The following is a 70,592-nucleotide window of genomic DNA, read 5'->3' on the forward strand; positions in this document are numbered from 1 at the left end:
ATTTGAGGTTTTGACCAAATTAGGGTTTAACCAATCGGTAAATCGAATTGTTACGAGAACCAAAATAGAGAACTGGTACCTAAATTGTTACCAAATTGGATTGTATATGGCTAGAGGGCCTAGATGCAAATATGTGCAGTTGTAGAGATGGTTAATAAGAAAGAGGGAACCGAAAAGAATTGAGTAAGGGATGTACCAACCATTAATACACTAAAGTAAACGTATAGACCACCGAACTAAAGTTAAACCAAGTATATGTGTAATATAGACGTAGACTCGGTCGAGCAAGATCTTGCGGGACACTTCGAGACATCTGATCCTTAATTAAGCGGTACGCTCGTCGTAACCAGGAGCGGGATTCTTGGACTTGTTTGATACTTTATTTTCAGGAATTAAACTGTGTATTCGTTTGTCATGTTGAATATCATTGATTGCATCATTGAATTGTGTAAAGCATTTGCATAGCCTAATCAAATTAAACTCGAATTGATGTGACTGGAGTGATTTGCATGCTGGTATGGTTGTAGGTTGTGTCGATCTATTATGATCTGATTGGATTGAAAGTCACCACGATTTGATATTTATGTGAATGGATTTACGAAGTTAAGCACTTGGATCCAATGAATTTGCAAAGTCGGGCTGTATGTTGGCTTTGATTCCCAGGATCCTAAATGGCCTTAGGTGAACGGCCCTCAATGTTTCCCAGTACCGGTTGGGACGAGGGAGGGTGATTATGTTATGATGTGTGAATTAGAATCGTGGGTGACTAGTGTGTAACGTCTGTGGCTCGGTGGCATTCTCCTACGTGTTAATGCATTTGGAAGGTCAATTGAATATTACGAATATTGGAAACGATTCTAAAGAGGATTTTCTTTATGTGACTTGAACCAGACCTTAATAAACGGTTAAGCCAAGCAATTGCAGATGGGTGTCAGATAAAGGGTCCAGCTCGGTGGGCCATCTGTAGGCGTCAGTGACCCTACAGATGTGGGTTTGATAAAGGGTCCGGCTCGAAAGAACATCTGTAGTTGCTACAAGCCCTCATGAGTCGAGTTAAGCCAAATATATGTTGTGTTTGAAATTCATCTTGGAAATTCTGTTAACTGTGGTTCAAATTGGATTAATTGTTGTCGAGCATTGGCATTCTGTTATTTATGAATATATATCTGTTTGAACTATTTTGGTTTGGGTTTCATTGTTGAATATGGAGTTTGATTACAAGTCCAATAATCTAACTGTGGCAAATTTCGCACTGAGAGTTTTATTTTCACCCCCACCCCTCGGGTTATTTTACAGATACTGGTGCGACTGATTCCGGAGAGGCACGCGAGTAGTAGGCCGTAGTAGCTTACCATTACATGACCCTAGATATGTTTTGTTTGTATAGATTTAGGATAGGCCTCATGGTTGGTATTCGGATGAGATACTTCTGTTGTATTATATTCTGACCAGACTGTGTACTCTGATTATATATAGAAACTCGTTTTATATTGCTTATGGTTTTTTATCTAGTATCCGATTAGCTGAATTTGAACCAGATTCACTATCTCGCACATTGTTACGACCCTGCACATTGTTTATGCTGATGCACACACTATCTGAACAGTGCTCCGTATGTGTGTGCGTGTGCAAGTGTGAGCGAGTGAGAGAGGAAGCCCATGAGAGAGAGTTGTATGTTCTGTTTTTAAAATTTATATTTGCGCTTAATTGTTACATGTACTGATCTTGTTTTGTGCTAATAAAGCCTTGGCAGCCTCTGCCAAGTTTTCATAAAGAGAGAGGGAGAGAGACTTTGCTAATAAATAAATCTTGTAATTTTCATTTGTTCCTGCAACAAATTCAGGAAACATCAGGCAGAAAAAGACTACATCTGAGGTAAATCGACGAGAGTTAACACTAGAACGAAAGGTCTGAGATGACCGACTTCTCTTCTTCACAAATAAATGTACACTTGACCACATTTCAAGAGGAAATGTACTAAAAATACAAGACATGTCAATCTTTTCAGTAGTTTTCTTTGTCTCCATTTTTCACGAATTCGCTTGTAATCAATCCTCATGCTCCTCATCTTCAGAATCTACACCAAAAATCACAAGAGGGACTATAATTCCAAAGCAAAATCAACACTCATGCACAATAGAGTGGATCAAGTACAAGACTGGCATTAAAAATAGTTTAATTAGAAGTAATTCATAAACTAAGATACCAACCTGATCGAACATCTTCTCCTACATGACCTTTCGACTGTATTTGCTTGACCAGCATGCGGTAGATCAAAACCCACCAGTATATGTTCAGAACAAGCAAAGCAAATAGAAGGGTATTGAATACATAGTAGTATACCGGTCCCCAAAATTTGTGCTTCTCTTTATCCAGAGCCAGAAGGACCTCATAACTGAGACATATATGTGTCATACCAAAATACATGAATACAAAATGCTTCTCTCCTAATTGCGATGCATAAAGTAATATACTCATTTATCCTTTGAATTACATGAATGTGGCCTTTTAAGGTTACCATTTAGGTCCCTAGGCATTCCTAACTTGTAACAGTAGTAGCACCCATAATCCTTCTGTTAAAGATGGATGCCAATTCTAGCAATAATATGACATTAGTTGTCCATTTGAACCAGGATTCTACCACCAAATGTAAACCCAACATAGACAGTTCTGACTAAAATTTAATTACCACAAAATATACAAATAGTTTATAAATAAAATGGGACAGGTCAGCTTTACGGGCAAGAGCGATAAATCAATTGATAGCTTCTAACTGATTCCTATTTATGAAGTTTTAACTCTTATATACAAATCATAAAACCCAAATACGCGTGAAATTTGCTTGGTATCAGGCAAGAGAGCTCTTCTTGTATGTTTAAAGTACATTGCCAGGGTTTAGGATTTACTATTTTGAACTGAACAAAACTTGAGAAATTAAATTACCTTGTGCTCCATAAAACCCAAAAGGGGAAGTAAATCAGTCGAAGCAGAACCCATGAGAGAACAAAGAGAACGAATGCAACGGAGGCAAGCAACTCACAATGGGTATACTTTGACATTTTTCCAATCTCCAAAAATACATCACTGGCATCATGAATTGCTAATACGACTGAGCCGACTCTTGCAAATCTGATCAAGATAATATCGAAGTATTGTGTTGAAATCTAATAGTGTTTTCTAATTTCATTTTGAGAAAGTTGATGGATAGATTGAAATTTGGAATGGCAATCGAGAATTATCACTTTTGCAAATTACACAGCTTTGTGATATTTGCACAAAACATCAAATACTTGTCATATTTGGGAACTGGGAGCCAACTTTTTTGAAATTCTTCAAACAGTACTAATTTTTTCAATCTGGTGTTCTGGAAAGGTAAATTGCATTACATGTTGAGAATTCTGTCCTAACCTCAGACAAGACATTTTACATAGTTAAAATTAGTTCTGTCAACAAAAAAATGCAATCGGCAACTTAGGCATGGTGCTTTAAATCAAAATTTTAACCAATGGTTCTTTATGATTTGCAAATAACTTAAAAACATTTTATATTAATTGTTAATACCATAAATCCAGGGTCCTTTAAGGGAGAATGATGCTGGATGTAATTTGAAAGAAAAACGAATTATATAGATGAATATTCAACAAAATGTAATTTTGGTAGCCTGGTTTGCTGAATATTCAACTACGCCTCTAATGCAGATAGATTAAGCCCCAATAAATTTGGCAATCTGGTTTTATGAATATTCAACTGCGCCTCTAATGAAGCTAGATTAAAACCTCAAGTGAGCTATACTCTAAATAACCCTCAATTATACCTAATTTTACTATAGGTTGCATAAAAGAAAATGACCAAACCTGAATATGTACGATAAAGCTATGAGAACAGCAGATGACACGTGATGAATCATTGAAACCCCAAAATCAGACCTCTTGGTTTCCCAGAACATGAGGGCAAATATGGAATACACATAAAATCCACCAACATACATGTAAACTGTCCTCAATCTTAATCTGATGAAATGAGAAAAAAAGAAGAAAAAATTAGTTCAAGCATTGTTGTCTTCAATTCATGCCAGCCTTGCGTCATGCGTGTCATCTGTTCTTACTTTAGGTTTTTGATCAGTATCGGATCTAAAATGTATAGAATTGTGCCTCTGTTTGGATTTGGTTCATTAATTCAGCTCAGAAACTCATTGATCACCAGCATTTTAGTCTCTGATTTGGGTACTTCCACCTTGCCGTACCATTTATAGACCAGCCGAAACCTCATGTCAGTACAAACAGACCTAATTTACCATTTTCTTTTATTCTCGTCTGCTTAAAATTCTCAGTCAAGCTCACTATCTGACGATACTAAAAAATATGTATGCGCTAAAATTAGCAATGGAGTTTTTTGTTTCTTACTTTATTTTTTGATCGGGCCAGACCTGATCACCAGGCCCCACCCAAAAGCTTCTGGTATTTGTAAACCAAGGCTCATCGTACGTTACCAATAAAGCTAGAACCTCTCCAGAAAGAAAATAGATGCATTTCCAAGCTGACTCCTTGAATTTTTTTATCTTTCTTCGACTCTCACTTGGTGTAATACCGAGTTTTTCTTGACCCTTTCCAATGACAAATCTCCTCGCCACTCTCTACATAATTTTCAAAGAAGTAATAATTAAATTCAGAAGATACTTTAAACATTACTACAGATTTCTTTAGGCATTCAACATCTTGAAAGGAATTTTACAGAGTAGATTCAATTTTTGTTTAGCACCTTGGTATATAAAAATTTAGTTATTTTACATAATCTCCATCTTCTTTGGATTCATAAATGTGAATTAAATCTGAAGGAAATAACTAACGAACTCTGGTCAATTACGAAGGCATGATAAATTATCGCATAATTCAGTAATTAATAAGCAATCATGGTCCCAGCTTTACTGAGCTGAAAGTGACTCTGAAAAAAAATAAAACGAACAAACCTCAAATAGGAATCGATCAAGGAAGAACCGAGCGGTGGGGAAGAAGAGAGCGAACAAAGGGATAGCAAGGAAGTCTCTGTACGCGGGAAAGGCTTCTCTCTCCCAATCTATCGAGCGCAACAAATCCATTGGAGAAACCTTCAATTTAAAATTTGTATTCAGAAACGCTCTCCCCTCCTCTTCTATGTAATTTTGTTAGTTTTTTTTTTTAATTTATCAAATTCGAATTGAACTTCCCAGTTTATGTTTGTTCTACTCGAACCAGAAATGGCAAAAAGAAAAAAAATGAGGAAAAGACTTACAGTACTGTATACTATTATTGAATGGGTTTGCCCCTGGATTTTGGTTTAATTGTCAACATTGCCATTGAGATCATGTGGTCTCGCTGGTCGGGCTTACTCTCGGTCAAGATTAGGATTTTTAATTTCTGTTCTTTCGAATCAAACGAAGAATACAAAGCGTCTATTTTTTCTAAATAACTGCTAACTATTTTTTAGAAATAAATGTCTTTAAAATTTCTAAATTTTATATCTCTTAAATTAATTTTAAAGCATCTATTAAACCACATTAGCAACAAATTAAGAAGAAAAAATAATTTAAACCAATTATTTAGCCAACATAAAATTTATAAATAGTTTCTTAATATAAGAGAGTCTCTCACATTTCTAAAACTGCATTACAAACTCTCACATTAAATTAGAAACTCTAATAATACCATGGATATAGATGCTTTCAAAGACTAAAGTTCTAAATATTTATAAATTTTGGAAACATTTTTAGTTCCAATAGTCAATAATACCCTGACAAAAGCCAAATAATTGGAGTCTTTGCCTTTTAATTATGTGGTAATGCATTTAATCTTCAATTTGGTTCAATATATTTGTCCACCAATGTAATTTCAGGCGAAGTCTGGGTGCAACAGGTAGCTTGTCCAAGTCATCACGTCCCACTTGGCGGTTGACAAAATTTTAATTTATGGAATTTATCCATTTGAAAATTCAAAGTGGACTTTCAATTTTTTTTAAAGGAAATGCTAAGATCTAACAACGTCAAAGTAAGCCTGAGGCAATTTCATATAAATTATCGCATACATGGTTCTGGAAACCAAGCAAGTTATGAGGCAATTTCATATGAAATTTTTTATTGAACGGGTTACGTGTGCGGTGGCCCGTTACATTAATTTAGAAATAGAATAATTATAACTATTCCCACACCTCTATTCTCCAATTTATCTCCACATTTTTATTAAAACAAAATTGTACTATAGTCCTCACTAATTATATAATTTTCCTTTTTCACTTGCCACATTTGTCATGCGTTAATCTTCATAAGTATAAATATACCTGCAAAATAAGGTATTAATACTTGCATGCGTAACTTGATATGATCACCTCTTTTACAGCCCTCAATGATCCCCGCATCAACCTTCCCCAATTATTCTTGCGTTAACATTTCTCTAACAAAACACTATGACATTTCAACTTTATTTTGGTTGTCATCAAAAACTTGTAAAAAATGTACTAATGTGAATAATTCAGAAACATTAATTTTTTAACTTATTGATTCACATAAAAATAAAATTGAAATGTGATATTTTTTTATGAACACAGAGAGAAAATAACATATATCGCATTCAATAATTTTATTTTAAGTTTTAAATTTCAAACTATTAAAGTTTTTAAAAATAAAGACAATTATAGACAAAAAAATAAAGATACTTGAACCCTCCCCATATATTATACATCTCCCAGAGTCCCAGTAGCTGTACAAAATAACATTGGAGGAGTCAACAGTTATCATTATAGATCAGTACTGCAGCTTCTTTTTGTAAATTAATTTAGCTGTCAATTGGGAGGGCCGGGGGATGGGGATGGGAGTTGGGACCACACAACATGAACAGTAAGTTGTTGTGATCTCATGTTCAGACGCATATTTCTTAACAAATTAATTTGGAATTGATTACTAGTACAGCTCAAACTAGAACTGTAGAACACAATGTCTACAACAACCACTTCAGTTTCTTTTAAGAAGGTACATAACAACCTATCAAAGTAACATAGTCTAAATTGGAGACCTAATAATACATGGATTTGATATCAATTTAGCGGTTATAAAGCAACCAATATGACCCTGCTATTTCTGGAAACAGTATCTCAGTCGAAATGTAAATCCTCACTGTCCAATCACCTAACCCTGCTATTTATGTATTGACATCTTTCTCCACTGCAGGCATCCATCCCACAGTACACAATGATTATTTATAAATAAATTCCTTCCTGATAGAATACTTATATTCTGTCAAGATAATTTATAATTAGTTGTTTCATGACAGAATAGTTCTATTCTTTAATCACCGGCATTCTCCTGATGATATGTATCACGAAGAAAAGATCAAACTGAACCATACAACAGAACCACATCATTTAATGCAACACAGACATCCCCAAAAAACTTAAAAAAGACAATCCATATAAAAGTCTAAACACGACGTATTAATTAGAAACATCACAGGATCTGAATGAAGTTTCATAACCCACCACCCAATCTGCCAGACACATACACCAAACATGACAACAACAGGTCACACGAACATCCCCAAACAAAAACAACTCAAACATACCACAATAATAATTCAGAAGCAAAACACAGTATTAATTAAAATACTGAAGTACCATTCATATTTCCCAAATAACAGGAATATAACTATTCCTCCTCAGACTCAGACTCAGCATTCTGGAGCCACTCAACAAACGGCTTCAAACTCTTCCAGATAGGGGCTGCTTTGTTCTTACCAGCCACACCCTCCTCGTACCACTTGACAATAATCTCCTCTTCAAGCAAATCAGCATCATACAGATCCTTGGCAGCCAAAGCCAATTCCTTCAGTGCCTCTGCACTGCACCTGGCACATAAGCCCTCTATTGCTCTCAGCAATCGCATCTGTGACTCCTCGTCATTCACCACAGCCATGATATAGGGCTTCTTCTTCATCACTTCTTTCGCAAAACCTTTTCCAACCCCATCAAAAAGAGCTTCAACAACTGCATCCATGACCTCTTGAGAAGTACCGGCCAGACTGCCAGCACAGGCCTTGAGTTCACTTGGTTTCATTCCCTCCTTCAGCTTGTTCTTAATTTCAGATACAGTTTTCGAGACAACATCTTTCTTCTCGGGCTTTGGTGGTGGTGGTTTCTTCTCTTCTGTAGTGGAGAGCACGACCATCTCAGCAGTGACAGCACTGAGCTGCTCCCTCATCCTCTGCTCAGCAGCAGCTGCTGAGGTGTCAGTCTGCCATTCAACATCGTCTTCCTCTTCCTCAGCTGTGACCTCAGCATCACCAGCCTGGCTTCCAGCTGGAGAAGAGTGCTCCTCGTCAGAACCATTTGCCTTCTTTTTAGAAGATTTGGTAGTAGCAGTGGTACCTTTCTTCTTACTATCTTTCTTCAGCTTCTTCTGTTCTTCGTCAATGGCCTCACCCTCTTTGAGCCTCTCTTTCTCGGCACGCCTCATTGCCTTTTTATCCTTCCCTTTCTTGACCTCAGGTGGGTTTTTTATAATAAAACCTGTCAGCTTGTCCCGCATGTCCACATCAGATATGAACCCACAGGCAGCACACTTGAGACTTATCATCTGAGTCTTGGATATGAGGATGTCAGTCTCAGGATTGCCACAACCGTAGCACTGCACATACTTCTTAATGAAGTTCTCAAGAAGATCAGCCAGTTTGGCAGTATCATGGGCCCCATTAACCAGTGCAGTCCCAGTCTTTGCATCAAACTTTGACTGGGCCCCGAGCTCACACCCGAAGTACTTAGTTGTGTAAGAGGCAGGCCGGGCCAAGGCCTTGGCAACATCAACCATATTGACGATGTTTGTCTTGATGCCATTACCACGACCTTCAATTTTTGTGATCATTTTCGGCATCTTGTACCGGTAGAAGGCATCATCGCTGTTTGCAGCGCCAATGTTTAGGAGAGCCATGTTGAAAAGCAGGGAGTAACTAGTTTTCAGATGTAGCTTTGATGCGGTTTGGAAAAGAACAGGTGCTCAACTGGAGAAGATGTGGACTGGAGATAGTGTATGCGGGTGGGGAGTTCAAAGGAGGAGAGAGGTTTTTTTCTGGGGGCGAGAAAATACTCGCCAAGCAACCCGATTGATCCCAAGAGGAATGAATTGGCCTGCCCAGACATAAAAAAAGCCCTGCTCGTGACACCCTCCACTGTTGCTGGCTCTGGAATTCGAAATTAGATTGATCTGTTGCTCACTGGATTGTTGAAAATTGAAAAAGTGTCAGAAACCAAGGATTGTTGTATATAAAAGGAAAGAATTGTTGCAAATTAATGGTTCAAACACGGTAAATTGAAAGCTATTTTGCTGCTAAGAAAAGTTATAGAACAGCTTTGTAAAATGCTACCTATGAGTCATGACAGGATACAATATTACAATGGAACAATTGTTAAGCGGGGAAATGCAATAAATAATTAGTATAAGAACTTGAATCTTTTAGAAAGGATTAAGCTATTTTCAGTAACTTATCACACCATTACTTAATTTGCTAATAACTCCACACTTAAAAAAAATTCACAGTGGTAATGGTAGTACTATTATATTAACTATAAGACCTAAGATTCGGTTACTAATTCAACGATTATCTAATACCAAACAAACATATAGAACAAGTGTCCAATTAGATATATAAAGGTCGTAGGATACTGTTAGCACTTCAACAACTATCTCAAACCATGCGAATAAACATATAGAACAGTTATTAAATTAGATATGTAAAGGTTGCAAATAAACTAGAAAGAAGTAAATACCAACTTGCACTTTACAACCACATTAAAGAATACTATTAGCACGGAAAATAATGTGCTACTGGATATCAATTGCTGAAACAATTTACTTCCAAAATCAAATTAGGCTTTACTACAATACTGAGAGAACCTATCACAATTCAAACCTATTCACGTTTTACTGTAACTTATTCCCCAAGCTAATCCCTTGTTATTGTACTTGAACCTACTAAACCAATCCAAAAAGGTACTTGTGTTTCTTTCTTCAGAGAGTAACACATTTCAGCAAACACATATTCTAACACGCTAGAACAAAACAAAAAAACAACAGGAACTTGGAATTGCAAAACTCATTCTTCTAACAGATCTAGAAATATATTCTTACTTTACCGTGCAATAACAATGACAATTGCCACCAGAAGCTGCAGCTCTTTTCTTGAGAGCTGGTATATAATGGACCTAAATCCTAATTAAATAACAAATCTAGGAAAAAGAAAGAATATCTATGGGCGGGATTAGCAAGAACTCTACCCGTTTCTACACAAGTCAATGCCTCGAAAGTAATTAGCAATTAGATCGACCAGCATAAGATAAATTCTACCTTATTAAAAATTCTGATTGGATTAAAGAGTCGACAATTAAATAACTCCGTAAACTAATGAATAAATGAAAAGATCGGATAGATCTGCTCACCTTCACAAATCGCCGCAAACGAAACCCTAATACCTCTTCTTTCTCTTCTTTCTCTCGATCGTGGGATGAAGTCGGCAGATGGAAAAGGGGAATGGGTAGCTATATATAATTCCAGAGAGAGGCGGCGAGAAGGTTCCTTGGGGCAAAACCTAGCGTAAGTAGATTGGGTTGTTTTAGAAAGCCCGATGTGGCGAGACCCAAACGCGTTGATATTTCAAAAGATTAATTTCCACCGTCGATCTAGGGAAGGAAGGGATCGGACGGTAGAATTTAACAGGCGAGGAAGCATGATGCATGGTTAGGCCTAGGCCTTGTTGATTTTTTCAGGTAACTGTAAACTTACGCGATTCTTATTGATTTTTTTTTATAAACCATAATTAGAAAAAAAAAATTATGAAACTAACGAGATTACTTTTTTTTTTACAAAAATTATAAAAATCGAAATGTCATTTTAGTTCTGAATTTTTTTTTTTTTTTAACCAAAATGGCCAGGTATTTTTACAGTTTTTCAACGTATTTTTTTCTTGAAATATGTGAAAACGGCTTGTTAAAGGATGTTTGAAAATATAATCTAATCTCGTCTTCTTACATAAATAATACAAATTTAGATTTCTTTTAAAGAAAATAGATTTTGGAATTGACCTGATTTAAATTTGTCTTTCATCGATATTTTTGTCAATTCATCTTATATAAAATATATATTTAATTATAATTATCTCATTTACATCAAACAAGTTGGATTAAAAAAGTAAGGTTTATTTTTTGAGTCGATAATAATAGTTCAGAATAAATCTTAGAAGTTATATTTCTTCGATTTTGATTCAAATTGTTATTTAAGACCCATTGGACTATATTTTTAATTATTGCTTATGTTAAGATTCTTGTAAATGAGAGAATAAAATTTAGTTGTCTCTTGATCATATCATCATGAGTTCCTAAAATTTGGTTGGTGACAAGTGAGCCCTTAAATTTTTATTTGTGACAATGATCCAGATAGTTAATTTATAATTCAATGCTTAATTTTTACTTTTTAGAATGAAATAATAGCAATGCTCTCGGATGTTTACGTATGATTAGAATACTTATCATTAACCTGTTGATGTGACTATAACACTCTTATATGGAGCTGCACAAGAAATTGTACAAAAAAGGTGAAATTCAGAAGGCAATGGATTTTCTACATGAAATGATTTCTAAAGGGCATCAACCTGATGCTGTTACTATAACACTTTTATATAGGGCTGTGCAAGAAGTTGTGCGAGAAGGGTGAAATTGAGAAGGCAGTAAATTTTCCACACGACATGATTTCTTGACGGCATCAACCTGATTTGTGACCATAGCAGTCTTATTAGACTCTGATTATACAAGAATGGTGAAATTGTGAAATTTTCTACACAACTATATAACTTATATATGGGCTGTGCAGGAAAGGTGAAACTGAGAAGGCAATAGATTTTCTACATGACATGATTTCTAAAAGGCATCAGCAGGTGAATAGAGAAAGCAATGCATTTTCTACATGACACAATTTCTAAAGTGCATCAGTGTGATTTTGTGACCATAGCACTTTTTTATTGCAAATTCTTTGATATCTACTACAAATTGAACCTGACATAACTTGATGGCAATCAGAAATTTGTTTCACATCAAATTTTGATTTCGTCATTTCTTTGAGTACCTTGAGTGCATCAGAATTTGTTGTTTTTAACAACTTACCAAAGACTATTGTTGTTATACCTATTTCTTGACAAAACAGACATTAAAGAAGCAACAATATGAAATTAAAGTATTAATTCATGAGAACTAGCCTTTGATCTAGTGGCAAAGACACATGATCTCTATATGAGAGGTTATGGATTCGAAACCCAGATGGGAAAAATCATTTGTTATAATAACAAATGTATTAAATAGTTGGGTGACTTGACCTCCAACTTTTACTAAAAAAAAAATATTAATTCATACTAACAAATCAATATATAAGAAATATAACTTGGGAGGAGAACTTACGTGCGATGATGGAGTTGTTGAGAGAAAAGGAAGCACTGCGCCAATAGAGAGGGAAAACGAAAGTGATTCATGCTCTGCGAGGGAAAATGAAATGAAAATTCGACAGAGGCGGGAAGGGTATTACTGGTAGATACACTGGTGGGGCCCCTTTTCTCTCCGCTACTCCCCGATTCGGGAGGGACGAAATTGGTGGGTCTAGAGTAATAGAGTTCCTCTGGCTTGTTACTTCCCCTTCGGTGTTTTTTTGTGGAGCGAGTAAGATACTGATATTTCCCCTGCTCTCCCGTTCCTTCTCCTCCATTCCCTTCTTCTGAAGTTGACCCTAAATTAACTAAATTTTTCAGTTTAGATACGAATGATCAAATCTATTTTGCCACGAATATTAAAAGAACACCTTGCATTCCATCTCAATTCAAATTGATCCCAATTTGAAACAATCCGAATGTAAATTCAAAATTTTGAGTAGCTGGCGAAAGATTGAGTAAAATTTTTATCAGAGCAGTTTTGACTCCATGCAGCTTTAAAATCTTTACTCAAAAATTAATCTGTTCAATTCAAAGCATTAAAAAGATTCCCTTGCAGAGAATACAGATTCGTATTCTTTGCATTAACTGAAAAAAAAAACAATCTTTTGAGTTAATAAATATCAACCATTTAATTTTAAATGGAGCTAATTCACCACCTGACTATAATATAAGAGGTTTTTCAATATTAGTACAGATTTATTCGTATTTTAAAACAGATTGAACGGTTCAGATTAATTAACTGAAGAAATTCCCTTTTGAGTTAATGCAGAGAATACGGATTCGTTAAAATCCTTATCCCTGCGCTGCATGAAGCAAAAATTAATCTGTTAAAATCTTTACCCGAAAGATCCGACTCAGATATCACTCCTACGAACCTTTTTCTTTTTTCTTTTCCATTCAAACCAACTGGCTCTTCAAAAGTGATCCACGCAGACGAGCCCAGAACGAACGAAGCCCGACTGTCCAAGAAAATTTTCTAACGTGGCAACAACGCGACCTTGCCACCCCCAATCCTCTCCTCAGCTAGTTTCTCTGCGCCTCTTTCTGACGATTTACAACAGTGCGAGTCACTGCATTCTGTGTCTTCGTACTTGTTCTATTCTGTACAGTTCGGCACACGAAGTTATACAGATTTTTGACCGCATCGTGTAACTCCTGCACTCTCCGTTGCTCCGAGTGAGTAAATAGTAAATACCCCACTCCACCCAAGTATACCAGCTGGAGAGAAACCTCTCTGGTTCTTTCCCTGCTAATGGCGAAGATACTTCTCTCCAAGCCATCTCCGCGCGTCTTCCATTCGCTACACCAACACGCACGCACAAACATCTCATCCTCCCTCCTCTCCTCGATTTCGAACCCATCCCACCTTTCCCGCTGCTTTCTCCATGCCCCTCCTCCTCCGACCAGACCCCTTCGCTTGCTTTTCACGGTGAGGGCCATCGAATCCTCCTCAAAGGAGATAGAAGAGGCGAAGGTTGAGGCTGGCGATGGCGCGCTTCGATCGGTCTATGCTAGCAAGGCTTCCGAGGAGTTTCCCAGCGGGGAGTTTGAGATGGAGGAGATCGGGTTATGGCGCCAATCTTTGGTCCAGCTGAGGATGCTTATCGCCCCTCCGTGGCAGCGTGTCAGAAAGGGAAGCGTTCTTTCAATGAAGCTCAGTGGGCAGGTTATTATATTTTAAACTCAATTGATTTAGTTGGAACTAGGGGATTTTGACTTGACGATAATAAATTAAGCCTAAATTAGCAGCACTGTGTAATATGCACCATAATGTGCCAAGAAAAAAATGTAGTTGATTGAAGGTAATCACATGATCAGTGAGGTAATTCATTTGTTGTTCTGTGATTTTTCTATCAATTTACCAAGTCACTCAAACTCTGTTTAATACATGTCACCTGTGGTTTTGCCTGCCTTACTAATAAAGATGTAAAGAATTGTCAATTTTATGTTATGTTATAATGAACTCTCTCTAATAATTTCAGATATCTGATCAATTAAAATCACGATTTGCATCGGGGCTCTCTCTACCTCAAATTTGTGAAAATTTTTACAAGGCAGCATATGATCCTCGTATATCTGGTATATATATCCATATAAATCCACTCTCATGTGGCTGGGCCAAAGTTGATGAAATACGGAGGCACATAATTGATTTCAAGAAATCAGGTACCATCTATAAAGATGATACAATACAACTCCTTTTGTTACATGTTATTGTAATCTATTGGTTCAGCCTGTATTAGAATATGGGAGGACAGCAGATGTGTACTGTTAGATCTTATAAATCTGACAGATTGAATTATTGGCCTGATCCAGACTTAACCAAACCCAAATCAACCCTCACCCAACTGATCCGCAATATGTTATACTCAAACACAAACAGACCTGAGTGCGAGCAATCTGTAGCCCAACTGACCAGTTATCTTGTTAACCTGTAACCCAATCAGAGTTGATCTTATTACATGGATTTTTTGGATTCTTAAGTTAACTGGTTTAGGTATGCATCAAAAGCTCAATTGGGCGTAAATCATTACTCTCATGCACTACCAAAGCCAGGCTCAGTAATGACTACTGTACTGCATCACAGGTCTTCTACTGGCTTGTGGTGCTGAAGTTTCAGCACTGTGATTTAGCAAAATCTTATATACATTTACATTTTGCATCTCTCATGTTATTAATAGCTTCTATTTTGTTCTATTGAAGGGAAGTTTGTTGTGGGTTACATGCCTATTTGTGGAGAGAAGGAATATTACCTGGCATGTGCATGTGGTGAGTTGTATGTCCCTCCAAGTGCTTATGTGTCACTACTTGGTTTGACAGTGCAGCAATCTTTTTTGAGAGGTAACGTTGTTCTTTTACTTTTTGTCAAGAATATACATGCCAAATGTTTCACAATCTACCCTCAATGACCACCTAGTTACACTCTGTAGAAAAGTGGCATAATATGCAGTAGCGTGCAGGGGCGGACCCAATAAGGCCGAGGTGGGGCAACTGCCCCCCCCCTGGATTTTGAAATTTTGTGAGAATTACGGGCCCGGACTTACTTTGCCCCTTCTGAAATTTGTTGCTCCCCTCTTAAAAGCCCAAAACTTTCAGCACTGTTAAAAAAAAAAATCAAAGCCCAAAACAGTTCGCACTCTGATTCTGTTATTTCGCTCTCTGACTCTGTTAATTCACGAAGCCCAAAACCATTGGTTAAATCTGTTAGTTGGCGAAGTTCTCTCTCTGTTAGTGATTGCCAAAACTATTGCCCAAACTGTTCAATTAGATTTAATAATAAAATAAAAACGTTCAATTAGAATTGATACTGGGTTATAATTTTAAAAAGGAAACCTCAGATGTCAATTGTTAACCAGTTATCTCTTTGAAAACCCCATCAACCTTTATGTTCATTTTTTTTTTATTCACCTTTTAAGAAATAAAAAATATATTGAAACTCAAGTTATCTGATAAAGAAAAATTCATCTTAATGCACAATATAATGATTGACTATTTTTGTTATTTTTTATTATGCAAGAGACTATTTTTTTTTTTCATCCAGTACCCTATTTGTTAATGGATTTAAACCCGATAAGCTAGTTGAACTTGAATATTTTAATGTGTAAGCTATTTGAATCCGATTCCTGCCCTACCCTGGCGGAAATCCTGGATCTACCTTTGGTAGAGTGTATCATATGCTGGAATGATATATTGTTCTACTTGGTAACCCAGGATGTTAGGTTCATCTGAGATGTGGATTATCTTTTTGCCTGTCTTTTCAATGTCAAAATTGAGAGAAATAGAATGAATTGTTAAAAAGAATATAGCACCACCTATTTTCACCAGGTTTATTTTGTTAGTACTGTATGAAGCTTCCTTGGAAGAAAATCAGGTTGGGCAAACTGTTGAGTTAAAAATATGCGATTAATCTGAGCCACCACACTTTCCTTACAGGTCTGTTAGAGAAAATAGGCGTGGAACCTGAAATTCAAAGAATCGGAAAATACAAAAGTGCTGGTGACCAATTAGCGAGAAAGACTATATCAGAAGAAGTCAAAGAAATGCTAACTGCTTTATTAGACAATATATATGAAAATTGGCTGGATGTTATTTCTTCTGCTCGAGGTACATGATTGCTGACAAATTTGCAAAAGACCCTTAACATGCCAGATTAAAAGGACCTCGCCTTTCTTTATGAAATCCAAATTGCAATTCATTAAAAGGGAGGGGTGCTTTTTTGCAATTTATATCATGGCCATTTGTTGTTTTGTTTGAATTTGTTTTGCATACTCTTTTTTCGGTTGTCTTATTGAATTCTGTGTTAAATTTACCTGTACTAGGAAAGAGTAGAGAGGATGTTGTGGAGTTTCTAAACTCAGGAGTTTATCAAGTCGAGAGACTTAAAGAAGAAGGTTGGATTACAAATATATTGTACGATGATGAGGTGCAAATTCTCTAAACACCCCCCCCTCTTTGATGTCATAAAAGTTGTTAATCATAAATGAGAATGGGAATGTATTCTCTGTAGCAGCACAACCAAAAGTTAATGCTCAACTTGTTTAAACAATGATCTAAAGTAAAGAGATACTAGATTATGTTACAATATTGTTCAGCATCAAGGGACTGTAAAGAATGTGATGGATGCAGATTATCCTTGCATGTAATTTTAATAGGGGAATATCTGTTTTATTTGATGCAGATCTCATCAATGCTGAAGGAAAGAATAGGACAGAAGGACAAGAAAAGTCTGCGTACTGTTGATTATAGGTAATGAAAATATTCCTGTGGTTTATAGCTTACAATTAATGTAGTTTGAAAAATCTACCCAGTTTACAATATGACACCTGACCTTCTTTGTCTGTGTGTGTGTGTGCGTGCATGCGTGGGTATCTTTTCCAATAGCAAGTACTCTAGAGTAAAGAAAGGGACACTTGGACTAGGAGGAGGTGGGGAACAAATTGCAGTGATAAGAGCATCAGGATCTATCAGTCGAACACCTGGGCCCCTGAGCTCACCTGGCTCTGGTATAGTAGCTGAACAATTGATAGAGAAGTTACGCACCGTAAGAGGTAAGTTCAGTGCAAGGAAGTACCATGTTTTTTGTCAGAATTATTTCTGCGAATTGATCTACTGATAATGCTGGTACAGATCGGTTTGATCACACATTTGTATAATATTTATTTATGTTTCCTCATGTTCTTGCCTTGTTTTGTGTCTGTTTCACAATTGGGTCTTTGTTGTACACCTAAGGTCTTACTGAGGCTTAATTGCAGAAAATCTTGCTTAATAGAAAGTTTGACTTAAGATGGAAGTATTAATTTCAAGCAGCTTGTTTTTCCAGAGTCAGACAAGTACAAGGCAGTAATATTACGAATTGATAGCCCAGGTGGAGATGCTCTTGCTTCTGATTTGTATGTTATTGCTTGAACCGTTTGTTTTCCTTTCTCTCCATGGATTTTGCTTTTATTATTCATTGAACTTGTGGTCTTCTTTATGAGATTTCTTATCATCTTACCTAATTATTTTCTTAGCTTTGTATTTGTAGAATGTGGAGAGAGATTCGACTTCTTGCTGAATCAAAGCCGGTGATAGCATCCATGTCTGATCTGGCAGCAAGTGGCGGTTACTACATGGCCATGGCTGCACCAGTGATTGTGGCAGAGAAGCTTACTCTAACTGGCTCTATTGGAGTAGTTACAGGTTATAATTTATGTCTTCTTCTTTAGTTTTCATGGATGTTTTCCTATGTGCACCATGTGCAAACCCGATACTCTAAATCAGTGTTGTAAAAAATGTCCATTTAGGCCAATTAGTCATTGGCGGTTATCTAACCGTCATGGATTTTCCCAAATAATCGGCCGATTATGCTTGATTATGCCCGATTATTCCCGAATAATCGCTTGGCAGTACCCTGTCCGTCCGACGAGCGCATACCGCTATTTATAACACTGCGCTAAATAGCCTCATAAAATGAGATATGACATGATATCAAGTTGTGATGTACTAGGATGGCCTCCAAGAGGTCCCAGTTTCAAAATCCATGTGGATGTGAGAATTCTGAGCTTCTCCATTTAAAAAAAAAAAAAAAAGATATCAAGAGAAAAGATCTCATCCCGAACTTTATAAATATTCCCATATATTCCTAAATCTTTTTCTTAAAGAGGTTGGGTCCAAAAGGAGGAATGGTCTCAATATTTAAATTAAAGTGGAGAGGGTATTTAAGGAGTAAATAAACTAGTTCTTGTTCAAGGAGACATTGCTATTCTTTTATGTAGGGGCGTGCAAGGAACTTTTCCTTATTGATCATTATAGAGGTTGAATTTTCCATTTGAGCTTTCTATTGATCATGATGCTTTTACTTCCAGGAAGATTTTCATTACAGAAGCTATATGAGAGAATTGGTTTTAACAAAGAAGTTCTCTCAAGGGGTAAATTTTCGGAGTTCAGAGCTGCTGATCAACGCCCCCTCAGGTAAAATTGAAAGAAATATTTCTTTTCTTTTATGATGTAATAACTTGCAGTATATGTGCCATAGTTGTGTTTTAGGATTAATTAACCCGTATGCCCTGCTTGGCTCTAGTCTTAAAAAACTTTGATATTTGGGTGTATTGGGTTCCTATTAATCTCACTAGTACCAAAGCTATATATTATTTATTTTATCTTCTTTTTCTTTTGCATTTTGTTTCCTTGATTGCTTCATTTTCTTTTCTGTTTGTTTGTTATGATTTTAGTTTGCTTACAAGTGAAAAACTTTTGTTGACAGACCAGATGAAGCAGAGCTATTTGCAAAATCTACGCAGCACACATACAGACAATTTCGTGATAAAGCAGCCTTTTCACGGTCAATGGATGTAAGCATTGGATAACAAAACCATGACACATAAGATATACAAACTATATTGTGATAAAGAAGCTTTCACATTCTACGGATGTAAACATTGAGAGTATAATGTAACAAAACTGTTTGCTCTGACCTGAAATTATTAGAAACTTGGTTTGTTAACATGGAACTAGAGTCCTGGATTTAATCTTGTCAGAGGATAATAATAACAATATAGTTCTACCTTAGTTAATTTATATGTGATTGCCCAGTGCTTTACACTCTCCAAAAAGTGAGTGCAAGTACTGACTATTAAGAGCTTAAAAATGAAGTTGCCTTTCTCTCGGTTGGTTAGCTCCAGATACAACCCTTTTTAGAACTCTATTTTTTGGTTGCAAGGATTTAATAGAGTTCTAACTGATAACTAGCTAGACGAAATGGAGAATGTGGCCCAAGGGCGGGTATGGAGTGGCAGGGATGCAGCTTCAAGAGGATTGGTTGATTCAATTGGTGGATTCTCTCGTGCTGTTGCCATTGCCAAGCTCAAGGCTAATATTCCACAGGATAGAAAGGTTCTATTACACTTTTGAGATTTAGATAACATAACCAAACATACCACAATAAATGGATGTGAACTACTGCATATTGGTTTCAGAAAGGCCTTTTCTTTTATTTTGTGTAATATTTGTTCTCTTTTTCCTGTTCTTTTTTGATAGTATAATTGAAAGAATTTCTAGGTAATTGATGAAAAGATGAATTACATTAGGTTTTATTTTATAAGTTAAGCTTATTCAGGGTTGTTGCTCAGTTGGATCGATTGCAAAATAAGGTATATGAGGTCAATTATTTATTTATCAACACTCAATTCCCAAGCGAAGCTTATAGCAGCTAAATTATAACATAAAAAATCTTAACTTGGGCTTAATAACAAAAATATGCTGCAACTTGCTGATTTTATTTTACTTTTCCAGGTTAGGTTAGTGGAGATGTCAAAACCAAGCCCATCTCTACAAGGCCTCCTGACCGGTATTGGCAGTTCGTTAATTGGCATTGACAGAGCAGCCAAACAAGTGTTGAATGACGTGTCGGCAATCTCTGGTGTTCAAGCAAGAATGGACAGCATCACTTTTGAAGGATTGGGAGAAGCAACAGATGTAGAGCAGATATTGGCACTCGTAAAGGATTATCTTAGCGCCCTCTAATTTTCGGTGATTTCCATAGTTAATAATGCAGTAATTTGTAATTAGACATGAAAGAAATTACTTACTGGGAATTGGCAATTCTAGTAAAATAAAGACGATGCAAGACTGCAAGTTATAGTTGGTTATTATTTGACGGCTGGTAGTTTAGCGTGTTCTTGCGGCAGTTATTCAAATTGATGCAAAAAAACATGCAAATTTAATATTTCGTTCAAGCGGAGTATGGTTTTCCTGTTTCTCTCTCAAAGATGGACTGAGTGAATTGCCAGACCTAATCGAAGAGCATTGTCACCATCAGTTTGATTTTGCACAAATTTGTCCCACAAAACCCATTGCAGTCCTACTTTGGTTAGATGGATGTAGTGAGCAGTGACCATCTGATTGCATCAAGATTTGTGTGCTCTTATTAAATTTCTTACGTATTTGTATCAATTTCCGTGCGCACAGATTTTAATGCTAATCGTACGGCGTTAGAGCTAATTGAACCTAAAAGTAGGTCCAACGCCCATCGGACCTACTCCTATCTCGTCTATCTCGTTTATCTTATGTGTGGCACACGCTTCACAGCAAGGCAAACGATACTTTCATAGGCTGGTTTGAGTTTCATTGCAACATGCAGGTGTGCTGGAATTGTACTCGATCAGATCTATGGTTCCTTATGAAATGCAATCTGGTTGTTAAGCTATTTAAAGGAAATTAACAAAGTAACCGGCTCTTTTAAAACTTTAAAAGTTGAAAGCAATTGCATGCGTATTTAAAATTTTTCTCATCATTTATGCGTAGGAAGCCAGTTTTATGTGTCTCGTGAGTCGTGACTAATATTTTACAATTAGATATTTTTCCAGAAAAAAAGTATATTAAGTTTGGATCTTTTCTAGGCAAAAGCTCGCCAAATTATAACAAAGTGAGCACTAGCTTCCCCAAGTTTTACTAATAAGAAGAATTGAAAATTTGAAATGATATTAAAATAAAACAATGTGAAAAATAAACTTGCACATTTCATAAAGATTTCGTCTTTTTCGAATTTAAAAGATCACAAAACCTTTGTTTTGTGAATTTGTCATTCCTACAATTGCTGCAAAGTACATGAGGAACACAGAGATATTCAACAATCGATGACATGCTAATCTTTTATATCCTTATTAATATGAATAGAGACGCATCAATATTTTATTATAAAAAAAAATTTGAAGCTGATGTTTTCTTTGTACACTTATGTATCGAAACTTGAAAACTAAAATGTTACACTGAAAAAAAAAAAATTCAGTCTGCGCATACCTAGTCCGCGTGACACTTCTGAAGTCTACGCATAATAGGTATGTTTTTATGTTAAGATTCGATAATTGGCCAGTAAGGTTCTAATTCTGATTTTTGTTTTTGTTTTTTTTTTTTTTTTTTTTTAAAGATGCTGACAAAAAAAGTTGGAGGAATTTCATGACTACCCCTTCAAAAAAAGAAAAATCAAAATTACATATCCCCCCCTGTAAACATCATAATATCATATAACCTTCTAAACTTCAAAAACTCTCAAATTTATTCCTTTTATAGTTTTTTCTAGTACTCATTTTAAATATATATATTTCACCTTTTATTAAAAACATAAAAAAAATATGTAACCTATTTATGAAAAATGTATGTCTTCTTAATTAGTCAGTTTTCCAGCGCAAATTCATTTCACTATTTCTGACGTATACACAATGTCATTTAGGTATACGCTTGTGTATGCGTTAGAAGTAGAGAAATGAATCGTTTGCATTACAAAAACCGACCAATTATAAAATTGACATTTTCTTAATGTGCTATATATATATTTTATTAAATAAAGGATTTTCTTAGGGCCCTCTAGATTTTTGGTGATTATCATAAGTTAATAATGCATTTGCAATTATGCATGAAAAGAAAATACTTGCTGGGGATTGGCAATGCCCATAAAAGAAAGACGGTGCAAGTTACGGTTGGTTAGGTATTTGGCAGCTGTTAGTTTAGCATGTTCTTTGGTGGTTATTCAAATCGATGCAATGAAATATATCGGGAACAAAAAATCAACCCTAATTGAAATGCATTTTTAACTGTTAGTTTGATTTTGCAAGAATGTCTGATAGCATTCTCATCCTCACAAATATATGGAGGGTTTTGACATAAATTCCAATTGAACCCGTTGTAGTCTTGTTTATCAGATATGTGATGCACGCATTACAGCGAGGCAAACAATACAATTCCTGATAGTATATCAAAATTCATAGGTTTGTTTTAGTTTCATTGGAACGTGCAGGGTGCTGGACTTGTACTTAATCAACACAGATCAGATTCTGCGATTCCTTGTGAACAGCAATTTGGCTGTAAAGCTATTTTAAAAAAAAAACAAAAGGTTAAAAAAGTAATCGGCTTTGTTGATAGCAGTTACATGCGTGTTTACAAGTTTTTCTCACCCTCTATTCTAGGAAATCAGTCTTATATAGCCCTCTGACACCCCTATAATTTTAAGGATCATGATAACAATTTTCGCATATTTATTTCCGCAATTAACTCTGCAGAAACTTTTAAAACAACCATGAGCGACTGATAGACCTAAATTATATACACATTCAATCTAATTTTTATCACAAAATAACACAAAATATCTTGTATTTTGAATATAAAGTGAATATAATACATCTAGAATCAAGTTACTGTGTTTGCTTGGTTTTAACTTGCAGGAAATGAAGAAAAATGCTCAGTGCGGACACACGGTTTGCGATATGACCACAATAAGTACTTAGATGGATTTCTGGACACGCGCCAATTTTAAAAAGGTATAATAAGTTATACATCAAAAATCCGTGCGGATACACGGATATCGATGCAGACGCACGGATATCGATACAGCCGCACTCTGTCGCACAGGAAAAGTCCGATCCTAGTGCGGATGCAGTTCCACCTGCAGTGCGGGTGAGACCATACGCAGTGCGGATGCCAGTGCGGACGCACTGTAGCAGTTAGCCAAAAATGGAGTCTGAACTTAAAACAGTCATAACTTTTGATTCGTAACTCCGATTAAGGCTTGTGACCACTTTTTGGAAAGCTAGCGAGAAGATCTACAACATGAGAAACTAAAAATTAAAATTTTTTCCAGTGCGGCCCGGAGCACCCGCACTAGACCCGCAGAAAGCCAAAATTGCACGTTTTTGACAGTTTTTCTATTTTTTGCGCACCAAGGACGCATTTTGACAGCCAAATGTGGACAAGACATCCTGGGAAACAATCCAAATATAGCACTCACTAACTCCACTTCCTAGACTCTTAATTGGGCATGATCCTTGGCTATAAAAGAGGAGGTTTATTACATCCACAAACGAATCCATCCAATCATTCTCATCTCTCTCTTCACACACACAATACTTAGCGATAAATTCTGAAGTAAGGAAAACTTTCAAGCAAGGAGAAGAAGGGTTTCCTGAGCAAGATTCGGCAAGATTGAGAATTTTGATCCAATAAAGGGTGTAATCATTTCTTCTTACTTTACTAACTTTTTGTAATGGATCTCTCTAAGAGAGAGTAGTTCTCTCTCTAAGAGTTTAGGTCAATGCATGAACTTGTTTAATTTTATTTTATTCGGTTATTTATTTTTATTATGATTGTTTTATGGGATTTAATTGTTAATTTCTGTGATTTAATAATTTGTGTTAATTACATAGTTAGTAATTGAATTGTAGTATTCCGTTTTGGATTCGAAAGAACCAAAATTGACTGTGATCAATAGGATAGTATCAAACTATGAATGCAAATACCCTAGGTTTAGGTTAAGATTGTAACCAATTTAATCTAAGCCGGAACTATAGAAATTAAGGTTAGGGACTTGGTGAAGAACCTAACCGTGAAGTCAAACCCTAATTAGGACATCTCAAATCGAGTCGGGTATTGGTATGATGGACTTAATTGTGAAGTACCAATATTTGAGGAGATGAGAGACTAACAAGAGCTCAATGGGTCTAGGTAGCTAGGGTGAGGGACCTAATCGAGAAGTCCGAATTACCTAGGCATGCTATTAATTTACGAAAGTAACCTTAATAACATATTAGGTTAGAAACCTCGTCAAATCATACATGAATTCAAACAAATACCGAATTTATAGAGTTAGCAAGGGATTGTAGACCAAAGACCCCTAGATCTCTAAATCTTGAAAGCAAATCAATTTTTTCTTTTACTTTTATTTACAATTATTGTTTCAAACTCCTTTCTTTTGGGTATTGAACCTAACCTTAGGAATCGTTAGAATAAACCCCCCAATTTACTTTTATTGCACTTTATTTTATTTTCTAAAATTTATTACTAAAGTTTAAGTATAGTAATTAAACATACTCCCTGTGGATCGATAAAAGGTACATCTAATTGTACTGAAGCTTTTTACCATACCCTTTGGACGTATCAGGGACCTCTCAATCATTAATAAAATGCTGGTGTTTAACTTAAAGCATCAAAGTATTTATGTTGAATTTGCAAGTATTAATCTCTATGCAATGGTCTCTATTTATGAAATAATAAATTGATCCATCGGTTATCCCCACACAAAATTTCATATTTTCTTTGTATCATTCCCGTACAACTAGGGACCATTAAAAACTAGACCCTCTGTATCACTAATTTTCTTTAATGAAACCCTTCCCTTCCCTTTTCGTCCTCTGACAAGCCACACCACAACTCCGTCTTCCTCTGGTTCTTCTAGTGCTGCTGTTCGAGAGAACTAGACTTTAAGGTAAATTTCACCGGATAAATTTTCGAGAGAACTAAACTTTGTCATTTGTCACGAATTTGTCACTCAAGTTTGATTTGTCACTCTGTAGCAATTGAATTTTTCATTTGTCCCAATCAAATAACTCTATAACTCTTTTCATCCAAAAAAACTAATAAAATATAAAGTGATTTGGACGGGATGAGCATACTCCATTAGTATTTTGGACGAAATGAGCATATTTCTTTAATATTTTGGATAAAAAAATTATAGAGTTACTTAATTGGACAAATGAAAAGTTCAGTAACTAGAAAGAATCGGAGAAATTTACCAAAAATAAAAAATAAGAGCAAAGAACTGGAACGATATTAAAATAAAGATAATGTGAAAAATAAACAGCTCATTTAATTTGGGAATTTGAACTAAGCAAGTACGATAGTCCACAACATAGAGACTTCCTCTTTTGCGAATCTGAATGAACAAAAAAACCCTTCTTGTGAATTTGTCACGCATACAATTGCTGCAAATTACATAAGAAACAGATATATCCAATGTGGGTATACTTTCATGGGCCTGTTTTAGTACTGGAACAAAGCTAAACAAAAAGCAACGAGGCCTGTTTCAATGAGAGAAAAACAGCAGAAAAAAATACTTTCTGACCGGCAGCCAAGCCTGGAATTATAAAGGTATTTCAACGCCGCACTTACAAGTTACAACCAAAAGAGTGTTTCAGGCCATTTGATTTTCATCTTACAGTTGAGATGGATTCTCAGTGAACAGCTCGGATTGAAGATCTCCTAATTTCCAACCAACAATGAAAGAACTGGACCGTCCATTTTATATTGGACGGTTTAGATTGGAATAGCAGGACCCTGTGCGATCCAGAGGCGAGAACAACAGCAGATACGGACCTGAAATTGGATATATATTTCTCCTTGATTAATCAAACTCCCGCCTTACGGGTGCTCAAAATTGAATTTCCGCACTCAGGGAGGAAGAGAAATCGTGTTTAGCAAAAACATAGGAGAGAAAATCGGAATTCATTGCGATCTGGTATGAAGTTTCGTGGCTGATTTATTTATTTTAAATTTGAGAAAAATTACGGTACGAATTTGTTTTAGCGCTCTTTTGACTGTGATATGTCTTTATTCTGTTGAGATTTTAGTGCATTGTCTGAAAGTTAAGCACATTTTGTCTTGTTTTGCTCTATTAAATGAGGATCGGAGCATTTTTTTGTTTCCGTGCTGTTTGATGACCACAAAGAGATTTCGATGATTTCAGATCGAGATGTTACCAAAATGTACGTAATGACTGTTATTTTTAAAGTCACATTTGGATAATTCCGCATCACAACCTCTGATCTAGAGTTCATTTACGTCAGGAAACACCATTGCTCCTGATTTTTTTTCTTTTACTGAGATTTTTATCCATCTCTAGACACCCCCCAAGCTAATAATTACTTAAAATCTTGTGAATCCTGTCAGATCTCAAAATGGAGGCATCACAACCAAATCTACACACTGAAATTGTTACTCTTAGCCAAGCTAGCATGTCCATCCTGCCAATCAGCCAAAAGGAAGAGGCCACACGAGATGCAATAACTCATTGGATTGCAAGAAGACTATAGCAGCTATCCAAAAGGAGTATAATCTGCACAAGAAGTAAGAAAACGTAATACATTTTTTTTTTCAATTTACAATTCGAGAATTGTTCCAAATGAGAAATGCCTCTTCATAGTCCGCCACAGTCTTTGTGCAGATTTACATTGAATACAATTGTGATAAACATATCCGGTTCACTAACATTGTATTAATATATATATACATGTACACACGATTGCAGTGCTGTACCAGTTTTACCTCTACAACATATCGCACCTCTTATCAGTGGTATCATCTGGTGGTAACATTGTATTACTATATACATGTACACATGATTGACAGTATATGCAAATGGTATGTATCTCCTGGTTCAGCTTGAGCTAAATGCAACATATATAATATAAGCCCACAAAAAGGTGGTTCGTATTCTCCAGATGTACATGTCTGACTTCCAATCACATATCTCCATGTATGGGAAACACCTGATTGTTACCTTGGACAGGCGCAGGCCCAGAAAGAGAGCTTGGAGATGCGTGCACGTCACCAGCCTGCAGCCTGTTGGCAGAGGGTATATTAATTAATTGGTTCAGCTTATAAAGAAAACAGAGCTACATAAATATAAGCTGTGTGCACTGCTTTGGGACCTGAAACACAAAGCCGAGGAATAACTGACCATTCAAGAGGAGCTTCATGATCTTGTCTTGTGTTTGCGATTTTGAGCACTAAAGGTTGAGGAGGAAAAATAGGTGTATCTCATCAGGGTTCTCTATCAATTCTGGTTAGGTAAAAAAAAGAGAGGCTGCATTAGCATGACAGACAGCTAGCCTATACTACTTAGAGGTGGCTAGTCAAGAAAAAAATATAATAGGTATTCTTTTTCACAAAAATTTTCATGCATAGACTGATTATCTTCATTGCTTTGTTTCTGTATTGTCTTGATGAATTGTCTCTTTTGTGGTACAAAAGAGATGCACGTCTAGATACTGAACTGGTTCAAAACTAAACTGTTAATTTTCTATTCGGGCACAATGATCCAAAATTTAAAATTATTTACCCCCCCCAGGTTTAGTGCTTTGTATTTTCAGAATCTGATGCGCTTGAAAATTTCCATTTTAATCTCAACTGTATGATTCATAAAATTCCATGCTAGATAAATAACAGAGAAGAGCTCATGCATTAGCTCCTGAAACAGTTCGTGGCTGTCAATGTTGAAGGTGCTTTTGCTTTTTTTATTCCAAATATAAGACGTCACTGATTGAACACTTATAGATCAATTGGAGGCCCCATAATACAGAACATTAATATATAAAGCAAAAGCTTAACACTAAAAGGTTCTCTAGAGGCTTTGTACTTGATCAAACCTAAATTCTCTTTACTTGATAATTTAATATATAAAGTAGAGATCTTATCCACTTCGACTTCTACATACCATATTTTGCAAATGAGACCCTACATTTCTTTCATATTTGAAAGTTGAAACCTACACCCTTTTTTTTTTAGAATGTACTGTAGTTGTTGTTATTGGATCATAAAAGGTGAATTGCATTAATTCCTGACTGACAGATTTACACACCCCTAGTTAGCCTAAAGGAATTGAACTGAAGCCATATATCGGATTGTACTTCTATCTGATTATCTGAACATGTACAGCATAAATGCATAATGGTATTTACTAGTAAGTTAGTGGTCTCAAATCAAGCTTTTTTCCTTCTTTCCAAAATGTGGCTATCAAGGGATTTTAAATGCATAAGATTTTTTCTTTATTGTGTGAGGTTGATCTACAAATTATTCCAAAAATTGCTGGATGTTAATAACAATAAGCATGATAAATGTGAACAATTAATTACTTTAAAATAAGATTTGATTGCTTTTGTATAATTCCTCAAAACGTAAATGGATCACTTTCTTATGTAAAGTAATTTATCCATTGTCTTTTCATGTTTTGTAGCACTATCATGTGCTTGTTTATGTTGAATGCTACCTCCATTTTGATACTTTTAGAATGAATAGTTGTATGATTTTTTTAGCTAATTAAGGAGATAAGCTCATTCTACTTTTTGAGAAATCCTCTGTTTCAAGAAAACAAAATTATTGGAAAAAGGTTTGAAGAGCGGAACTCATCTAATTTGAATAATATCCATCCCGACATGCATGAAGAAAAATAAAACAAAAAAAAAGAGCAAAATTAAAATTTGAAAAGGAGAATAATGAAAATGCTCTATAATTAATGCCTCGTTATTAGTTCATTTCTCAGTTACACAATTCTCTTTTAGATTTGCTTCACCTCCCTCAACCATCTCTTCATGCAACTCCATCTCCTTCAACTGCTTCTCGAGTTTGGCTTTCTCGTCTCTAAGTCTCTCATTTTCACGCATGGTTCGATCACAGTTACATAATACTCCATTCAACTCATCAAGCAATTGCCTGTTGGCTCCGCGGAGACTGACAACCTGGGACCACATCTCATGCAATTGCTTTTGTTTCCTCATGCGTGATCTCCTAGCCGACTCTCTATTAGATATCATTCTTCTCTTTCTCCTTTCCTCTGCTTGTCGAGATTGGTATTCATCCATGTCATCCGAGCTGCGTTTGCCATGATTAGTTGCAACTTCAATTTCAGGTAAGACGACAAGATCAGGCATGTATGGTATTGAGTGGAGGTGCATCTCAAAATGGAATGAGGAAGTGGCATCTCTTGACATGTAGTAATGGGGATTGAAAGAAGAAGGATTTATTATAGGCAAGTATGGTATACTGGCAACTCCTCCTGGATACATTGTTTAGAGAGAGAGAGAGAGAGCTAGAGGGATAAGAGACAGTGTGAGAGAGAAATGAAGAGAGGATTTGAGGGTCAAGCGGGATAGCTTGAGAGGTTGGTGGGGGTGATTTATAGTGTTAGAGGATTATATCCGAGAAATCTTATGCATCCCCAATTTTGTATCACAACACAAGCTTGCATGGCTCTCGTAGGCTTTGTTTTATCAGAGCAAAGCAACAAAGAATTTGCTTACGTAACTTGAAGTTAATTAAGTGGAGAGAAAGGCAAAACAAAGACCTGAGCTCATTGGCGGATCTACTGTAGCACTGGATATTGGAAATTATAAGTCAGATATTGAAAAATATAAGTTAAAATATTTTTTTTTTATTGAGTACTTAATTAGTTAATGGATTTAAATCCGATAAGCTATTTAAATCGGATTCAATATTCTCCCCTCCCCCGTACGAAAATACTGGATCCGTCCCTGCCTGAGCTAGGTACTGCTGTTATGAGAACCCAACCTGGATGATTTGGATGTGTGTGTGTTTGGGTTGGGGGTGGAGGGGTGTGAATCCGTATCAGGCCACCCAGATACAGTGCACGAACCTTGAGGGATTTCAAGCGTCAGAATGGATCCGAAAGATGCATGCATTCCCTTAATTTTTGTTGAAAGAGCTTAAAGTAGCTCTGTAGCTTAATTTACAGATGGCATTAATTAACATCAAATGTTTGATTGTAGTGTAAAAATAACAAGTGCATATATAGTAACCTTGCAGATGCAGTGATGGCCTGCCCTTTAAATTGATTTCGTACGTAGACGGGGTCAACTTTAAGGCCTAGCTAATTAATTGTAGAGCAAACATATATATATAAGGAAGCTAGTCACATCCGATCCGGTCATGAGTCAGTTCAACCCGTTAAAGAATACCAAAAAACATTTTAATACATATATAATATATTACATTTTATCTTTTAGACAACAAAATAAATAGAGATCTAGAGTAGTGATTTGGGTCTTGGGTTTTAATGCCTTAAGCACAAGCCGCCGCACATGCCTCCCATTCTACCAATCTATGCACTGAAGATCAAAATTCATTTCAGTTCAAAAAACATTTAAAATTAAGGAGATTATAAAAATTATCACATCGGGTTAATCGGTGATCCAGTACGACTATCATGTAGAATTTGTATCATTCTTTTTAACCCAACATAAATTTTAAAACAAATCCCTATAATTTAAATAGACATTTTAACTGGACTGAGGACTCATTCTACCCATGGCAGAACTAAGCACAAGCTAAAAAGGGTAACCACCTCTGTAAATTAAAAAAAAAAAAAAAAAAATCATTTTTGTCCTTTAATTTTTAAATTTTTTACAAAAAATATTGTCATCAGTCCTTCTCATAAAATAAAATTACATAGCATCCATCTATGATCTATCTCTCCTATATATTACAGTACATCAAAGAATATGCAACCTTACCTATGGGGACATTTGTGAGTCATATAGGGTCAGATATGAGTTGACCCGTTAATGACCCTCCTATGTCCTATCCTATTGTGATCCACGAAAAAAAAAAAAAAAACGATGTAACGACAAAATGTCAAATGAAATGCAGAAAGAAAAAGAGAAGATCAATATGCTATATCTTGTTTGTACTTTTGCGATGCATATCGCGGAAATGTAGCAACGCTAAATCTATTCAATAAAGTAACCAATCACTGTTTTACAATTAATTTTGGGTTAATTGATAATAAAGTCTGCTAATCCTGGAACGCTATTCCATTCCATAAACATAAAAAAGTAAAATTTGTCAATGTGTACAGTAAATTGCTGAATTATGAGGAAAAGGTTAAAACTTTTATGGGATGTCTCCAAATCAAGCAACAGTGGAAACAAGTGAAGGGACTTGAAGAGAAAAGTAGACAAGTCCCTTGAATAACATCACACACATTTAAGCACCCAAGCCAGGTGCAGGTGCAGGTGCTCTTCCCATTCAACTTTTTCTTGGTTCGTTAACAGTGACCTCCATTCTTTTCTTTTCTTTTCTTTTCTTTTGCCGATTACACATAAATTTTTGGATAAGACCGTTTTTTTTTTTTGGGATTGAAATCGGAGAATTGATAATTATAGTGGTGCTAAGCCAAATTAATTTTACTTATGACAGTCCGATTATGATCATCTGATGTTAAATGGATGTTCGAAAATGTAGCTCGCGGGTTCCATTATGAAGGGTTTGCCTATATTCAAGTTCAAATGAAATTTTAAAATAAGCACGACTCTGGCAGGGGCGGAACTAGAAAATTTAAATAGAGGGGCTAATCTATAAAATGTAATATAAAAAGACAAAATAATATGGTCTGTGTGAGAATTGAATTTATGACCTTACACATTCCAACTAGAACTCAAACTACTACACTACCAATACATATTTGTTATATTATAAGGGAGGCTAAACTATATAAAAGTTCTGAAAATTTGAAAGTTTAATTAAATTTTAATATACATAATTAAGAATTTTAAAATTATAGGGTGACGTAGCACCCCTGGTATATACGTAGATCCGCCCCTACCTAATAGTTTATTGTGTTAAATAATTTTCATGTAATGCCACAATGCGTTAAACTTGCATTTTACACCCTGTTGCCATAAATCGGACGAAGCCGATAAATATGACAAAAAAATCTGAAAAATTAAAAGTATAATATGGACCGTTTGATTTTTGATAAGACCACCTAAGGGTGCAAACGGGTCGAATAGTAGTAAAACCATAGCCATATCTGTTTTTATTTGTTGAATATATATGCAGATCAAATATTAAACGTATTATGCCATATTAAAGGATATTAAACGAATACAAAAATAATTCGAATACTAATTTAAATATTGTAATACAATTAACATATTATTCAATAAATTATTTTTTCATTAGAAAATGAAAATAACATAAAATATAGATATAATTTAGATATTAGATCATTATAGTAAATATTTATTTTCTCATATTATTGTTATGTAATTACATAATATATATCTAGTTAATAAAAAATTAACCACCAACATAACTACATTTTTAATTAAAAGAAACCAAAAAAAAATTGTCTCTAAACATAATATGAAAAAATAGATGAAAAATACAGACACATATAATTATCTATATTTGTATTCGCACAAAAAAGGATATTAAAAAATAATAAATTCAAATAATTATCTGTATTCGATCGTATGTATATCCACTTTTTAAAACACGAAACCGTTTCCGTATCTGAATATCAAAATCTGCAAAAATGCAAATACGGATTAGGATACAGATAATATCCGATTCTTTTCATTGAAAAATACTATGACAACAGTGTCATCCTTTTGATAGCACACAAATGCTGACTCATAGAATTTGCAATCGGAAATATTTTATCTGTAGAAATTAAGAAAAAGAAAGAGAGCGAAACAGAAAGAGTACATTATATTTTTGATTGGTAGAAAGATTAGTAGAATTTCTACCGATCCTAAAAATAAAAAAGTTTGAATTGGTTTAAATTATGCCGACCTAAATCAATGTGTATTTGTTTCCTTTAAAATATTTCTAGTAAAATATTAAAAGTTTTTATAAAAATAGATAGAGTATTTTATTATCTATATATAATAGAATCATCTATTTTTAAAAAAACTTTTTACATTTTACTAGAGATCTAATATAAGAATTCCCTCTATCATGCATCAGATTAAAAATAAAGAAAAATATTAAATTTGAATCGGTAGAATTCGATCCTATCAATCCAAACTTCTTGATTTTTAAAATCAGCAAAAATTATATCTATCTTGCTACCAATTAAAAATATGATGTACTCTTTCTTTATGTTTTTCTCTCTTTCTTTTTCTTAATTTCTACCGATAAAAAGTTTCCTTTGCAATCATATTATGTAGTAAATTAATTCCATAGACCTATTGAATGAATAGTATGGATCACGCCGCAAATCCAATGAACTATTCTCCTGCATGTCTCTTCTCTTTCATACCAACAATGAAAATGATTGCAAACACAAATACACAATCAATAAAATCACTAACAGGGGCCAGACCCTCATTTGTTACTAGTTATTGTAAAAGCAAAGAAACTCATAAAATAATTATAGTTTATTTAAAGACGATTTCATGTTCTCTCAATATTTTTCATGTTGTCTCTATCCCAGCAATTGATTTTTAATTTCAATTGTTTCCGTAATTTTGCAACTTCAAGCCTAATTACATTTTTGCAATTGTAAATTACATTAATTCTAGTTGCAAGATATGTTGTGCTACTTTTAACAATGTTAATTGCTAATTGCTAATTTATAAAGATTAAATTAGCAATATTTTTTACAAATGAGATGAGATGCTTTAGCCTATAATCTAAATGAACCAAATTCAATTACAGAATCAAATTTACAACAATAACAAAGAACACGCTTGGTTAGGTGAGGTTTTTTTTTTTTAAAGAAAAATAAGGGTCATGCCCATATTTGATTGAACTTGGGTTAATTAGGTGAGTTAAAATGCACCTCAATTATTATCCTCTACCAAAGAGACAATATATATGTATATAGTTCCATGTAGATATTGGGTTGTAATAATATATATGTCTCTTTCAAATTAAGTGATGTGAGCATATACATACATACAGGAAAAAAGATGTGGATGGCAGGCGTATATATAGTGCTTGTGGGGGAGTATATATCATGCATGATCATTAATTAATTCATCATGTGGGTTAAGCTGATGCAGGGTGCGGTTCCTTATATTTTCATAACCACCAACCTAGCTAGTAATTGTTTTAATTTATCGTATGATATTTACAGTAGGTTATCAAAGACCAAATTAATGATAAATGTTCCTGCCTTGCTGTTTAGTTTTTTCAAAGATAAGATGGACTCAAGTTTCTCAACTTTAAATATGCATAAAAAATTTAAAATCATGTTTCAAACTTGCAACATTCCTCACGGAGCATTGCCTTGTAATTAGTCACAAGACTTAGATAAAGTGTCTACCTTCCTATTTTTACAATGTACATCTGCTGCTGCTGCTTCTTCTTCTTCTTCTTCTTTTTTATAATACCGTAACAAATCCTCTTAATTCTATATGGTGTAAGAGTTAACATGCGTTCTGACTAAGAAAACAGTGAAATTTGACGAATAAAAAAAGTGATTAAAAATCTAGAGTTTTGACGGCGGTCACCAACCCCCCTCCTCTCCCTCCACCTAAATACACCCTTTTCATACCTTGTAGTTCTCATCTCCGACACAACATCTTTCTCCTCTCTCGGTTCTATATTCTCGAGAGGAGAGAATAATGAGGGAGAAGGGAGAAACTAGAGCCGAGAGTACGGTATCGTCGGAGTTTAGAGTATAGAGTTCCCATCTAGATTGGAGCGCGATGGTAAGTAGATCTGACCGTCATCGAAGCATGCACGACGGCGGTTGAAGAAGTAGATCTGGTCGTGGAGCGAGACAACAATTAATTATGGTGATCAACATCTCAATTGTAGTGCGACAGTGAGTATCTGGTTGCCATCAGAGCGAAATGGTGGTTAGAATACTATATTAGTTATGAATATTTTATGAGAATAAAAGAGTAAATTTAGGAATTATGGTCATTTGATCTATTATAAGTACGTTTTTTATCAATGAAAATATTAGTTGGTATTTAAAGTCGCTAACTTTCAATAAAAAAAGAGTTGTCATGCATTCTAGCAAAGAAAAAAAATGAGAGAAAGTCGATATATGAGAGTATTTCCTGAGGTACCAGATACTTGAGTTAATTCCAGTCAAGTGTTTTTTTTTTGCTTGTCTCCATCAATGCAATTGATTAGCAATTGCAAGACAATTGTCAAATTAAAAGTAGTCACTAATTGCAAAATAAATGCATTCATGAAAGAGTAGTTATTGATAAAATTTTACTTTTTAAACAATAGTAACTGTGAATTTTCTCAGATGAAGGTGCTTTTAGGAATTCTTTCAAAATTATGAAAGCTTTCAAATTTTGAAAGAGTTCAATATTTTTGAAAATAGAAATGAAACTGTCAACAAGAACTTTGCAATTGTATTTGCAAGTCATTGGAGATGCTAGATGCACAAATGGATGAATCCATAAAGACTTAGGAGTAGGCATTAGGTTTGAATTTTTTTTCTTTGACCCAATACTAATTGTATTCAATGTGCCTATTTCTAGTCTGATGTGGTGCCTGCCTCTGATCCATGCTAGTCTGATTCTTAAACCGATTCTTTTCAAACTTTGGTCAATTATGCATTTTTTTTTCGGATCTACAATTCTCTATTTCATAAATAGAATGAAGGAGACCAAGAGAACAAAAAATATTTAACGGTGGAATCTATCATTATAATTTTATGAAAATGTGCCGGTCGAACTTTTTAGACCTTTTATTATTCAATTATTATATTTCGGTTAAATTTTTATCTAAACTTTGACTTCAATTTGCTAATTGATTAAGAACAATCTCACTTTGAACTGTGCCGGACGAATTTTTGATTAGTTAAAAAAATATTTTAATATTGTGACAATTGATTATATGATAATAAATTTATAATAGATTTTATAATAAACATAGTTATAGAGACTGAGTTACAACTGTGTACTTAGTAAGTTAATAAGTTTGAACTCAATTAATTATTTGAATTCGACTAGTGTCATATCCTAACTGAAATTATAGATATGCGCCCCTGTACACATGTAGTCTTTGAGATTTATGTGAGATTTAATTAGACGATCTGGACCTCATTCTAGGTATCTAATTGGATCTGAATTCGATGTATATAGGATGGTCCATCAACTTGCATATATGCCTGATACTTCATGGCCGGTTTACTAGATTAGGTTGGTCAGATGCAGATGCAGATGCATTGCATTTTTTTTCATGCTTCAATTATTTAGTAAATTAAGGGGAATAATGTCTTAGATGAGTTTTTGAGAGCGAGACTGCCGGAGAGACCAACAGATCTAGAAAAGTGGCTACAGTTGAGAAAATTGTTAATGACTGCACATAAAAGACCGCATATATCATAACTATATCAAATTGTAATTTGTAAAGCAAGCGGAATTATACATGTATATTTTGCAAAATTTTCAAAGTGGGCCAAAAGATGTTTTGTCAGGGATTCATAATTTGGCGATTTTCTTTTTATTAGTGGTATATATATATATATATATATAGATATATATATAGATAGAGAGAGAGAGATGGGCTATGGTGCATTGCAATGTATAGGTATTTTTGTGCATTGGATCATAAATCACCGATTTAAAGTCCAAATAACCAATCCAAACCGTTCATCTTGTTCTACATATTAATATGTACTTGGAAACCAAATTTTATATTTTTTGGAATTTTTTTACTATTTATTAAGCCACTTTGAAAATCGCCAATTCGGTGATCCAGAAATTTTTACTGTTTTTACTGTTCATCCGGATTTTCAGATTTTCAAAGTGGCCTAATAAATAGTAAAAAAAATTTTAAAAATATAAAATTTGGTTCCCGTGTACATATTAATATGGAGAACAAGATGAATGGTTTGGATCGGTCATTTGAACATTGAATCGGTGATTTATGGTCCAATGCACCATAGCCCATCTCTCTCTCTCTCTCTCTGTATATATATATATATATATATATAGGCTAATATACAATCGATTGTTCCTAGCCTCCCGTGCAACCAAGTCGTTTTCTGATTTTTAAAGTCCAAATGATCAATCCAAACCGTTAGATGTGATCTCCATATTAAAATGTGCCAGAAGACCAAATTTTATAATTTTTGGAATTTGTTTACTATTTATCAAGCCACTTTGAAAATCGCTGATCCAACAGTAGTTTTTGATTATACTGTTTGGTTAAGTTACCGTTGGATCAGCGATTTTCAAAGTGGCTTAATAAATAGTAAAAAAAATTCCAAAAATTGTAAAATTTGGTCTCTTAGCACATTTTAATATGGAAATCACATCTAACGGTTTGGATCGATCATTTGAACTTTAAAAATCGAAAAATGACTTGGTTGCACGGGAGGCTAGGAACAATCGATTGTATATTAGCCTATCTCTCTCTCTCTCTCTCTCTCTCTATATATATATATAGAGGTTGGTTAAGATCAAAGTGGTAGTTCCTGAGCTTTGGTGCTACCAATTCGTTTTTTAATTTTCAAAGTTCAAAATGTCGATCTGAACCGTTCAAGTTGATCTCTATATTAAAATATGCTTGGAGACCAAATTTTATAATTTTCTGAATTTTTTTACTATTTATTAAACCACTTTGAAAATCGCTGATCCAACGGTGGCTTCTGATTTTACTGTTTTGTTAACCCATTGGATCAATAATTTTCAAAGTGGCTTAATAAATAGTAAAAAAATTCAAAAAAGATGTAAAATTTGGTCTCCAAGCACATTTTAATATAGAGATCAACTTGAACGGTTTAGATCGACATTTTGAACTTTGAAAATTAAAAAATAAATTAGTAGCACCAAAGCTCAAGAACTACCACTTTGATCTTAGCTAACCTCTATATGTATATATATATATATATATATATATATATATATATATATATATGAGTTAGGCTGGGGTGCTATGGATAGCATAGTGGCCTCCCGTGCTACGGCTCAATATTCAAGTTTTCAAAATCCAAACGGTCGATCCGAACCGTTCATCTTATTCTCCATATTAATATCTGCTTGGAGACCAAATTTTATAATTTTCTGAATTTTTTTACTATTTATTAAGCCACTTTGAAAATCGCTAATCCAACGGTTTTACTGTTTTGTGCAGCCACCGTTGGATCAACAATTTTGTAAAATACTTAATAAATAGTAAAAAAAATTCAGAAAAATGTAAAATTTGGTCTCCAAGCAGATATTAATATGGAGAATAAGATGAACGGTTCGGATCGACCGTTTGGATTTTGAAAACTCGAATATTGAGCCGTAGCATAGAGGCCTCTATGCTATCCATATCACCCCAGCCTAACTCTCTCTCTCTCTCTCTCTCTCTCTCTATATATATAGGGTCCGGCTAATTTGCTGCCGACAACATTTTAGCCGGAGGTGCTGCCGCCCCTTTTTTTTATTTTGTGATGTCCAAACAACAAATCCAAACCGTTAGATGTATAATCTATATTATAATCTACTTGGAGACCAAATTTTATATTTTTTGGAATTTTTTTACTATTTATTAAGCTAGTTTGAAAACCGCTGTTTTCAATGCTGCAGAAATTTACTAAAAACAGCGGTTTTCAAACTAGCTTAATAAATAGTAAAAAAATTCCAAAAAATGTAAAATTTGGTCTCCAAGTATATTATAATATAGATTAAACATCTAACGGTTTGGATTTGTTGTTTGGACATCACAAAATAAAAAGAGCGGCGGCAGCACCTCCGGCTAAAATGCTGCCGGCAGCATTTCAGCAGAGGTGCTACCGAGACTATATTTAGCCGTGTGATGTTCAACCAATAAATCCAAACCATTATATATTTAATCTATATTAAAATCTACTTGGAGACCAAATTTTACATTTTTTGGAATTTTTTTACTATTTACTAAGCTGGTTTGAAAACCGTTGTTTTCAGTAAATTTCTGCAACATTGAAAAACAATGGTTTTCAAACCATCTTAATAAATAGTAAACAAATTCCAAAAAATGTAAAATTTGGTCTCCAAGTAAATTATAATATAGATTATACATCTAACGGTTTGGATTTGTTGTTTGAACATCACACGGCTAAATATAGCCCCGGCAGCACCTCTGCTGAAATGCTGCCAGCAGCAATTTAGCCGGACCCTATATATATATATATATATATATATATATAGGTTCCTCAGCCCCTATTTTATATTATATTTATAATGGAAATATATAATAATTTGTTGAACAAGCCAAAACGCCACGTAGAAAAATTCAAATTGAGTTAATAAAACTTGAGGGAGGGTTCAAATGCCTCCATTTTTTGTGCCTTCACTATGCCTCCATTTTTTAAAACTTTAATAATTCAAAATTTAAAACTTAAAAATCAAAATAAAACCATTGGATATGATCTACATCATTTTATCTATGCACATGTAAAAAATTATGACATTTTAATTTTATTTTGATTGTCATCAAGAGCTTGTAAAAAATGTACTAATTTGGATGATTTCTAGACGTTGATTTTTGAACTTATTGATTCACATAAAAACAAAATTGAAATGTGATAATTTTTTATGAGCACATAAAGAAAATAACATAGATCACATCTAACGGTTTTATTTTGACTTTTAAGTTTTAAATCTTGAGTTATTAAAATTTTAAAAAATGGAGGCATGATGGAGGTACAAAAAATGGAGGCATTTGAACCCTCCTCATAAAACTTTTATATTGCAGAAAATCATAGTAGTACACAAGAAATATGTTCATTTATAGAGAAACAGACAAGTAATTTAGAACAGAATTAATAGACACTGTATCTAACCAATGATGGTATTCAAGATTATCAGAATTTTACACAACAGTTTTTAATCTATAAAGCGCGGATAAAGTAAAATTAGAACAAGACTATATATATGACTTGTACTCTGCATAAATCAAAACTGCTCTGTCAAAATGTCTACCCATCAACATCCATTTGTATTATAATTTATTTTTTAGTTAGTCGTTCACATATTTCACTTTGGCAATTCTTTTTTTTTTCTCCCCTTTTTTTTAAAAGTAACAAAGATGCGTGCATATGTAAATGTATTCCACTTCTTTTTTGTCTTTCTCATTCTTTTATTATTTCGGGAAAGGAGTGTATTTTTCCAGTATCATCCCTGACAATAAAACGGGAATTTGATATATGCCCCTTCAAATCTTCAAATTATAAAATTTCCTTATAAAAATAAAAATATCATTTCGTCCTTCCAAAGCTCAAAAGCTTTCAACATTCATACATAAAAAATAATAACTATATTCGCCTAAATCCAAATGTAATAATTAGTTCATTTTTATTTTTATTTTCTTTTGCCCAAAATTGTAAATTTTGATTGTCTATCCTACAAATTCGAGCATGCATCATCATTCATACATAAAAAATTGTACTCAATATAAAATATTAAGAAAATATATTCTAAACTTAACCAGTAATAAAACACAGATTCTCAAACTCAGTTACTACTTTGATAACGGGTTGCGATATCAGTGTTGAATCCAGTATGAGTTATTTTGTTGAAAAAGTTAGAGTGGTTACCTTGTTTTAGACAATCAAGCTGGAGTTGAAATCCTTATCCAAATCTGCTGCCCCTTCTCTCCGTATTTAAGTAGAAGAGACGAGATGAGGAGAGAGTGAAAATGGAAAATTACGTCTAAAAAGACGGGAGGGAAATCTGTGCACAAAAGAGGAAGGGGCAAAGGAAAAAAGACTAAATAACTTATTAATCACATTTTATATAATTTTTAACTTAATTAATCTCATTTTTTGATTAATTGGGTAAATATGTGAGTTATTAGATTTTTAGATGGTAAATATGTAATTATAGAAATTTAGATGATAAATATATAATTTCGCAGTTTTTGAGTGGTATATGTGAATTCTCCCTTTAGTTTATGATAAAATTTGAATTTTGTCAATAAATTATAATTTAACTTTAACAAAGTAGTTAAGAGATTGTAATATTTAATTATAGTTTTAAGGGATGGATACATGTGAGAGGTTATTTGAGTTTTGACAGAGAAAATATATTTTTTAATATTTAGAAGGGTATACATGGATTTAGCATTTTCTTTTATAAAATTTGCTGAGGGTGGCTTTTAATTTAGGTAGATCTGATCTGACGTTATGAAATTAAAAATAGCTTTTTGAAAGAAGAACAAAGTGGTACATTTTGTGGGGCCATCAGACTCTTGGAAGCTTGCTCTTTTTCCTATTTTTTTTCACCTTTCTTTTCTTTATGGATATGCGTTTAATTTTTGTCTGGATGGACAGTAGAAATTATACTGCTACTGTTATTAATACTTATCCAATATTACAGTTCGATATTTGGTTAGTTTGGTACATTACATTACATTTACTTCTGGATGGTTTTATTGCCTAGTATATTATAAATTATTTTTTAAATAAGAGGTTATGTCTGTAACAAGTTCATTTTTGTTTGATTTATTGATATTGTGGTATAAAAAAATTATGTTGGTAGTTTTTTTATATTTTAAAACCTAACCAACCTTCATAGAGAGTTGTGACTATCATCTCATGCTAACAGATAAATGGAATCTTGTGTCGGTGTTGAATCAAATAAAAGTAATACTTGTAAATGTAATAATTTAATTCATCATTAATATAATTTTCTCTAATTAAATTTTAAACCGTATGGAATTGATTTATTATGCAATTATGAATAGCCATAGATTATTTCTTCTTCTTCTAGAGAAATAAGAAACCTCCACCATCTCCAATTATTATTAAAATAAAATAAATATATATATATATATATATATATATATATATATATATACTTTGAATCTTTGATCCTTAAAAAATGAATAAAAGATGGCTTTTGAAGACTTGAATTTTTTTTGTCGAAAGTCATTTTCTTCTGTACATTTCTTTTATAATAAGACAATGAATCTTTGTCTTTATACCAAGGCTTATCCAGACAATACCTAATTTGTCCTTTTTGTGTGATTCATGTAATTAAAGAAAATTAGTTGAACCATAGCTTTGATTTTGTCGCAATTAATACTTTAGATCAGTTGATTGTCTTTAATTAAAGAAGCTTTTTCAAAATTCTAAACAAAATCAAGTCATCGATGACTACAAGTCGGTCTTCAAACAATTCAAAACCACACAAAAAGAGAACTATATTTTGAGTAAAGCTAGCGTGTGACATGCTCACCAAGAAAATTTGGTGAGCATAACTCCAAAAGTATATCGGATCGACGTCAAATGCCAAATCCAAACCGTTGAAATCCATATACTTCATGAGTGATGCATATACATGCAAAATTCTGAAAGTTTCGAGTTTATTTGCTACACGGTCAAGTGGTCAAATAAATAATAAAAATTGAATATATAAAATAACTTATAATAAAATGTTCATTTCTTTGACCACTTGACCGTGTAGCAAATAAACTCGAAACTTTCAAAATTTTGCATGTATATGCATCACTCATGAAGTACATGGATTTCAACTGTTTGGATTTGACATTTGACGTCGATCCGATATACTTTTGGAGTTATGCTCACCAAACTTTCTTAGTGAGCATGTCACACGTTAGCTTTACTCCTATATTTTTGTACTTTTAATTTTACTAAAGAAAACATCACTTGACAAATATTTATATTGCTCTTAAAAATCATAAAAATATTGCTGAAAAATACAAGATTGTATGGATTATATATTAGTACAATACCATATTAAAAATATAATGATATTTAGTGTATGTTTAACGTTCATAAGTGATATCATGAGCTTTTCAATGATTTTAAATTAATAGTTCGGGATGCACCACTAAAAAACACACAATACAAATTTCGTCGTCCACTTCAAGATAATGTGCACATTTGCATGACTCATGTTCTTACTAAATATACACACACACACACACACACACACACACATATATATATATACGAGTTAGGCTGGGGTGCTATGGATAGCATAGTGGCCTCTATGCTACGGCTCAATATTCGAGTTTTCAAAATCCAAACGGTCGATCCGAACCGTTCATCTTATTCTCCATATTAATATCTGCTTGGAGACCAAATTTTACATTTTTCTGATTTTTTTTTACTATTTATTAAGTATTTTACAAAATTGTTGATCCAACGGTGGCTGCACAAAACAGTAAAACCGTTGGATTAGTGATTTTCAAAGTGGCTTAATAAATAGTAAAAAAATTCAGAAAATTATAAAATTTGGTCTCCAAGCAGATATTAATATGGAGAATAAGATGAACGGTTCGGATCGACCGTTTGGATTTTGAAAACTCGAATATTGAGCCGTAGCATAGAGGCCACTATGCTATCCATAGCACCCCAGCCTAACTCTCTCTATATATATATATATGCACATATGTTTCAATATTCGTGTAGATCAAACGCACACCCCTCTTTAATCTTAAAGAGGATTGGACGGAGGTGTTGCTTATCGAACTCAAATGTAAGTCCGATACGTGTCCTTTTTCCCCTACCTCATAGCTAGGGTATTACTATGAAATAAGAGTGAGGCTATGGTAATTAATATACGTATTATGGATCGACTCGTGTTATAAACTCATCTCCATTTTTAAGGTCTAAATAGTCGACATGAACCATTCAATGTGATTTTCATATAAAAATATGCTTGAACATCAAATTTTAACTTTTTAAAAATTGTTTTACTATTTTTTTAAATAGGTAGAAAATCACTAAATTTGAAAATTTTGGACCATTCAAAAGCATTAATTTTCTACCTATTTAAAAAAATAGTAAATTTTTTTCTAAAAAAGAATATAAAATTAGATCTTTAAGTACATTTACATATGAATATCATGTTTAATAGTTTGAATTAACTGTTTTGAATGTTAAAAAAAGAAAATAAAGTTTATAGTACGAGTTGATCCTTAATATGCATATTAACATAGCCTCACTCATGAAATAAAGAGGAAACAAAATTTTCTTGGTTGTGTTTCTAATTTATAGTTATCGTTATTGGAGAAAATAATCGCATGTTATTATACATGGTCGTCAAATGTCAATGGATATATATGCACTTTAAAATTATTTACCAAAATAAAATAGGCACATGCAAGCGGAAATTAAATTTCATTATTTATCTTTTTAATGCATTGCAGTCTGTATTCTACATCATTTCACCTTTGAATGCGACATGACAAGTTGCAAACTTAAAACAAATTAATTGCAGACTCCTGCAATTACTTTTCTAAAATAAAGCCTCTGCAAGTTGGATACATTATTGTTTGGTGCTGAGCTCAATTTGGGACCAATCTACTAAAAAAATAGCTTCATTAATATATATACTTTCATGCCCAAAAAAATTTGGTGAACTCTGCTGTTAGTCACTTCCAGCAACTTGGTTTCTCAGGTAGCTGTCAATTTACCTACATTCATTGTATTTAGCACAATACAATGTATATCAGAGCAATCATATGAAAAAGGTATCTCACGCTTGTTATGTGGTATTCTATATGTGACGATATATGCAATGAAATTATGACAAGCTAAATTTCAGAGTTCGTAAGTTAAATTGTGGGCCCACTTATTGTCAATAGCTAACATTAACTTAATTAAAATGATTTATGTAATTTATAGAAGGATGTTCCCTACATAAACTCTCAGACGGTAGATTTTATAAGGTAGATTGCAAGGTAAATATTTTTTTCTTAGAAAACTTCGATTTACAGTGAAAGTATATTTTAGAATGGAGAATAAAGGATGAGTCTAATCTTAGATCTAGCTATCAGAACATAGAGACAAATCGTTTTTTTTTTTTCTTAAAATTTAGTAAATGCTACTAAAGTTGTATTAATAAACATAAATACAATATCCGACTCTAATGTATTACAAGATTCATTATGCTATAACATCAACATGATCCGCACTTGAACCCCCTCTCAAACCCCGATTCTTCATGCTGACAACTCTATTACCACAATACCTGCTCCACAGTACCGCATCCCCTCTTGTCCGATTCACCACTACCACTGTTGATAACTTAACTCCTCGAAATATAACCAATATCCCCTCCACAGTATCGCATCCCCGCTAGCTATCCGATGCAACTCTTTTATCCTGAAATTTTTATTAATATTAAAAAAATATATAAAATTCAAAATTCTGCACCTAAATTAAGAAAAATTTGAAATCTATCTAATCCGAAGAATAATTCTTTATATTTAGATTTTTTTTCAGAAATATTATTCTCCGAAAAGATATTTGGGTTTCTGGAAAATATTTTTTATTTAAAATAGAAAATGTTATGATTTATTTATTTTTTATTAAAATATTAGAAATATTTTTTATAATTCTTGAAAATAGATAGAATACTATATAATTTAATTTATTAGAAAGACTGCGAAAAACAATTCAGATCAACATTTTTTAGGCCAGACTTTTTACAGTTGTAAGAAAAATTAAAATATTTATTTGTGTATTATTGAAAAATTAAAATATTATAGATCTCAGTTATTGATCTCAGTTCAAGAGTTACTTCTGAGCAAACAAATAAAATATTGTGGTCCTTATAGTACATTTAAATTCTAAGATATTGTATCCATTTTAAAAAAAATTTGTTGATAAATAATTTTGTATGACTTTTGTCAGAGAAAATTGTTATTGCTTAGAAAATAGAAGAATTATAATATTTTTCATATTTAACTAGAAGTGACTTTTGAATTGAGATCAATAACTTAGATTTAAAAAAAAAAAAAAATTTCTAATAACACCCAAAGAAAAATATTTTAGTTTTTCTTACGGCCGTAAAAATTTGGCCTGAAAAATGTTGAAACGGATTATTTATCGCAGTGTTTCTAATAAATTCAAATATATAGTATTCTATCAAAGAAATATAAAAAAATATTTCTAATATTTTAATAAAGGGTTAATTTCTTATCTGCCCTTCAACTCTTGCTTATTTTCTTATTTACCCTTCAAGACTTCAATATTTTATTTACCTCTCAACTCTTCACATTCTTTCTTATTTATCCCTTACAATTTGTTCACAAATTTTAATTTTAATATTTTCTATTATACCCCCTCATTTATTTCATCTCCTTCAATTCAAGCAAATGAAGGCATGGGAGAGAGAAGGGAGACAATGGTGTTTAGTGCATTTTAGCACCCCACTCTAAATTCAGTTAGGGATGTTCAAATGGTTCGGTTTATTTGGTTTTAAACTGCATCGGAAAAGTTTGGATTAAATGGTTCGATTTTTTGGTTTAAATGATCCGGTTTGGTTTGGATCTAATTCCTGAATTGCGTTTTCCTTGGCTCCGCCCCTGTCTTTCACTTTGTCCTTTCTATTTTCTCTCTTCAAATCCTTGTCAGCCAAGATCAAATACACTATAGAACGATTTGTATTGATTCATCACTTATTGATCCATTTTCTCTCCTATACTAGCTCGGAGTTGAGCTTAAAACTAAGATTAGATACAAGAAAATTCCTCAGGAGTGTGCTGGAATCTAATTGGAAACATTACTGCGAAACATCAAATGAATTAAGAAACTATTCTTGAAGAAATTAAGAGCTAATATATGTACGACTTATGAGAAATTCATTTTCTGCATTGACTTCGGTTCTGGAAGAAATTCAATTTTTCTCATGCTTCTAAGTATTTAAAACCAGTACAGGGGGCCTGATACACGTAGCGATACCAGTTCGATCGGTTCTGGTATTATTCAACCTTTGGAGGGTTAAAATTGCAAAATTTCGGTTTAAACGAACAAACCAAAATTTATTTTGGTTTGTTCGGTTCGGTTATAGTTCAGTTGGAAAGTTTAATCGGAAATATTAAAATCAAAGTGTGTTGACTAAGTGTAAAGGATAAATAAGAAAAAATGAGAAGAGTTGAGAGATAAATAGAATATATTAAAGTCTTGAAGAGTAAATAAGAAAATAAGAAAGAGTTGAAGGGCACACAAGAAATTAACCCTTTAATAAAAATAAATAAATCATAATATTTTTTTATTTTAATTAAAAAACACAAATCTAGAGAATTATTCTTTAGAAATCTAAATCCATAAAATAATTCTTCGGATCCGCGTTAATTGAGGTATTTATGAATTTGGAAAATAATTTTCCAAAAAGAAATCTTGGACTCAAAAAATTATTTTCTGAATTAGACAGATTTCAAATTTTTCTAAATTTAGATGTAGAATGTTAAATTTTAAATATTTTTTAATATTAATAAAAATTTCAGTATTTTATCTCTAATATAAGCACACCACTTAAATATGCTTTTGAAATAATAATTGAACTAAAGACCATCATCAAATTGTCACGGTCCCGCCGTCGAACCGGGGATCATAACAAGAGGCGCACCCTCACATCCATTCTTCATTCCGACAATCTACGTCACAACAAAAATAGCAAACATAAACAATACAAAATCAGCTACAAAGCTAAGTAACTGGTATTTTAACGACATGCTTATCCATAATTGACTTAATTATACAACCATTCAAATATACTGAATTAATCCACATAATTTTCACATCAAATTATGTATGCACATTTAACCGGAGATAACAACTTAGTCTAAATTATTAATAACAGGTCAGACAATATTTACTCATTTCATTCACATAATCATATCATTTAACAAATTTTCAGAGCACACAATCATATCATTTCACAAATTTTCAGAGCTCACAATCATATCATTTCACAAATCAAATTCGAACCTCAGATTCGCTATCACGTTAAATATATTTTCATAATTCAATACCCAATTCAAACATTCAATTTAACCGCACAATCGAAAACGCATACTATAGAGAAATCTGATTACCTGATAGTGATTAATTCAGAAATTCAATTCGAGTTGCAATGACTGTTCAAAATCAACATAATGCAACGTAGTCGGAATTTCAATTAGACAAAATCAAAGATCAAAATATATCTTTTCATTTCTCTAATTTTTTTTCTTTCTTTCATTTTTTTTCCCTTTTTTTTTTCTTTTTCGGTTTGCTTTTGTTTTTTCTCTTCCGAGTTGAATTAGGAAGAGATGAGGGTTTTAATTGGAGGGGTTAATATGGTGGGGGCAGCATGCATGGCCGCGTGGCAAGTGTGCCACGTTGGTCTTTTTTTTTTTTCTCAAAGTTTGTATTTTAGCATTTCAAACCTTTAGATTTTACAATATTATAAATAAGTCGAAAATATATTTAAAAGAAATTATTAAAATTACCAGGTGTTATAAAAATCAATTGAGAAGGCCACCTATCAAAATCATGACCGATCTGGCCCACACTTGTTATGCACCGAGTCTTTTTAATATTTGCGTCAATACGGATCGAACGGTTTGGATTTGTTCTACAGTAACTCTTGAGTTAATGCCGATATATATATTAGTAAAGAAGAGATTGTATCCTCGGAATTTAATATCGGCATTGTAGTAATTTGTGAATTTTAACTCTCATCTCATATCATAGTAAAAATAATATGAACTTAATTGAGTATTGACTTTCTCAAATTCTTGCAACCACATAGAGCTGTGAATCAATGCTCATCTCATCTGATTCTTGCAACAACATATGCTACATGTTAGACGTTATAATATATCACTTTGATTTGGATTTTGGTCTATAATATAATTTTTTTATCAAAAATCCAATTAATTTAGATCTAATTACTTAATTATATATATTTAGTTCCATCGTTTAAATCTTCTTGGTATATTTTGATAATAATACAATGATAATTAGTGATTAATTTTTGGTTAATATATATTTTTGTACTTATTTTTATGAAAATATTATGCATTTAAATTTTACAACTGTACATACAATGTTTTTATCTTTTAATAGAATATGTGATAATTTTATTTAATATCCGAACTATATTCATATCTGTATATGTATTTATTTTTTAATTTGTATACATATTTATTGAATATATTATCCATATCTGAAAATTAGAAACGAATACAGATAGAATCTGACTATTATTTGTCTGTGTCATCTGATTCTTTTACATCCATATGTTATATATTATGTCCGGAAGCGGAGTCAGATTTTCAAACTATGAGGATCAACAACATAATCGAGATCAATTATGTTAAATTTTTATATTGTAAATAGAGATAAATTATATAGTACTCATAATATTTTATTCTAAATTATATAAAAAATCATACATTAATACAAAAATTCTAACAAAAAAAAAGACTCAATTGACCCCACTCACAAATTCAATCCGCCTTTGATAATGTCTTAAATTTTTTATTCCGGAACAATCAACCCTCTCCTGAAATAATTAACTCTTGTGTTTCATTAGTCCAAATAAGATGTGTGCTCCTTGTTACAAAATCAACAGTTCCAACAAATTTGTGAAAATTACATGTTCAGAAAAGTAACAATATTTTCAAATGGTATGTTGAGAAGTGTCATGATAAGTTGTGCAAGAAACGTCTGATGCATCATTCGGTTGTACATTATTTCTTTCTTTATTTATTTTTTGAGTAAAAATTTGGAGATCAAATCACTTAACTATTTAATATTCATAAAGATATTTTATTTAGATTTCGAAGTTGCGACCTTCTACATAGTCACACGAAAAGTATTATCTTTGCTACTAGATCAAAAGTTGGTTCTCATTATTCTCTAAATTTAACTTCTACCTTAGTAGAAAATGATGAAAACAATAAGATAATTATAAGGGGAGAACCTCTATTTGATTGAATGGTAAAAATAATGTCTTCTGGGTAAAAGATTGGTGGGAGATCGCGTATTTGAAATTTGGATGAGAGATTTCAAGTAGATATTAAACAGTTGGATAGTTTGACCTCTAACTTTAACTGATTGATATGTTATTTTATAGGATATATTTGTTAATTTCATTGATTAGATATGTTATTTTACATGATTGTTTTGTCACTTACATAGAGCACATTAGTTAATTTTATTGGATATATCAATTAATTTTACATGATACATCAGTTATTTTGCTTAAATGATTTTGATTGTTTGATCTTGCAGATGGTTGAAATGGTTCTAAATATAATGCAATATGAGACTTTAGATTTTGAAATACTTGAGTAATATTTAATGTGTGTTATTTTGTCTAATACATAGTTGTATGCATGATTACACCGCAAAATCAGCCTTGAAGGCCCTTCCTCAATTGTTGGACAAATATATTTGTGTGGTGAATATTATGGTTGTATTGAACAAATGCTTTTGAACTGTTTTTTTTTTTTGTTGAACAATGATGTATTACAATTTGCAATTGTTATTTTTGTAATTAACATCTGTCAGTTTACAGTATTGAAGTGTTATAGTTTTTATTTTTTTCACTGTTTATTTTTTATGTTCTGGATGTTGTATACATTCAATTGATTTATAGTTTACATCTACCAGTTTTACAGTATTGGCATTTTGTAGTTTGTACGTTATGCTTTTATAGTTTAACTTGACAGTTTTATAGTATTGAAATTTTGTATTTTTTATATTTTATTTTATTGTTTTCATCTGCTAATTTTACATTATTGAAATTTTATAATTTGTACGTTTTGTTTTCACAGTTTAAGTTGACAATTTTACAGTATTGAAAATTGATGTTTTTTAAATTTTATTTAATCATTTTCATCTGCTAATTTTGCATTGTTAAAAATTTATAGTTTTTACGTGTTGTTTTTGCGGTTTAACTTGATATTTTTACAGTATTGGAAATTGATATTTTTTTAACATTATATTTTATCGTTTTCATCTGTGAATTTTGCATGTCTGTAATTTTATAGTTTGTACATTTTATTTTTATAGGTAAAGTGGTCAATTTTATAGTATTAAATATTTTGATGATTTATTTGTGTCTTCAATAAATCGAGAAAAAGAATAAAAAAAATTAATCGGAAAATTTAATTTTGTCTTTTTATCACTTTTTTGTCAAAATAACTAACATTAACTGCCAATAACTTCCTATAACTGCAATATCCGAAAGTACAGTTTGAAAGCACAATTTTTTTGTCCTGTAGTGCAAGTTGCAATCTGTTTTTAACTATCATGGAATCACTTCAAATAGTTGCTGAATATTTTGTGATTAACTGATATATTTTATGTGATATATTGTATAATTATACAGCATGTATAAGTAGTTTTACAATATTCGCGCAAGTCAAAGCTGTGGACAAATAATGGACAAAAGTCTTTAAACAATTAGACACTTCCTAAACCGAAAATGTTAATTCAAGTAAACAAGTTGCAGTAACTTCTACTATAATTCCACTAGGCTAATGTCACTAGATTCTATTTGCCTAGCAAAATGACTTGTCAGTACATGATAATTATGCACTCCTAATATTTTATATTAAAATGTGTTTGAAGAAAAAATTATATATTTTCTTGAAACTTTTTTACTATTATTTTAAATAGATAAAAAAATTATTGTTTTCAGAAGTTTGTAGACTATCAAAAATAACGATATTGTATCTATCTAAAAAAGTAGTAAAAAAATTTCAAAAGATAATACAATTTAGTGTCCAAAGTCCAAACACATTTTAATTTGAAGATCATGTTGAGCAGTTTGAATCTACTGTTCGTACTTTAAAAATAGAAAAGGGTATAAAATATAACTATAATACAAAACCAATAATACATTTTAACCCTACTCTATTTTAGATTATAATTTCTATATATAGTTGAACGATACGTAGAGATAAGAACTTAATTTTGGGTTCTTTTTTAAGTTACATTTTTCATGCATAGTGTAAACTTTGTTTCATTATGTTAATGAAACGGATGGTTTTATGACCACTTTTTTTATTATCAAAATACAGAATAATTAAGTTCTCCTAAAATTCCTCTATATTCATAGGCAATGCTGTCAAATCTTCCAATTCCGTGTTTTATTAATTATTATTTTATCTAGTGGGAATGTGGGATGAAGAAAAAATCTTGCTTGTAGACCAACCCATTTGTGATTAGACATTGAGGCGACCTAGCAACTAGCATGGAAATGGAATGGAGCATACAATTAAGTGAAAACAAAAATTCCATGATTATGGGAGAGAGAATTAAAATGAAATTATAGATTCCATAAACCATTTATATCTCGTCACACCTAATTATCCCATTGGTGTTGAATGTGGATCCTTGTGCTTCTATGGCACATGGTGATGCATTATTCTTTTCACATTTATGTATAATTGTTAATAGAATCTTAGCTTAGTGGAATTCTTCTTAAGTTGATGAGTTGTTGTTATCAATTTCAAAAGAAATTAGAAAAATTAATTACTTTCATGATTTTATAAATTTACTCCCTGATCAGAAATAAGCTAGAGTCATGCTTATAATTCATATAATTAAAATCGAGGGGGTGAATAAGTAAGTGTCGTTTAATTTCATTTTATATGGATGAGATTTGATTGATTAGGAAATTATTTCTAATTCTTCTTCCCCTATATATTCTGTTCACGAGGAAGGAGGTGGTGGTCCCTAGCTATGTCAAGACAACCAGCTGAGCCGACCCCTCATACATTATTAATTGTTCTGTTTGTCCTTAATTTTCTCATTTCCTTTCACTTGTTTCAATCACAATCTGCCTCTTAATTTCATTAATCTTATCAAACACTAGCTGAATCACAATCAACTAATTTAGAATAACAATAATATACTTGGTTAATGCTTTCACTTATTAGATTATACAATATGGTCACCAAAATAAATAAATAAATTCAACTCTAATTCACTTCCATTCAAAATCCTATTCTATTGAATCCTTTGAATTCTTAAAAAGTATATTTCAATATAATCCTTTGAATTCTTAAAAAGGAGTGAATTAAACAAATGATGGACCCGTTCTTCTTTTAGCAAATATAAAATTAGGTGTGACGAGATATTCACAATATATTACCTATATATTCACAATATTTTTCACCAGATGTTCACAATATTTTTTATATTACCTATAAGTGACTTTTAAATCGGGATCAATATCTCAGAATCAAGCATTTTTATTTTTTCCAATAATTCATAAAAAATATACATTGATTTTTCTTACAGCCGCAAAGAATTCGGCACTAAAAATGTTGATCCGGGTTAATTTCTAAAAAGTTGTATCTATTTTTCAAAAAAAAAAATTAAGTTATTTAATGATTGTTATTAAAAAGAATTATAAAAATAAATACAATTTTTTATAAATTAAATGTACTAGAAGGATCACAAAAAATATATTAATTTTTCTTACAGTCGCAAAAAATCTGGCACTAAAAACGTTGATCCGGGTTATTGTGGCAATCTTTCTAATAAATCAAATTATATAGTATTCCATCTATTTTCAAATATATATATGAAATATTTCTAATATTTCAAATATATATATGAAATATTTCTAATATTTCAAATAAAAAAATAAAAAATTATAAATATTTCTATTTAAATAAAAAAATCTGAAAAATGGAAAAAAAAAATTTGCGGCTTTTTTTTTTGGGTTTTGGAATTCTAAAAGCACAAAAAAAATTTGTGGTTTTAGACTGAATTACAGCAAAAAAAAATTGCACAACTTTAGTTAGTTTTTAAAATTTAATTATTTTATTTGGATATTTATAAAAAAAATCGGAACTTATAATATCTCCTTATTATGTTGCATGTAAAGGTAAAGGGTGAGGATAACGGCAATTATTATTCCTCTTTTCAACGTTGAAAAGTTATTTTTTTGTAAAAAAAAATGTAAAATAAAATTAGTACGAGTTTAAACTTACTAAGAAGTTCCTGAAATTAGTTAGATTTTGAATAAAACCCGAATCGGGTATACCCGACCATACCCGCCCGTACCCGCCGCCCGGGGTATCCGTGCCCGAGCCCGGGTATGGGTCGGGTACTCGGGTACGCGGGTACGGGCAAAAACCGGACCGGACCCGTTATTTTGGACCAATACCCGACCATACTCTACCCGAGTTTACCCATACCCGACTACCCGTACCCGTATACCAGACCACTGTTCATCCCATTTCAAAATTCAAAAAATCTGATTGCCGCCCCCCCCAAACCGGTGCCATTAAAAAAAAAAAAAAAACCAACAAAAAAACCAGCAAAAAAAACATCAAAAAAAAAAAAATACCCGTACCCGCCCTACCCGTACCCGTACCCGTCAAGGGTACACGGGTAAGGGTATAGGACGGGTAGGGTATGGTTTTTGAAAATTATACCCGACGTACCCGTACCCGTACCCGTATACCCTTGTACCCGAGTATACCCGTACCCGAGACGTACCTGTACCCGTCCCGGGTATACCCGAGGTACCCGTACCCGCCCGAGTATAAATACACTAAAATTAGTTCAAAAAAATTCATTTAATTTCATTAAAAATGAATTTTAATTGTTGAAAACTTGAAATAGTAGAATTTTGTCACACCCCGCGGCCACAGGTCGTGACAGTCCCCCGCCGTAAGCATACAACGCCGTGTATGCTTACAAGGCAATTAACAATTTAAACCAAACAACACGCAATTCAAAACAAGTTTCTAGTATATATAATCAGAGTACACATTCTGGACAGTAAATAATACAACATAAGTATCTCATCCGGATACCAACCATGAGGCCTACCCTAAAGCTATACTCCAAAACATATCTAGGGTCATGAGATGGTAAGCTACTATGGCCTACTACTCGCGTGCCTCTCCAGAATCCATCGCACCCGTACCTGTAAAAATAACCCGGAGGGGTGGGGGTGAGAATAAATTCTTAGTGCGAATTTGCCACAGTTCAGACTATTGGACTTGCAATCAGACTCTATATTCAAAAATGAAACCCAAACAATAACAGTTCAAACAGATACATATAATCATAAATAACAGAATGCCAATGCACGACAACAGTTAATTCAACCTGCAACACAGTTTACGGAATTTCCAAGATAAATTTCAAACACAACATATATTTTGGCTTAACTCGATTCATAACTCAGTTCATAAGGGCTTGTAGCAATTACAGATGTTCTTTCGAGCTAAACCTTTATCAAACCCACATCTGTAGGGTTACAGACGCCTACAGATGGCCAACCGCTGGACCCTTTATCTGACACCCATCTGCAATCGCTTGGCTTAACAGTTTATTACGGTCTGGTTCAAATCATATAAAGAAAATCCTCTTTGGAATCATTCCAATAGTCGTAATATTCAATTGACCTTCAAAATGCATTAACCCGTAGGAGAATGCTACTGAGTCACAGACGTTACACATGTCACCCACGAGTTCCATTCACATCTCATAACATAATCACCTTCCCTCGTCCCAACCGGTACTGGGAATATCGAGGGCCGTTCACCTAAGGCCATTTAGGATCCTGGGAATCCAAGTCAGCATACAGCCCGACTTGGCAAATTCATTGGATCCAAGTGCTTAACTTCGTAAATCCATTCACATACATATCAAATCAAATCGTGGTGACTTTCAATCAAATCAGATAATAATCGATCGACACAACCTACAACCATACCAGCATGCAAATCACTCAAGTCACAACAATTCGAGTTTAATTTGATTGGGCTATGCAAATGCTTTACACAATTCAGATGCAATCAATGATATTCAACATGACAAACGAATACACAGTTTAATTCCTGAAAATAAAGTATCAAACAAGTCCAAGAATCCCGCACCTTAGTATGACGAGCGTACCGCTTAATTTAAGGATCGGACGTCTCGTATTGTCTCGCAAGTTCTTGCTCGACCGAGCCTACACCTATATTATACGTATACTTGGTTTAACATTGGTTCAGGATCGAGAGGTTTACTCGAGTTACTTCTAGGGCTTATACCTTCCCTAATCAATTTCTATGTGTTTGGTATCAATTCGTTCGGTTCATTATTTCTTACCAAAATCCTCTAAAACCACACAAAATCTCATCTAGGTCCTCTGGACCATACAACTCTCCATTTGGTAACCATCAATCACCGTTTCACTACTTTGGTTCTCGGTTCATTTCAATTTACCGTTTGGTTAACCCTAATTTGGTCAAAACCTCAAATCAGCCGTTAAATGTTCTAAAAATTCATGATCAGGAGGCAACCCTACCGATTACAAGTTTAATTGGTCGGGTTAAGCAAATCAAATCATGATTATGCCAACTTTCAATTTTGGCACGAAACCCTAGAAATCAGATTTCACAAATCGGAAGAAATCGGGAAAAAGATTGACAATCAAACTAGTAAGGAGTGTAAATGAACTAGTTCTCGAGCAATTCGAACACAAATCTCGGGTTTAAAACGAGAATCTGAGAAATCGAGAAAATTCGAGGTTTCGAAAGAAATAGAGAGAGAAAGAAATACCAAATATGTGGGTTCGGAGAGATCCTCGGCTGCTTTCTCGGTTCCAAACTCGATTTCTCGCAACAATCGGGAGTCTGAAAGAAACGGAAACTCACGAGCTCTTTTTCTTCTCTCTTGGACGAAAATCACTTAAAAATGGGGAATGGTGGAAGAGAGAGAGAGAGAAGCTTTGATTTGGATTTTAGGGTTAAAATTACCCTGAATGCGGATGCACCCATCCGCACTGCGGGTGGCTTGACCCGCACTCAGGACTTAGAAAGTTTTCAGACCAAATTCAAGAAAATCCGAGCCTAGTGCGGATGAATCCCACCCGCACTGCGGGTCAACTTCATCCGCACTCACTACTTAGCCGATTTCAGGAACATTCAGTGCAATACAGAAATTCATGAGTGCGGCTGCACCCATCCGCACTGCGGGTCACTCACCCGCACTTAGTACTTAGTCAATTTTGGACCAACACAGAATTGCATGAGTGCGGATGCACCCACCCGCACTGCGGGTCAATCCCATCCGCACTGAGCCTATAAAATTCCAAAATCTTGAAATTTCGACGCGGTTTCGATTCACACTTAACCTACTTATTTAGGGGAACCTTAATTAAGGTTTAAACTTCCATTTTATTAGCACAATTAACTTGATTCTTGTTTTTAATTCATTTGAATTTAATTGTAAAAAGTTCGTAACGTAACAAATTTCATAGATTACGTATTACATATCAAATTTATAATTATTTTATAATTCATTATTCATTTTGAATCAAACTATTAAAAAAAAATAGTATAAATTCAAAACTATAAAAAAGAGTTCATGCTAAGTTGACTATTTTAGTCCCGCATTTGAAGAAATTTCTGTCCTTGCTTTCGAATATATGGAATATGGCTCTTTTATAGGAAGTTCATGCTAAGTTGCTAACAACCATTAATAGTATACAAACTCTCAAGCACCGCATATTGTACCACATGGACCCTCGCCGCATAATCTCCTTTGCAAACGGGAAAGACAAAACAAATCTGACATGAAACAACTTCGTTTCATATGAAAAACTTAAACCTACTCCTCCTACATGGCATTCTATAAGAAGTCGGCTTAAATACGCTGCCTACAAAATCGACAGCTAAAGGGAAAAGCAACTGTTAGAATATTCCGAAGGTACAAGATAACGATTGTTGTGTCGTGCCCTATAGAGGCCATTATCTCTGAGCATCGTTATCCTGCATTGAAAAATTCAAAGGCACCCACCGACCCGGGGTTGGCTATCCGGCACACAGGATCTGACAGCCGTTGGATCCTATATTTCTCCCATCCCATCACCCCATAACCGTCTAATTGATTTGTAGCCGCGGGGCCAGAACAAGACAAAAACTATTTGGATTTTGACGTAGCACCTGAGAACAAAGACCTTTCAAAATGTAAAATGATCTTCATGTTTGATTTAATCGGGTCCGCATCCGTTGTATTCATATCCGACCCATTACAATCTAACAAAGAAAACATATCTGGCGAAATTGAATTTAGTAGGTTCCTTTCAAATCCGTTTGGTGAAATATAGGCTGTACTGGGTACGGACAAAATGGTAGATTCAAATAAGAGAAACCGGGACAGACCGGGAAGCAGAGTTGCTGTAAAACAGTAAAAGTAGTCCCCTGCCAGTGCACTTACTCCCTGTGCAACAAGTACGTGCAAGGTTTTAATCATTGTCATGCCTGACTCACTGACACCTTCTTTATTCTTCTTCACTATTATACAAGTATTCCACATATAGGAGGTTGGAACTTGGAGGTGTGCTAAAAATATATTTTTTATGTTTGGAAATTTAAAGTTGATCAGATAGTTTGGATAATGTTTACTTGCAGACAAGAACGGCTTCGATTCAATTCTCCGAAAATTTTAAATATAACATTTTCTGAAAAATAATAATCCAAAAAAACCCTCGTTTCGGGAGAATCGCCGTATTATGGGAATACAGACTTTTTTATTGGGGACCGCATCATGGGGATGTGGCCTCAGATAGAGGTCTGCATTATGCGGATGCGGCCCCTGTAATATTTCTATATCAGTCGTCCAGAGAGATAATTTCATTTCTCACACTGATCAATTCTCTCTCCTGGACAAGAGCTTCTGAACTGTAAGTTATTTTTGTCTTTCTTTTTCAATTTTTTATTATTTTTCAGTAGCTTTTAAATTAATTTAGTTAATTTTTAATTTTAGATTTTTGTGTATATTAAGACCAAAATGACTCTTATGATATCCATTTACACTGGTGGTGATGTTTTAACATGCTCTAATGAGGTTTATTACAGTATCAGACTTGTTTTTGTGATTCCAGTAATATCAGGTACTGATTATGTAGGGATTAAATCGGTTATTTGTTAGAACATGGGATTGGATCAGGGTCGGTATGACCTTAATATTCAGGTCAAAATTAGCATGCCCCTAGTTTAGCGCAAACCTTGTTCCAACTCTTTCATGTTCAGAATGGAGTCTGACAAATACTATATATACAACCAGACCATGAGTTTTTCTGAGGGTGGGTACAAGGCAATTGAACTATATGCGGAGGTTACCCGAGTCCAGCGTACCAACCCACTTGCGAGGTTAATTCGGGGTGCTAGTCGTGTTAACTCATCATCCTCAAGTTCGGTCCCTTTCCAAATTAACCAACTGTCTGGTAGTCATGCCCCAGTTTAGAGGAATCGACCGTCTAGTAGTCCCCCCCCCCTACCCCGTCGGTCCCGACCCCAGATTGACTAACCTTCTACTAGTTGGACCGCTACTTGGGGTCAGTCTCACATGGTTTGCGCAAATGAGAGCCAAAGCGAAATTTGAAGCCAGTCAAAGTCAATAGTTTTCATGTCGTATACATAAGGTATTTTATTTTTAACTTCATATATTCTATTTTAAGAAAACTTTATTTAAAAATTTATTTCTTCATTTTTTTTCCTTAGCTTATTAACAAATGGTTCGGTAGTTCAAATTCTATGAAGACGTTTGGGGGATTTTGCAACTTCAACAAGTTTGAGGTAACATCCACACGAGAGAGTTCATGCTTTCATCCCTGACGCTTTTGGTCGGTTTACTAAGGCCAATTTCAAATACACGGTGGTCATCACGGATGATAACGCGATTACATACACATGCAAGAAGCCTCAATTAAACAGAATACCGTGTTCTCATGTTCTGTATGTGTGCCTTCTCCGAGGCCTCAACCATGACATGTTTGTAAGCCACTACTGCCACATCCAGACACTGATTAACACATGGAGGGGTGAATGACATGTCTATGAGAATCAGTCACAATGGCCGGAACACGAGAGCCTTGTCCTTGTTCCAGAATAAAAAAAAAATGTTGTAGAAGACAACACAATAGGATTAAAAAACCTCATCTGATTAAAAAAAATGGACCACATCTCTATAGTGCAGACTCCTATTTGGGGCCGCATCCCCATAGTGTGGTCTCCAGTAAAAGAGTCTGCATCTCCGTAGTGCAACCATAGTAGAATTATAATTTCTCAGAAATAAGGATTTGTTGGTTTATTATTTTTCAGGAAATGTTATATTTTAAAATTTCGGTTCAATTCAAGTCGGGTCAAAATAATTTGGTGTCTATCATAGATACAGATAATACACTTTAAAATTTGTGTTGACATTAAAGAATGTTCTAGATTTAGTAATTCTACCTTCAAATAATATGAGGATATCACTCTGCTGCTCTCTAATTAGGAGAGTATGACTCTATTATTTAAAATCTAACCGTTGATTTTTTTTATGCACGAATTGCAACACAGATAAACAGTCGGATTGAATCCTGCTCTCCTATTTGAAAAACAACGAAGTTGGAGGGGATACAGATTCTTGCAGACAAGAAAAGTAAATGTCGGATAACACTAGTTATTTCATGAAACAAAATTTAAATTCCTGGTACTAATATAAAATATAAATTGCAGCCCTAAATTATTTCAAGAAGGTCATCTTTGCATGAAGATATGGTTTACTAGATTTTAGACAACGCTTAAGAAATATGTGAATTTCTTTGCGGTACCGCAAGGATAGAATACTTCCAACCAAACCAAAATCAATTAGGAGTTTTTCTGCAGTCTGTTTGATCTCATTCTACACGGTTAGGTGTTGCATTGGATCAGAATTCAAACAATTCAAGGATAAGTAAGTATTCAATAGCCTTCCTAGCTAGCTAGCTAGGTTTCCTCAAAAATGTCACAAAAAACCAAATCAAAGACCCTAACTATCACTAATTGTCCATTTTTGGGTATCACAAAAATATATAGTCGCCTAGTTAATGAAGAAGCCATGCGCTCATGCAATAATTTGAAGACAAATCACAAACAAGCTCAAAATTGAGACCAAGCAAATAAACAATATGCAACTTTTTTGCCTGCCATGAAAACTTGACAAAGGCACCAATGCTAATGTGGTGGCACCCACAAAAGACCAGAGGCAATTGAAGGGCCGCTATATGCTTCGGCCTCCCCCCTTTGTCCCCCAAATGCCCCATTTAAGACCAGCCCCCACCCCCTCCTCCTTTCCAACAAAATAAATAAATAAATCAATAAATAATCCAACAACAACAAATGTGAAAGATTTAAAGTCCTTTTAATTGATATCATTAGTCAAAAACCATAATTAAACCAGTATCCAAACCACATATTACATCACAAAAAGTTTCATATCATTTTGAGAGATTTTAAATAAACTGAACAATCCTGCTTACATCATTTAACTCATTATATTCTTTAGATTTGGAAAATCTTTTTTTTTTCATTGAAAAATACTATCTATTCATTGTCATGTTTTGTCATATTATTTTAGCATATTTACTATGTAATTAACTAGTCTTCGAAATAGAATACTATTTTTCTTCCACACATAACGTGTTTTAACTGTGACAATCGAATAAACAAGTTATCAAAAACTAATAACAATAAAGAATCTGGTTAGTATGACATCGGTGTCATCATATGACACCAACTACAAAATTGATTGGATAGACTTTAAACGACTAATTCAAATCAATTTACTTTATGAGTGATGCGTTTATATACAATTTTTTTTTATATTTTCTAGTTATTTTAGTATCAAATCAAGTGGTTAAAAATGTTGAAAAATGGATACATTAAAATTAACTTAAAAACTCACACATTTGATCGCTTGACTTGATACTAAATAAATTCAAAAAATTATAGATTTTGCATGTAACACACAACTAATGAAATAGATGGATTTGAACAGTTTAGATTCATCGTTTGAAGTCGATTCGATAAGTTTTGGAGTTTGTGTTATATAGACTAAAGTGACACTGATGTCATACTAGCCAGAACTGTAGATACATTCCTCAAGCCAAATCTATAATTAGATTCTTTTATTTTAATAGTCATTCAGTTATCACAATCATGAAATAAATTTAATAATTGTGAAACTTCAATCCGGTGCAGATTTGATTTGCATTTTAAAACCTCTCTCTGGTTTTTGTTTATAGAAATCAGTCTAAACATAAATATAAGGAAATAAATATACATTGAAAATCATATTTAGTTGACAGCTGTGACAATCAATAAAACGTTAATAAATAAATTGAAATTTAAAATACATTCTCTCAAGTATAATAATTCTACTTCTTTTGTTTAAAAGCCATTTAATCATCACAATAATAAAATAATTTTATTATCAACATAATATCTGTGCTCGAACTTTCTGGGAGCGTTATTAGGGGATACGATTTCCCTCAAATGTATAAATTTCCGTGCACAAGTATTTTTTTTTTTATATTCTTTCTACGAATTTCTTCTGCCACAAGCGTGGCCACCACAAATCCACAAGTATTTTTTTTTATATATATATTATTTCTACGAATTTCTTGTACCACAAGCGTGGCCCCCACAAATCCACTAAGCTGACAGCCTGACATACCAATTCTGTTTCGCCACTTTTCCTTCATGTCTCCAATCAAACTATTTATACTCAAAGTTCCAAGTTTACACAATAAATTAATCTGTCATGAGTCTCATGACATGATTGGCTCAGAATAGATAAGCCTCTTCGCTGATGCAATTAATTAATGATCAAATAAGATCTTGTTCCACTAAACCACGTAGATAGGATTATCAATGTATACAAAGTCACTACGTAATTTTTTGAGCAAAATAAGACAAAAAAAAAGGAAGCCGCTTATTTGGGATTGTAATTTAGGGTATGTTTGGATGTGTTAAAAATAGAGGCTATTTTAGAATAACGGCTATTTAGAATGAATAATTATATAAATTTCTTCACTTCCATTCCCTCATCACTCCTATTTTTTAAACAGATTTTAAATGTGAGTTTTTTTTTTCAATGCCGTCCACATTTCTCACGATTTATGAGGAATTTTGCGAATCTAAAACCACGAACGTATTCTACGCAATTTTATATTTCAAATGAGATCCATGATGACATACTTTCGGACTCATCGTCACACAAGTATTTATACCTTATCGTGCTGATAAGCCGAAATTGTATCTATTGAAACCTAGGGTTTGTTATGTAAATTAAGCCAAGTTTTGTTGAAATTAGATTTAATTAGGTTAGAAATGTCCAAAAGTTCAAGTTACTTCCCTGGTTATGTTTATTTTGCAGGTAATCAAGTGCTTGGAGCTTAACGGAGCAAAACGAGTGATCTGTAGCAAGTCAACACGAAATTTGGAGCATCTTTCACATTTATTGCGGACCGAAATGAAGTTATTACGGGCCGCAACATTATCAGACAGAGCCAGCTTCCAGACAGCATTTCCCGAACTTTTATTGCGGCCCGAAAGGACCTTTATTGCGGCCCGCAAGGACTTTTATTGCGGCCCGCAATGACCTCTCCAGATTTTTCTGCGCAGTCTATTAACTGCCTCCATTCATTGCGGCCCGCAATAAGGCGGTTCAGAGCTCGAATTTGCTATTTTTAGTTAGTTATTTATAGGTTTTACAAGGGGTTATAAAAGGGGATCTGTAGAACAGATTAAGAACGTTTTTTTTTGGCAGAATTTCTAGTGTTGAACAAGGAAAACCAAGGAAGAGAGAAGAAGGAAGGAGAGAACATCATTGATCAACCGGTTTTATTAATTTCTTTCCTTTGGAACTCTTTTATTCTTTTGATTTCATTTGTGTCTTAGCCATGACTGGCTAAGGGCTTTTCTAGGGTTGTACTTGAAACTTTTGTTATGATTTAGTTGGTTTTATTTTATATATTCATGTTCTTTGTTATGATCTATTATTTATTTTAAATTGATTGTGAGGACTTAATCGAAATTGCATGAAACCCTAGGATTTGGTATTTACAATTGAGAAATTGAATATTAGGTCCAGACCATAAGAAATTGGGTATTTGATAGGCTAAGTACCGAGAGGTGACGCTTGTCTTATACGGGCTTTACCTAATAGTTTAGAAAATTGTGCCAAGTACCGAGAGGTGAAAGATAGTTTTCTAGATCAATTGGGACAGTAAGAACTTAATGACTTTAGATTAGAGTAGCCAAGTACCGAGATGTGACTTTTATTCTAATTTAAAGATGGTATTAATATAGAGATATCACTTTGTACCTATAACATCCAACTGTGCCTTCATAATTATAGAACAAATTTAATAAACCAATTAATCGTAACACTAGTGGATAGGAACCCTAAGAAACCCTAATTTCTCATTCTTGTTAAAAATCTAATTTTGCTTTAAAGACTTTAGTTTAATTTAGTTCGATCACTATCAAACAAACCACTTGAACAAACACAAAACCTTTTTATTTCGCTTTTACTAAATTAAATTGTTAGGTTAGAGTTAATATTCCAACTTGTCCCTGTGGAGACGATCTCTAAGTACTACTTGACAAGATTGTACAATTACAACCAAATTGAGTATCAACTAGGATTTATTACTTGTATTGTAATAATCACATCAAGTGCAAGTATTTATTTCTATACTTGTAAGTATTTATCTCTAATCGTGGACCCCGCATCTCTCCATCATCTCCCCATCTCTTAAATAGATTTTAACTTCCATAAACTAACTTAACTAACTAGTTTAATTAAATTTATTCAAAACAATGTGGTCTTCAAAGTTTAATTAAATTTATATGTATAAATACTTCAAAGATAATAAATTAATACTTGCAAACTAAGATATTAATACTTGAATGTCTAATTTGATATGACTATATGGGGGACCACTCAAACTACATGGGAAAAAGAATCATATACGTTTTTAGAGGTGAGATTTTTTTTTTTCAATGTCGTCCACATTTCTCACGATATATGAGGAATTATGTGAATCTAAAACCACAAACGTATTATACGTAATTTTATCTTTCAAATGAGATCTATAATGACATACTTTCGGGCTCATCATCACACAAGTATTTATATCTCATCGTGCAAGTATTTATACCTATACTTCTAAATATTTATCTCTAATTGTGGACCTCGCATCTCCGCATCAACCTTCTCCAATCATCCATGCGTCAACATTTATCTAACAAAAATAGTTGACAACATAGGTATAAATACTTCAATGCATAGGTATAAAAAGTTGTAATACTTGATATTAATAATTTAGGAAGTCAGCAGTGTCATATGTGGAAAATACTAGGTGTAAATACTTAGATGACGATGTATAAATACTTGTGTGACAACGAGCTCGAAAGTATGTTATCATGGATCTCATTTGAAAGATAAAATTGCGTAGAAGAAGTTCGTGGTTTTAGATTCGAAAATTTCTTGTAGATCATGAGAAATGTGGACGAGATTGAATTAATAAAATTGGGAGGACAATGGAGGGATGAGAGTAGGGGGACAATTATCATGGCCCATTTAGAATAGTAATGTGCACCCGAACACCATTTTTGCTATTCGGAATAGTCAAAATAGCTACTATTCTCTATTCCTTATAAATGTTGGAATAGCTACTATTTGAAAATGTGAAGAGAGAGGAAAAAATGATTCTTTCTTGGATTTTCGTCAACACACTCCCGAAATGACAAAATTGACATTACTTTATATCAGTGTTGTAAATAACGCCGTGCGGTCGTCGGACGAACGGAGTACCGCCGAGCGATTAATCGGTATGCGGCCGATTAATCAGAATTATGCGGACAATTTAACGTTTTTATTAAATTTATGTATATATATCATAATTTATTAAAAAAAACTTATTTAACTCATTAAACTTATCAAATAAACTTAATTTAACTTAATTTCATTATTATAACATGACACTACACTTTTTTTTTAACGTACAAGTACTTTACATGTGGGAATAACACATTTATTTAATGAAAATAAATTCAAGAGTTAAACTTTTTTCAAATGTTAATAACATATTATGTGAAAGAAATAAAACATTCCAACATAAAATCACTAAATTTAGTTTATAATAACAACTTAGTTTCATAAATGAATATGTTGTACTAATTGAAAAAATTATATCAGTAATTAGTAAGAAAAAATATGATAAATAAATAGAAGAAGAATTAATCAATTTTAAAGTAAGTAAGAATAAAAAAACATATATAAAAATATTGAATGTATGTCCAAGCACAAATAAAACTACAATACATGATTTATAAAACTTATTTCACACACTATCACATAAAAAAAATTCAATGTGAATTTTTTTTTTTGAATTTTTTTAGAAAAAACATGAATAAAATGGGAATAAACGGAAAAAATGGTCGATTAAACGGTAAAACGACCGATTAATCGGAAAAATCCTCAAAAAGTACTCCGTTAAGTATATTCGTGACGGTTTGGCTGCCATTTCCGATTAAACGGCCGATTAATGGGCCGTTAAGGCCGTTTTTTACAACACTGCTTTATATTATCTCTCCGTTATGACAATTCGTTTAAGACCCCACTTACCTATATTTTCTCTTAATTAGCACCATGTTAACACTATTATTTATTAGTTACAACTATTCACTATTTCAAATGTACAATCCAAATAACACTTTTACTAATCCGAATAACACCATTTTCACCCTAATCTAAAAATCACTATTTTTTCTCTATTCTTATTTACTATTTTCAAATTTCGCTATTCTAGCTATTTGCTAACTTGATGAATTAATTTATAGCTATTTGTATATTGATTTGTGTTAAGAAGGTTTAAATATCTTTATTTTTTTATATCATATTTTTGCTTTATTTAATAATAAAATTTTAAATTTATATGCTAAAATAAAATTGTTAGATGTTATTTACATTATATCTTTACATACACATACAAAAATTATTACTTTACTGTTTTGTTTTTATATGAATCAATAAGTTAAAAAGTAATCATTCCTAATTTATTATATTAATGTATTTTTGAAATTTCTTGATATCGATCAAAATAAAGTCGAAATGTTATAATATTTTATATGTGCGTAGAGAAAATGATGTGATGAAACATAATATTTTTTGAAATATTCGTAGAGGCTACAAAATCATGAGCGGAGCTTGAATTCTCGACCTTTGAGTAGCCACAGTCTTAGGACCATTTTTTCTAGCCAACTGTGCTACTTTTTCATCTATTTTAACTTTAAGTTATTAACATTTATAAAATAGAGTTACGATGATGACACAATAAATTAAGGTATTTGAATCCTCCTTTGTATGTTGAAAATAAAAATTTACGATCTCTTGATATGGACATTTTTTTTTTTTGCGCTCCTTTATTACGCAACAATCATATTAGATGTAAACCACTAAGTTATCCTGAGGCGGATTTATAATGGTTAAATGAGGATTATCAATTGATCTTATTTTTTTTCAAATTTTATTTTAATACGATTTTTGTATAATTTAAAATAAAATATTATGAATACTATAATAAATTTTTATATTCTATTAAATTTATATATGATTGACCCTATAATTTAAAGCTCCCTCCGCTTCTAAAACTATCTATATAAACTTAGATTACATTGGATGCATTAGATGAGACATGAAAAGTAATTAAAAAACTAATTTAGAGTCATATTCTCATTTTAGAATACTTCAAGAACACATTAGGTACTAGTGTTTTAAAATGTAGTTTTGTTCATGCATGCGGAAGGCCACTGCATACCACATATGCGGTATGCGGACGCATATGCGGATTTTCATGCGGATTTATATATGCGGATTTTAAAATAAAAATCCACGTATATATATAGAGAGAGAGAGTGTGTGTGACTAATGTGCATTCGTATGCATACGGTCCAAATTTAAAATTTCAAAATCCAAAACGCCGATCCGAACGTTCATCTTGTTCTCCATATTAATATGTGCTTGGAGACCAAATTTTACATTTTTCTGAATTTTTTTACTATTTATTAAGCCACTTTGAAAATTGCTGATCCAACGGTGGCTGCTGATCCGCATGGGAGGGCTGCATGGCCGCATATGCATTTTTTTTATTCCGCATGGCCGCATATTCGGACCGCATATGCGGCCGCATGCTCAAAACCGCATGGGATGACTGCATGGCCGTTCTGAGCGCGGCTGCCGACCGCATACGCATATGCGGCCCATGCGGCTGCATTTTAAAACACTGTTAGGTACTTTGGTGTTTCTTTTTTTTATAAAAAGTGGAGAAGTATTAATATTCTTTGGATGCGTACTAGATGTCGATTCATTTATAAATTATAAAGAACATGGAAACTTCGAGTTCCTAGCTAATGAAAAATTGTTCCCTTTTTATTATTGTATATATATTAGTTAAGGTTTTATAATGCTTGGTGAGTCGAAAGGTGAATGGCAAATTCGCACGCATGTTTTCTTGCTTACGTTGCTTGTTAAAAAATAGATAAAGCAAGAAAATTTGCCTCACCCAAATTTCATTTCGTTAGATTCTTGATGATTTACTGATAGGACTTTGTTCACAATTAGACATGGATTTTTAGTACGATAATATTTTTTTTTTCTTTTACTTGTTTAAAACGTAATTAAATTTTAAAATGTTTCATTCAAGATATACCACTCATGTTTGCATCCGTATTGTCATTTTTTCTTTCCTCGTTTTTATCTTGATCAGACGGCTCGTATAATTTAATGCTTCTCTCCTCATTTAAACGGGTGCTTTTGATGTATCTAAGGTATTCAAAAAAACCCTAATATGAACTAGAAATATCCTTGTATTCCTGATCTGCAGGAACTTCCACTGAACTTGTCATATTTTTTTTTATTATTATATATATATATCCATTTATTGTTTCTAAATTGAAGTTTATTTGTGTTCAAAATTTAAGGATGCCCGTTATTTATAGAAAAGTGATGTTATTTTTTTTTGTAATAAATATTTTTCTTTCAAAGAAATTAGAAAAACAACCCTATGATGGTTAAGTTTTAAGGCTTATCAGTTATCATCTATGCCACATCATTATTACACTCCGATTTTATTTAAAACTGAATTATTTATCCGTTTTCACTATACTTTAAAATGTGTAAGAATTAGAAGATTAATGTTCGGAATCCAAAATAGAAAACTATTTTTTTTATTAAATTATTTCATTATAAGGTTATATATACATACAATTACATTGGTAAATAGGGGTGTTATAATTAACTAGTACAAAACAGGTCAGGTTCGTCCAGGTGGAAGTATTTTCATATCCTTATCGTTATGTTGAAGAAAAAAAAAACTTTATCCCTTATCCGTATCCATCTTGTCAAATGCGGTGGATAATGCCAATTTATATAGCGAAAATCACTACTTTTTAGTATGGAAAATGGTGCAAAAGCGTATCCAAAGTACCCATTTTTCTGAATTATTCATCGCAAACGTGTTTTTAGGCTATTTTGGCATATTTTGGAGAAAGTTGCGAATTTAGGCCGAAAACAGAGCAAAAATGTCATATTTAGGTCGATTCTGAAAGAAGCGTCAAAATATGGCATCACATAGAGTATGCAAACACCTCACATGAAGTGAACAACATGCAACATGGCGAAATTCACTGAAATTCGGCTAAGTACAGTGTTGTACGGTATAAGCTATACCGCATGAGGTATAAACCCAGTACCGCACGGGCACACAGATTGGATTCGTGGACTGTCTAGTTTGGAGGAAATCTCAGCCATTGAACAGCAACCTTCTACAAGGACGAATCTACAGATGTGGCGGGCCTTGCTATGATTGGAAGTCTATATTTAGCACTCCAAAATATGGCATGGGAGGCTATATTTGGCACCCATGTTCTCCATGACTACACGCCTTTAGCAAGACAATATAAACCTCTCATGTAATAGGAATTAGTGTGCATGTTTTAGTTGTGTTTTAGAGCAGAATATTGTGTGTAATTTCTAGAGTTGAAGAAGAAGAGGCGCTCGAAGTCCAAGGCGGAAGAAGAAGACGTCATCTAAGGAAGAGGTGTTTTATGTTTTAGGTTATGTCTTTCTTTTATTACTTCTTTTATTTTGTCATGACTTTGAGTAGCTAAGCTCCTCCTCTCTAGGGTTTGAATGTAATGAATTCTATATTATCTCTTTATTATTATATTTATTTTTCCTTTATGTCTATTTGAGATTTCGTTATACTTTGAATGTTATTGAAATATGTCATTGCATACATAGTTATGTCTATTATATGCCAATGTCCTCCGCACACCAATAGGTGTTAAGTCATTGTACCTCGGTGCGAGAGGGGATACAAGTAAGTACTTTAAACACTTCGGCTAACGAGGCTTGACAATGGTTCAAAGACTAGGATTAGAACCCAGTGGGCTCCCTTGACAGGATATAGATTAGATAGCTCTCGAAGTATAATTAGGAATTTATTTGTTACTTGTAATGAATAGGGTTTAGGGTTATTACTTAGCGAGTAATATGAGAATGTGATTAATTAGGTTAGTGTGAGTGATTTAATTATATTATATCTAGTGATAATCTAAATTGTCCCCCACAAGCCGACCTTAGAGTCGGAGAATCTTTCAAATATGCATAGAACTGAACCCTGGCATCTGTAGGGAATAATAGTACCAGTATGCGGCTCTGTCTGCGGGGTGGTCTATATTGTATGCGGTAGTGACAGTACCGTATACGGGGCCATATGCAGCGGTGATAGAAGGTCGTATGTGGGTAGACATGAGTAC

The 70,592-nt window shown here is 33.3% G+C and overlaps 4 protein-coding genes across 5 annotated transcripts; 1 reads left to right on the top strand and 3 right to left on the bottom strand.

The window, feature by feature from the left end:
- Window positions 1–1,791: 1,791 nt before the first annotated feature.
- LOC144555588 (ASC1-like protein 1) lies at window positions 1,792–5,261 on the bottom strand. Of its 2 annotated transcripts, none has more exons than XM_078303982.1 (6): window positions 4,967–5,261; window positions 4,404–4,633; window positions 3,855–4,010; window positions 2,944–3,129; window positions 2,211–2,395; window positions 1,792–2,077 (listed from the first exon to the last, which is right to left on the bottom strand). In XM_078303982.1, the coding sequence occupies exons 1-6, from the start codon at window positions 5,093–5,095 to the stop codon at window positions 2,049–2,051; spliced, it is 915 nt and encodes a 304-aa protein (XP_078160108.1). In that variant the 5' UTR covers window positions 5,096–5,261; the 3' UTR covers window positions 1,792–2,048. The 2 variants fall into 2 exon arrangements, with proteins under 2 accessions (XP_078160108.1, XP_078160107.1); XM_078303981.1 differs by having other exon boundaries at window positions 1,898–2,068; window positions 2,199–2,395; window positions 4,967–5,252.
- A 2,178-nt stretch (window positions 5,262–7,439) lies between these two features.
- Window positions 7,440–10,603, bottom strand: LOC144555220 (eukaryotic translation initiation factor 5-like). The gene is made up of 2 exons (XM_078303476.1): window positions 10,453–10,603; window positions 7,440–9,230 (listed from the first exon to the last, which is right to left on the bottom strand). Exon 2 carries the CDS (start codon window positions 8,945–8,947, stop codon window positions 7,670–7,672), a length of 1,278 nt encoding a protein of 425 aa, XP_078159602.1. The 5' UTR covers window positions 8,948–9,230; window positions 10,453–10,603; the 3' UTR covers window positions 7,440–7,669.
- A 3,074-nt stretch (window positions 10,604–13,677) lies between these two features.
- Window positions 13,678–20,699, top strand: SPPA (signal peptide peptidase). The gene is made up of 13 exons (XM_078303286.1): window positions 13,678–14,151; window positions 14,468–14,651; window positions 15,189–15,326; window positions 16,419–16,589; window positions 16,805–16,908; window positions 17,164–17,231; window positions 17,367–17,533; window positions 17,806–17,875; window positions 18,010–18,164; window positions 18,830–18,935; window positions 19,228–19,315; window positions 19,713–19,856; window positions 20,256–20,699. The coding sequence occupies exons 1-13, from the start codon at window positions 13,738–13,740 to the stop codon at window positions 20,484–20,486; spliced, it is 2,040 nt and encodes a 679-aa protein (XP_078159412.1). The 5' UTR covers window positions 13,678–13,737; the 3' UTR covers window positions 20,487–20,699.
- An 8,298-nt stretch (window positions 20,700–28,997) lies between these two features.
- On the bottom strand, window positions 28,998–29,661 carry BZIP43 (basic leucine-zipper 43). The gene has a single exon (XM_078304156.1). It carries the CDS (start codon window positions 29,567–29,569, stop codon window positions 29,036–29,038), a length of 534 nt encoding a protein of 177 aa, XP_078160282.1. The 5' UTR covers window positions 29,570–29,661; the 3' UTR covers window positions 28,998–29,035.
- Between the last annotated feature and the right edge of the window lie 40,931 nt (window positions 29,662–70,592).

Source organism: Carex rostrata, chromosome 6, assembly GCF_964058835.1.
Source record: "Carex rostrata chromosome 6, lpCarRost1.2, whole genome shotgun sequence".
NCBI classification, from domain to species: Eukaryota; Viridiplantae; Streptophyta; class Magnoliopsida; order Poales; family Cyperaceae; genus Carex; species Carex rostrata.

Excerpts from the sequence above, each read along its gene's own strand:
- LOC144555220 (XM_078303476.1), bottom strand. The coding sequence starts at position 8,947 with ATGGCTCTCCTAAACATTGGCGCTGCAAACAGCGATGATGCCTTCTAC.
- LOC144555588 (XM_078303981.1), bottom strand. The coding sequence starts at position 5,095 with ATGGATTTGTTGCGCTCGATAGATTGGGAGAGAGAAGCCTTTCCCGCG. Across the intron at positions 4,011-4,403 it reads TGGCCCGATCAAAAAATAAA|ATTAAGATTGAGGACAGTTT; the intron begins GTAAGAAACAAA and ends TCATTTCATCAG. Across the intron at positions 3,130-3,854 it reads GCTTTATCGTACATATTCAG|ATTTGCAAGAGTCGGCTCAG; the intron begins GTTTGGTCATTT and ends TATCTTGATCAG.
- BZIP43 (XM_078304156.1), bottom strand. The coding sequence starts at position 29,569 with ATGTATCCAGGAGGAGTTGCCAGTATACCATACTTGCCTATAATAAAT.
- SPPA (XM_078303286.1), top strand. The coding sequence starts at position 13,738 with ATGGCGAAGATACTTCTCTCCAAGCCATCTCCGCGCGTCTTCCATTCG. Across the intron at positions 15,327-16,418 it reads GCAGCAATCTTTTTTGAGAG|GTCTGTTAGAGAAAATAGGC; the intron begins GTAACGTTGTTC and ends CTTTCCTTACAG. Across the intron at positions 19,316-19,712 it reads CCTTTTCACGGTCAATGGAT|CTAGACGAAATGGAGAATGT; the intron begins GTAAGCATTGGA and ends ACTGATAACTAG.